We start from the raw sequence: 72,089 nt of genomic DNA, 5'->3' as shown, positions 1-72,089 counted from the left end.
GGGGCTATCAAGACTATCAAATCCTCTGGTCCAGATGGCATATAAACAGAAGTGTTTAAAGAAACAGTGAAGGTTATTGCTATGCTGCTGGCAGTGAATTTTAACAAATCAATATGTACTCCCTGTATTTAAAAAAAGGAGATAAGGCAGAACCAGGAAACTACAGACCCATCATCCTCACCTCCATAACACGTAACATCATGGAATCAGCTGTAAGAAGAAAACTACAGGAGTATCTATATAGCAATGGCATCATAGGTGACAACCAACATGGATTCAGAAAAGGGCATTCCTGACATACCGCTTGGAGACTCCTTTGAAGAAGTCACTGCAAGGATGGACACACAAAAGCCTATGACATCATATAGTTGGACTGCTGCATAAAATATTAATCTTAAAGCTGCAATCCATGGGAATACAAGGTAGTACATGCAAATAGATACATAGCTGGTTAAAACATAACAGGAAGCAGAGAATACTTGTAAGAAGGGAAACCTCTAGCTGGGGCCATTTACTCAGTAGGCTCCTGCAGGGCTATAGTCTTTAAAATCTTAAAAAGAGTTGACATTGTTAACCCTAACCAATACTTTTATAGCAGTGGAGAAACCAGGACCACAGGACACAGTTGGAAATTAAGTGGATATAGACTTAGGGCAGAAGGAAGGAGACACTTCTTCACACAGAAAGTGGTGATGGTATGGAATGGGCTACCTAGTCATGTTGTTGAAGCAGAATCACTTGGCTTTTTTAAGACCTAACTTGACAAAATCTTGAGATTAATCAGCTACTTTGAACCGGACAAACTTAGATGGGCCAAATGGACTCCTCTTGTTCACAAATGTTCTTATGTTCTTATGTTCTGGACGATCATTAGATTTCCTGGATGTGGGATTTTTATAATATTTAAAAATGTTCAATTTGAGTGCTGAATTGTAATTAAGTTTATTTTGTCATTCTCTTTTGTTTGTGAGATTTCATGGGTTTATAAGTTTTGAGTCAACAAAAGTCACAACAGTCACAACACTTTTATTCATAAGACTAACTTTGAAAAAACAGTCTTTAAATATCCCATGAGTTAAGGCTTTGTGAATAGGGGTCTACAGATATGATTGAGTGGGTTACAATTAATTGTGCCACATTTGCATTTATACTTAGAACCTAATATGCAATAATCATATTTAAATAAGCACTGAGCTTGTATTAATTGACAAATAAAGGAAATGAATGAACCTTGTTAAGTTTCAGACATTACTTGTGTAAAAGAAGAATGTATTCTACCTTAATAGTATGCAAATGAAGCAAAAAAAATGTATTGTGATGGGGTGTGAGGAGTGTAACAATAATAATAACACAGTTCTGGGAGTTCAGTGCAACACAAGTCTTCTATAGTGCCTGCCCACGTATTTACAGTACAGTGGTGAATACAAGTGGTTAAAGTGACACAGTGCACACAGGTATTTACAATACTGCCCTGCAGTCTCTTGCTGTCCTTTCCTTGCCTGTTCAGTGTTGGTTTCTGTCCGTGTCCATTCCCTAAACCCCCTTGGTTCTCGTGTCCTTGGCAACGTTTAGGCCTCCTGAGAAAGGCAATCCGCAATAGTCAACACCTCCATTGTTTGTTTACTTTTTTCCTTGTATCACTCGCTCCTGCTCCAAACTCTCCCCTACCGAAACAACAGACTCAACTGCACAGTTCCCTTATATGTACCAAGCCCCACCCCATTAATCCGCTACAGACAGTCACTACTCCATCAGCTGTTGCTGAAACTTTATTATTATTATTATTATTATTATTATTATTATTATTATTATTATTATTATTATTTGTTTATTTAGCAGGCGCCTTTATCCAAGGCGACTTACAGAGTCTAGGGTGTGTGAACTATGCATCAGCTGCAGAGTCACTTACAACTACGTCTCACCTGAAAGACGGAGCACAAGGAGGTTAAGTGACTTGCTCAGGGTCACACAATGAGTCAGTGGTTGAGATGGGATGTGAACCGGGGACCTCTTGGTTACAAGCCTGTTTCTTTAACCACTGGACCACACAGCCTCCTATTAACTAGCCATAAACTCAGTACACCTGTATAGCCAACCTTCCCAAGATGGCCTCTACCTACTGTATGTGCCATCTTGTGGCGGTCACATCTGTCAGTCAGCCTAGCGCCTCCCTCTGTCGGGAGGCCAGTTTTTCCACCCTCCATCTTCCTTCACGGTTTTACAGGTATGAATATTTGAAACATCATCACACACCTAACCCTGATTTATTTTCCTCTGATTAATTGTGTATTATGATTGCTATGTAGGCTGACATGCTTTTTAATATTCTCTATTCAATAGTTCATGCTGCATAAATGCTTTTATCAGCACATGGTTAGAAATAACATGCACAGCTGCATTTTCTGGCTTTTTTTTCTTTTTTGTTGCTCTTCTCCATAAATCAAAATGCAGCATAGATGTCAAAACAAACCCAGTGGTGAGCTGCCTAAAAGTATGGTAGAATCATTCTGTTCCTTGAGCGAAACTCACTGGTGTGTCATCTGCCCTGTGTGGCGCTCCCCTTCACTATGACTAAAATTAAGGTGAAATAAAGAGAGATAGACATACCATCAATTTCCAATTGTTCTGCTATTTCTTACCATATGGCATCTTTCTTTTTATTGTCTTTAAAACCATTGACACTGGGATCATAAAGAACGTTATATTTTTCAATTTTAATAATTAAATTCTCATTGATGTCCATTTCTCTTTTATTTCGGTGGTAATTTCTGCATCAACGAGACAGTGACAGTCTGACAGCCTCTCCTTTGACTCTCTCAGAGTAATGACGTGTTGTATACAGAAACACAGAAGGCTTGCGCAGACAAACTGTCAGTTTGAGACAATTCTATCTTTGGAGTAAGGGAGGAGTTTGCGTAGCAGCTACAGGAATATAGAATGGCAACGTACATCTCTTCATGGTGACACCCCCCTCCCCCTTCCACTCAAAATGAAATACTAGTAATACGCTTGGAAAGTTGTATTGGGTTTACCGCTGTGTCATGTTTAAAGGGTTTTGCAGCCTCGCAAACAATAACAAACTTATGCACAAACGTGAGAATCCATTGCACGGCCGTGAGACTCTCAAAATTGTGAAAAAACAGGAGTTGCACGGGTAAACCCTGAGACTTGACATCCATGAGTTTGTCAGTGCTGTATATGTTGGAATTCACAGACATGCTGGAGAATGCAGAAATGCTTTCCCTTTGGAGAGTATAGCCACAGTGGCCACGTTCTCCAGAGATAACAACATGCATAGATGATCAGAATTACCACGTTGTATCTGGGGTTGGCTGACCTTGGTTTTTAACTAGTGGTATTATCTTGTTGACATGTCCAGTAGACCATGAAAAGAATGTCACTCAAAGCTTATTCTTCCTCAGTAGTGGCCTTGGCCTTTTTCTACACACAAGAGACCTTTACTTCCTCAGCCTTGCTTTTAAATGTATATAAGATATAGGCAGTACCACACAGCACGTTTAGGGTTGATCCCCTATTTGCTCTCTGCAATCTATTCAATACTTGCATCTTTACGTTACAAATGTAATGTTTTTGTGCTGACGTTAGTACTAAAAGGTTATTGATCTCGGCTTTTGAGACTGAAACACTTAGTCTAACCACAACTACGTAGGTACTGCTGAGTGCACTGTACTTCATCCTTGACTTCATAATAATGTAGTCCTCACTTCAGTCTATGGCTTCTTTTAGGTAACAACAGTTTACATATATGTGTGTTCTTTGTATGTATGTTGATTTCTTATATTCACAAGAAACAAGACAACCTATAACCAGAGTCTTGTGTTACAAATACATGTAAGCATGTGCACAGGGCCGAATCTCTAACCCATACTAAATTTGGTTGTATTTGTCCAAATGCCCCACATGATGAAATGCTAAATATGATAAGCAACATTGGAATCACAAAATAACATATTTGCTCTGTAATAAACAATATTAGACTATTTGTCTATATTAAACACAGATAGAGTATTATGAAACTTACAGTGACTGTAACTAAAGCATTATATTGTACTTCATAATCAAACATTCCATAACAATTTAAATTAGTCGCACAAGTAGTGTATTATTAACAAGATATTGTAGTAAACTAGTATCCATTGTTGTTAATATGCAACTAATCTAACCTAATATTTATAAATGATTATTTATGAATTTTAAACTAAAAAACGACCAATATTTTGTGATAACTGAATGATAATCCAACAAGAATCATACAGGTTGTGATTGGCATTACTATGATCTGCAAGCTTAGGAACAATCTAATGATCTATCATATTAATAGGGCACAGTATCAAAATAATCAAATAATGTTTTTCAACTTTTAACGCTTTGAATAATACAGTACTACATGACTTGTAATTGGCAAGGTCTTCTGAAGTTTTGGGCATTTACTAAATTAGTGTCTGCAAGGGAAAAATACTGATGTTCTATTTACATATTCAAAGCAGGCTATGATGAATAAACCTTTAGATGCCTTGCATCTGGATTTTTTGTGATGTAGCTGGTATAAGAGTGCATTATAAGCTTAGAAAGACATATGGTCTTACTGGCAGACTATGAAGGTCTTATTATAGGAAATCAGTACATGAAATACACACTCCCAATGTAATCAATATCCCCCTCATTAGAACAAAAGGTCTAAAAAAAATATAAGACTGCAATTAAACAGACTCTCGATTGTGCATTGACATTCTGCCTCAGAGGCTTCCCTGTTAGTAAACATCAAAGACACTTCATAGTCAGGTTTGGTGACATATCTGCCTCATTGAATACTCTTCAGTACAGCCTCTGAGGTGTGTCTTTGCTTTGTACTTATGTACTGATCAATTTCACCTTAGATTCTGCCATAGGGATTAATATTGACCTTTCCACATTTAATCTTGAATTCAGCCAATGAGTGGGGTCTAAACGAAATTCAGATTTTTCCACATAGTGATTATAATCACTATGCTCAAGCATTAGTCTTTCATAGTGATAGTTGGCTACTTGTTCTTGTATATTGTGATTGAAATTTATATGTAGATACAGTTTACTGAACAATGGGCTTTAATAATAATAATACAATATGGAAAACTGCAGGGGCCATTAAAAAAGCACAGGAGTGGGTGTACCACACCATTTTATGATGGCTTTACAGCAAGCTTTGAAAAATAAATACTAGCTTTTGCAAATGCAGTCTTAAAAATACCCATAATAACGGATATCTTACAATAGCAATGATTATGGAGGTTTTATGCTTGATACCATTTATTTTTTGAAAGACGGACAAATACTGGAAACAATGGACATTGTTTTTAAAGGACAATTACTTCCAAGGGGACTAGAAAACATTAATCATCATGATTATTCCTGAATGATTTGCCTGTCAATGGATGATAGGTGCTTTATCCTTGTCTTTCTTGCATAGCAACCAAGGAATGCAGCTTTCCTCTGTTTAATATGCAGTACAGTGTTTTACAGAGTGAGGTCAGGAAAAAATACTTCTAAATAGTAATCCTGATAGATTAACCATCATGATAGTGTTCCTAAGGATGAAGGCCATGCTTCACAGTCACAGTATATATGTTTATTCTTTTCACAGGTATAATTACATTTTGATGTTACAGGGCAGGTCAGCAGCCCATATACCTAACCTCTTTTTTAATCTTGATCTTAGTTAGACTTTAGTGTAAGGATCCTTTCTAAATAATTGCTGCTGTATACATTGTTAGAAACAACAATGCACAGCTATTAATAAAAGCGTAATGCTATATCAATATGGTCACATAAGCACATGTAACTAAAGGATTAGTCTGAAAACAAGTTACCCCTTGACTGATGGGGTAGTCTGGACTACTGCTCCCAATCAGTCTGGATGTCAAATCTACTAATTTACTACCAGAACCCAACAGTACTGGCACTTCTTCAAAGGGTTGAACATACTAATAGCCAGGTTAAATTAATGCTGTCCAACATTTGGCATCAGGAGTGATTGATATCCCCTGTAGTCCAGATGTGTGTTCTGTATGCTGAGTAAACCCCTCAGTGACATGGCCCCAGGGCCTTGGCAGGGCTTTATTAAATCAAGCATAATCCCGTAGTTTTTGTATAAATATCCTCTAAAGAGGATTTCTTCTTTAGAAGCCATGCTAGCTACTGTATACCAAACATGAATGTCCATTATTTTGAATATGCTCTACATTAAACAATTAACCTACAACTACATTATGATCTCTTTCTAAATAATTAAGATTACATGCAAATGACTTCTCATTTCCCTGAGCAATCATGAGCCACTAATTTAATACTTCACATTCTGCATTCTCCATGGCACAGATTCACCTTTGGGTTATTGAGTCATAAGGAAAAGTTTGTTTTTGATTCATGTAGTAGCCCAATAGTAATTAACCCTAGGGGCCAACACAAATCAAGACCTCTTGTTCTCATTAGCTGAGATACTGCATCTAGTTACTTCAGCTAAAGGCCTGGCACATTAAACTCCTTTGTGTCTCTTTCATGTTTTAATTGGAGGTCAATAACTGCTAGCTCAGTGATAGTTCCATGTCTTTACCTGCTGTGGATGCAGCACTTACTGTAACATTTGTTCCCTGGATTACGAAAAATGAATCCTATGAACAAAGGCATTGTAAGAAAACACGACCCATCATTTAAAAGTGGATTGACAAAAATTGATTTTAAAATAAAAACAGAGCAGTATTATTTAACAGAAATTCCATCAGAACCAAATGAGATATAAACCCTGGAGAATATGTTTGTTAGAGTATATGTGTTGCATGAACAAATATTTGGTTGTCGTTAGTGTTTTTTTTTAAATGACTAATTCTAGTGGGATATTGCTTTCACTTATTACATTTGGAGAAAACAAAGCCTGCAGTGCTTCTAAATAACGAGGTCAGAATAAAAATTATGTGAAAATGTAATATACTATATTTGTGATATATTTTATCAGAAATACAGTATACATCACCATGTATAGCTATGGTATCCATTATGTAGCGCTTGCAATGACTCTTATTAAGTGCATATTTACTATTCAAACTCATCTTCATAGATCTCCACTGCCATTTTAAGTTATGCAGATTGGGCTCTGGTCAATGTTAACAGTAGATATACAGAGATATGGATTACAATATGTGAGAATGATGATGCTTGCATTACAGTAGATTTCATAACTGTACTATATTGACATTTTTGGGGGTTGTTAGGATGTGAGACTGGGTCTGAAGCCGAGGATAATGTTACAATAAAATAGTTAATTATGAAAATAGATTGTGTGGGAATCAGGGGGATTCATGCCAAAAGTGAGATTAATTATTGTCTTGGTTTTCCCAGCGTTGTTGTACAAACCCCTTCACTGAACTTCTGGATATCTGAACATAACATTCAATATGATTTTTATCTGGTACATAATGGCTACATTTACTATGCCCTGCAAATGCCATGAGAAATCAATCAACTTGAGGTACTACAGTACTTAAGTGAGGAATATTGTTAGCCATTTCATAAAGCATGCATTTAGTAGATGTTAAAAGATGCAAAAATAGGCTTGAATATTCTCTGAAGCTTTACTCAGTTATTTCCTTCTAGCATCATTTAAAACATGTCCTGGGATGTGGAGATAAATAAAGCCTGGCACTACTCAACTCTTTTTGACAGTTTTAACATTTATAAGGATACCAGAATGTTTCAGCAGATTGTAGCTGCATGTACATACTATTGATTTCAATGTTGAAGTCTCAAACTGACACAATTAAAGCCAGTCAAATAAGGGAATAAGGGCATTTTTAATCTTAAAAATGGAGACTGGAGAAAAAAATAAGCCCAAGACAAATTACATTTTTACAACATTTATATCTTGCTTTAGCGTCCCCTTAGTTAATATTGTACTGATATCACATATCCTTCAAGTTTAGCTGGTGTACTCTGCAGAATTTAATATAATTTATCAGGATGTCTGACAGGCAAATTAGCCCAGACTTGGATAATGACTTTATCAGCTGGGAACAAAGTTTTGGTATTGATGGTTTTGCCCAGCAGCATTTCTAACAGGGATTTATTCACAAACGTATAATGTTAAAGCACAAAAGGTAAAGTATTGTTTAAAATGAAACCGTGGAGTCATGGATAAAGCGGTGCTTGAAATTTCAAATTTTATGAGCTGCAATTTGCCAAGGTGATCATTTTCCAGATTAGCTAGGTTACATGCACAGTGATCAGTGCAATTAGGAGATGTTGATTAACAACGTGCTCCACGGCATTATACCTACAAGTGGTCAGCCTCTTTTATGTTTTCAAAGGAAATACAGCCTACGGAAGTAAACATATTTCCAAGAAATCTGAAGTAAACAAAAGCTTTGACTGTGTTTGAAAATGTAAACACCAGTGTTTTACTTATAAAATGCCATTTGGACTGTTATCCAATAGCTGTACCTCCATCTGCAATGGGTGAATTAAACCAATGCAGGTGGTAAATTCTGAATTTCCTAATAATGTGCACAGAGCTATCCTTTTAGTAACTTTAATGTGTAGTCTGAATGGTATCATTTTAAACCCACATCAAAACAAAATGTGTTTGATTCCTTTCCATCAGTATGCTAAACAGTAAAACGCACACGGATAGCTACAAAGGAATGCCATCCATTTTATATCTGACACCAGGGTAAAACATATCATCTGGAAGCATCCTCGCCAACAGTTCGATTTTAAACAAGTTTAAGGAAGTCTTGTTAGAACCCCTAGAGCTTTTGTCAATATACTTTTGTGGGGATTTAACTGGGTTTAGTTTTCTTTTGAAATGTCCTTGACATTTTTTTCCATTGCTTTTGCATTTACAAGGTTGATGGCTGCTATAAAGTGTTATTCTATCAGATGTCATTTGTAAACTAATTTTATCAACTGGATAAGTTCTATCTCCAACCACTCCTCCTGGCCTCTCTGAGAGGGCAAATTAGTACCATGGTGTGTCTGATGGAAACACATCTGACCAGCAGAAACTAGGTAGCCATGGACCCAAACAGCAATGAAAAGGAAATTACTTTTAGCTCCTTCAAAGCTGGAGTGGAATTAATTGTGTAAAAGGTTTTATATACCATGGCAAAAACCCAGTCTATATATATAGGGCTCTGTTATCAATGTGTCTGTCTAAAGTAGAGTGGGCCGAACAGGGTGTGATCTTGTCATCACCTATGAGAAGGACAGTGTGTGCGAATCATGAATGTAGCAGTTTTGAAATCGATGTAAGATTATCCCAGTAATCATCAATTGATAAATAAATATATGTTTTTAAACAACTTTCTTTTCTACTACATGTCTGTCATAAAATATATAAGTATGTTTGAGAAGTTTACAGAGCTCTAAAGTCACTGCATATCGCAAAAAACAATACAACCTGTCATTTTAACCCTTAGCGGTCCATTTATTCAGCGCGTGTCAGGCGCGGCAGGTCCAATTTATTTTCACATGCGCAGTTTATTTTAGAAAAAACAACTAGAGGCCTGTTTTTTGCATCTTTTTTATGATGTTGGACAGGGTCCGACATTGGACCAGAAAGGGAAAATTTAAATGTCGGACCAGGTCCAACATAAGGTTTACCTATTTTCAAACAAAACCACACTGACTTCATTATAAAACACATACAAACTGCTTTAAAAATAAACTCAATACCATTTAATCTTTCTGAATTCCTGTTTTCACATTATTCTGACAGTCGGAGCATTACAAAAAAATAGTTTCAATTTTATGGGCCTGTATTTCGAAAACAAAAAACAAATTCCAAACTCTCAAAAATTATATAATTGGTTAATGATATGTGTCCGGAAGATATACCTCTTTGAACTATTATCCTATCAGGTGGGGTTTGGAAGATATTTGGGTTGGATTAAGTGATGCACATTCAGGTTTGTCGAAGTTTAACTCGTTCTCTGCTCTCTGAGACAATGGCAGTAGCAGGGGCGGAGCTAGCTTTTCATGCCAGGGGGGGCAAGTCTTACTCTAGGGGCCCCATTGATAAGAGTTGTTTAATTTGCTGGTTTACATGGAGGGAAATCCACAATAACTGAATTTATGTATAGTTAAATACCGATGTGCATAATATTGTGCCATTATGGTAGCAAACTAAAACCCAACGTGTCACACGTTGTCATGGTATTTCTTTTACAACAAAGATGAGAGTAACAGTAAAATGAACAAATAACTCACCACACCTTTTGGTTGATGTTTTCCAGCTCTTTAGTTCTCAACTCCCCTCTCTGACATATTGTAGGCACGCGAAATGAGTTCAGTTTATTGTCCACAAATAAATTATCCATAGAGAAAAATATTCACAAAAAAATGCAGAATAATATTTAAAAAAAGAAAATACAAGTCTGTATGTCAACAACTAAAGGGCCTTTTTTCGTTGTTTCATACAAGCGAATTTGTTTATGACATTCCCATAGTCAAGATTTTCAGCTGTTGCTCTCTCAATGTACAAAAGTGCTAAAGCAGAAAGTCTGTCTTCATGTATTGAAGAGTGCAAGTAGTTCTTAATGAGTTGGCTAAAGCTTCTTTCTGCTTGAGCGGTGCTTACAGGTATAGTTAAATAAATCTGATACAAAATGCACAAGTTGGGAAATGCACGTTGCATGTCATTAGCAATTAGGAAAGGAAGAACCTCATTAGTTGAAAGGCCCGCATCACCCTGACCTGCAAAGAGATCCTTATAAATCCCTATAAAAGATGAGTATTCATCAGCCACGTCATTCGCCACTAAATCCTCACTGTTAAAATGTGCCAAATTATTAACCCTTTCTACTGAGTTGATGTAAAACAATGTTTTGAATTGAGCACCAGGAATTCCTCTGTGGTCGCTCTGAAGTCTGAAAACCTTTCTTCAAACTGATTTGAAATGATGTCTAGCGCACAGTAAAACGTATCAACTTTGAAACGTTGTCTGTTGTCCGTAATAGATTCTCCTGAAGCCAGTTCATCAAAATATTTTCTCTTTTTACGTGCTCTTTGCTCCTTGTACAGTGTGGTTGTGTTACACTCTGTAGCCAAGTCTTTCGCAGATATCTCCAACTCATCAAAGGCTTTTTCTGAGCGTATGTTTTTTTTATCTCTGTAGCACAGGTATTAATAAGCTCAAGGGCTGTATTCAGGTCAATTGATTCTTGTTGAAGGTAATTTGATAGGGCAAATGTTTTTTTCATGATAATGTTCCAAAAAGTTAACATCAACTTGAATTCAAAAGTATCCAATGTTGACAATAAACCCTGAGCCTCAGCAGCTACTTTTGGTGCAGTCCCTTTGAGCTCTCCACTCACAATTCTGTGAAGAGCTTCAGTAATTGCTGGCATACTTTGCAGCACTGCCTCAGTAGCACGTTTTCTTGATGCCCACCTTGTATCAGACAGCCTTTTTAGCGTAAGAACAGTACCGTTCAACATTTTATCTTGTTCTTCTTCTAAAATTCTACATCTTGGAAGACTTGATGTCAGAAATGAGTAAAGCGTTTCTAGAGTCCCGTAAAAAAGTTTAGCGCTGGTGGAAGCGGAGAGTGCATCAATTAAAATCAAATTCAAGTTGTGTGCACAGCAGTGAACGTACATTGCCTTTGAGCTGCAACCTTCCTTTACTCTTGCTTGGAGTCCTGAAATGTGTCCAGACATTGTGCTAGCTCCATTGTAAGCTTGCCCACGCACGAAGTTAACATTAAGCCCAAGTTCGTGAGTTAGTATGTTTACCAGTAAGTTATAAAAAGCCTCAGCACAGCTGCTGGTAAGCTCGTCGAATTTTATGAAGTGTTCACTGCTGTGTCCAGTTTTAGTAACATACCTCAACGATAAAGAAAATTGGTCCACTCTGGCAATATCAACAGTAGAATCCACAATTACTGAAAAAAAAACGTGCAAGTTTGACTTCTTCAGTTATTACTTTTAAAGTTTCCTGTGCAAGACACGATATTAACTCATTCTGTGTGTGGTGGCTTAGATACGTTAGGTTTCGGTTGGAAACCTTTAAATGCTGGTCCAAGAGAGAGTCGTATTTCGACAGCAGTTTAAAAGTTCAAGAAAATTGCCCTCGTTAGTACCCGGAGCCCCCAATCCAGCATATTCTCTGTGGCCTCTAAATGCCAAACCCTGCTTGGCTAAGAATAGTGTAGCATCCACAAGCCTTTTTAGTATCTGGCGATTCTTCGATATACGCTCTCTTTCGGCTTTCACCAGTCCTGCAATTACAGTGTTGTCGTTTTTAATCCGATACTTGGTCATGAGAAATGTTTTTTCAGCTTCGCGATGGATTAAAGATTGTTCATGCTTTTCTATCTTTTCTGTACCCTTTCGAAATTTTGAAAATCCAAGATTAGGATCTGCCCACTTATCAGAATAGTGTACACTTTTTCTGTCGGCAAAAAGCCAGCAACAGAAGCAATTTAGGCGGCCTGACTTTGTCGAGTAAATGAGCCAGTGTCTGTCTACGTTGCAAGTGCCATTTGCCTGACGCTTGTACCAAGAAACAGTAAATCGTCGATGATCACTGTCATAAAGAAAGTCTGAATAGCTGTCTTTAAGGCCAGGCTGGCATGGGCCAAATTCGATAAGCGCACGCACTGTGGCAGGCGTCAGAGGCTGATCTTTAAAAAGGCAGGGATCTGTCAGATACGGTTCCTGCGTATTAAGTTCAAATACCACGTCCTCCTCATCTGATTTACTATCGTGCAAGTGCAATGTGTCCTCACAGTCAGTATCAGAGTTATCTGAATCACTTACAGGAGCAGGCGTATCTGATTATGAGGATGAGGCTCGTTCAAAACCACTGTAGCAGATCCACTCATTGAAGCCTGGGCCTCGTTTGGAAACATATTGCTGACATCGAGCCCATCATCGTCAGCCGGTGGTGTCTTTGATTTTTTTACAAAAAAGCTTGTGAGTGGAGTACACGAGGAGGCTGTAGAAATTAACTTTTTTGCTTCTTCTCTCTGTGCTTTTTGGCACCGGATTTACACCTTTTAAGCTGGTTCATTTTTAACGGTTGTAGTCATGCGGTCTTCTGACATACGTAGAGGAAGTGCGACAAAAGGGTTCCACAGTGGGCGGTGCACGTGATACATAATGTAAACAACAAGTTTGTTTCAAGCAAGGACGATGTTGTAAAGTGACAGATGAAGGAGTGATTGTAGTGTAGTTTCACAATAAACTTGAATTTTGTACAGTAAGTTAGCAAGCGTTTATCTTTATTCTTGTTTAAGTTTGTTTACAACCTTTATTAATAGAAACTTAATTGAAATGTACGAGTATGTGCTGAGCCCCACTCGAAGGGCCCGCCAACCTTCATATTTGGGGCCAGGGGTGGCGACCGCCCCCTCTGCCTCCCCTTTGGCTCCGCTACTGGGCAGTAGCATTGATGCCACACCCTCCTGACAGTCTTGGCAGAGTGACAGATGTGTTTTTGGGGGCAGGCTTTAGCGTAATAATAATAATAATAAAAAGATCTTTCAAATTCAATCACAATCTAGCTTGGAGTGAATTGTCCCTTTGAAATGTTTTAATATTTTAGTGACAAATCTTTTGTTTTTCTTAATTCTGAAAGCTAAAAGTAAGTAGACTTAAATCCAAGATGGCCACCGGACAGGAAATGTAGTCCATTTTTTTGTTATTTTAATTTTAGATGTGTTTAAGTTAAGTAAAAACTATTGACAATAATCTATTTTGGGTTTTGTTTGTTGAAATCTAAAAATATGTTTGCCACCCTACTACTGTAAGTAATGATGAAACGATTTGTATTCTTGGTTTCAGTTGTTTTAGTTTTACCTCAGAATATATGAATAAGTGATGGATGACTGTGTTTAGTTATGTGAGGGGATGGGAGTGGGGGAGTGTCTATCAACAAGAATTAGAAAATTATTTATTAAGATTCATCAAGGTGTTCACTTGCCACTAATTACACATTATAATGTGTATATATCTTTAAGAGTGTAATATATGGCGAGTCACAGGGTTCAGATCTTACTTTGTTATCTAAAAAGCTGGCACACACATGTACAGTATGTGAATGTCATCCCTGAACACGTAACTACGTTACATGTCATACAGTTGTTGTTTGTTATGAAGCTAGGAATTTTCAATTCTGCATCTTTTCTTATAGACTTGGTATTCTTCAGGGGTACTTTGTTGTTCAATTTAATCTGCCTTCATTCTCGCCTTCTGAAAATGAATCATCTACCTGGGCCTAGTTATTAGTATTGCAGACCACAGGGAAAATGCACAATGTATGAGTACGTTCTGACAGATGAAAGAAAAAATTTACCAAAAGTAATGTTTCCTTAATAAATGGAAAAAAAGATCTAAAAAAATTCTTCAAATTTATAAACACCAACACATGAAGGACCACAGTGTCAAACATCCATCAGTGTGTTTCTATCCAGTTCATAATGTTTTCAAAGCATACCTGTATATGATTGTAATTACTACTAGTTAAACATGAAGCAATGGCATGCTGTTTCTTGAACGCAAAAATGCAGTCCGCACTGAAACAAGCTTGTCTACAAATATTTGCAGATTTTTTTTAAGTAGGGGTATGCTGAGTATGCATATCATACAAATATCCATTATGAGTCATTTATTAAAAATACTAAATCAACTCCTCCTCAGAATTGGGTAGTGATGATTCATACTCAAGTATAGAGAGCAAATCCATGAGTGAAGAGACTAGATTTTACAGGTAGATTGCACAAGAAGGACACAACCAAAGCCATTGTTAAATAAACTGCTTGGTCACTTTCTGTCACTTTCTGAATGATCAGTGCCAGAAAAGTATTTTATGGTACTTCTGGTTTTTGCCCTGTCCACTTCTGGTGATATTATACGAGTGTGAGCACCCACACGAGTATTACTGGGTCCTCTGCACAATCTCAGCTACTTAGATTATAAAGTCCCTCTGTCCAGTTCTCTGGCTGATTTGAGAAAAGAAATGTGTTCTACTGGAGAATGGCACTTTTTGTCATTCCGGTAATGAGTTTGCTGTATCACATGCTGCTATGAATAACAACCACTGTTTTAGTGACCTGGTATCTTTTGTTAACACTACATTCCTCTGCATACTTTACATAGCAACAAGTACATGTCATTTGAACTACGTGAACAGTTCCACAATTACATTGTTACAGTTGCTTTTATTCACGAGAATCCAGGTGAATAGCAAAAGATACAGGAACAGCTGCTTTTTAAAAATAACTTGAAAATGGATTCCACAGGTTGCTGTGGTCTGACGGTAAAATGTTTATCGTTGTGGGCCAATGGGGTAGTCTGTTGTAAAGGTCTGCTGTGGAAATGATGCAGTGCATGCAATGCAAAACAAGTCTGGCAGGCAAGCATGCAACTCATTCTCCACTAATTCATATTTAACTCAAACCTAACATGAATTCATTGTGAACAAGGACTGCATTTATATGAAATGACGTTATTATTAAATCACACCACACCTCATAATTGTGTTCCAGACATGCATTGTCCATCAAAGCTTACAATAGTGACATCATTTTCCCCCTTTTTATTTGAATCCCCATCCTAGTTCCTAATCTCAACATTTGGTTCACTCAAAACAATCACAACCCATTAAGTGTGCTTGGGATATTTGTGTTTATCAAAAGGCATTGATCATCAAGCAGTTAAACATGATTCTGTATACAAAAATGTATAAATCTATTTTAATATAATCTAAAACCTTAGAAATAAAATATCAACAGCCCTTGAGACATACAGTTGAAATAAATCACTTCATTATTTTTGTTTTATTAGTATTCTTTTGGGTTTATCCTGCCTCAAGCTGTAAGTTTTCGTTTGATAAATGAAATGCGCTTACATTTTCTAAGGGAATAGCTAATTTTTTTCCAGTTTATCTAAGTAATCACTATGCACTAGTTACAACAGCACCATGTACTGTATATAATGGGTGTGCAAATACTTAGATATTTCTAGCAATTTCCTGAAGATTTTTTTTTTTTCTCAGCAGATACTAAATGCAACCAAACAAGCCCATTTATTAATCTGTTAAATACACCAGCTGGTTTTCTCTCACATTTCCAATCAATGGCAATTATCTTCAACATTGAGTGATTTAAATCTGCTTGTAAGCACATTTTCATTTCAACTGGATCACTTCCATTTTTACTGCTGTACTGAGGTCATGACCTGACAATAGAAATATGCTGGGAGACTAGCAAATGCAACTGATTATTGTTGTAAATTTGACCTTTCCTTAGACCTACCTTAAGAGCTACCACTATGCATACTGGGATATGTGTTTCTCTGTCGAGTTTAATCAGAGGTTAAATCCCACAATTCACTGCAAAGATGGTGCTTTTCTAAGGAAACAAACCATGTAAACTCAATATATATATATATATATATATATATATATATATATATATATATATATATATATATCAAAAGGATACAATATGAATGGTCTTAATGTTAAGATGGCTGTAAGAAGGGAGTTTGCTGTAGAGTTACAAGCAGACATACTATGCATCACCTTCAAACACATGTTCCAAAACCATTTCAATCAATTCAAGCAACACAACTAAACAAAAACGATGGACAAATATCTGCAGTCTAAATCAACAAAAAAAGTCAGAAGTCAAAGGAAATTATGAAACAAGAGAAAGGAAAATGTAATTTAATATGAAATATATTTTATAAATAAAGATTTTAAAGTTTGAAAAGGTTTAGTTTCTGTTTTCAGGTTTAATTTCGTCCACAAAATGTGGCCCGCTGAGCGATAATTTTATATAATTTTATAATTTTATTTTAATTTTATTTTTTTCCTATGAAAATATTTTAGTGCACTAAATGTAACTTTTTGTTTTATGAGGTCAGTTTGATTTATGATTTTTACAAGCCTACAGCAGCTCTCAAAGTTTCAACCACATTAAAACAAATCATTCTTTTGTCAAGCTAGTAAACTTTCAAAGATCAAGCCAAAGGCTAGCAAAGTACAAATATATGCTCTACACCCCCAAAGAGAAGTAAAAGATTATCACTCAACTACCTTTCATTGCATTTATATAAACCCCCCTGGAGGGATACATAACCTACATTGTATGTGTTTTTTTTTTATATGTCAAGTAAAAGTGGAGATTTAGGAAGAAAGTAACATTTCTTCATGTTTGTCTTTTTTTTTAAATGTAGCTCCTGGCTGGCTTATCTGATGGCTGTTTATCTACAATGTGCAATTATTACAATAGACTCAATTGCTTTAACCACTTCACTACTGAGTCGGTATGGGGCAGCAGTGTGGAGTAGTGGTTAGGGCTCTGGACTCTTGACCGGAGGATTGTGGGTTCAATCCCAGGTGGGGGACACTGTTGCTGTACCCTTGAGCAAGGTACTTTACCTAGATTGCTCCAGTAAAAACCCAACTGTATAAATGGGTAATTGTATGTAAAAATAATGTGTAAAAAATAATGTATGTATGGAAAAATAATGTGATATCTGTATAATGTGAAATAATGTATAATGTGATATCTTGTAACAATTGTAAGTCGCCCTGGATAATGGCGTCTGCTAAGAAATAAATAATAATAATAATTTGCACTTGATTATTTTTTGGTACACTGCCATTGGTCAATTATTTCATGATGCTACATTGGGCAACTGTTTATATTCTTATATTATTCCATCAAAAAAGATTGAATTGACTTTAGCAAACTGTGACTTTTGACATGGTGGAATCACAGTTGTGTCATAATTTCAAATGTAATCCCAACCTGAATCACTGAATCTACAAAATTGAATTGCATCTGGCTTCTAGCTTCTTTGGAGGGTAAAAAAAAGTTGTATGTGTGTATTCCAGCCTTGACTGCTGAAATAAACTAATGAGTGAAGCATAACTTGTGCCTGTGCTAATTGTCTCTATAGGTTACCGATGGTGAAAAAGCTTTTTATTAAAACCAATGTGTTACCTAATATAAGTATATTAAATACATCACACATATTATACATTAAAAAAGATTACCTTGATCCTTTTTTTTTTGTTTGTCTGAGTCCCATTCTTCTCAACTTGTCACCTCATCAAAAGGGGCTCTTGCATTACTGCGTTTCCTATCAACAAACTTATCCATAGTTCAATTTCAGTATGCCTAATCACAGATCTATTTATAAAGCATGTTGTTTTTGGAGCAATAACCCGCAAAAGTAATATTTTTCTTTAATCTTAAATCATTAGTCCAAAAACAAACCAAAAAATGGTTTAGTGTTAACCAGAAGTACTGACACAGTCTTTACTTGCTACAAGACAACATGTGACAGTGTGTACAAGCTTTTTTTCCCACTCTCTCTCAATAGATTAGTTTCTGCTGCATAATACTTAAACCACTTCAACCTGACCCAGCAACGTTTGGAAGAACCTTGATTTTTTCACCCCAATGATAAAGCATTTAATCAAGAGAACGGAATACCACTCAGGAGTAACATTGCAATTAATTCAGGGTAAGACACCATCTGCGCTGCTTTCTCCTGGTCATATGCAGAACTGCTTGGAGATTTTATATTGTCTTGACATTCATGCTTGATGTACAAGCCGCAAGCATGAGGGGCCCTATTTTAAAGCTGGTGCAACGACAAAGGCAGATATGAACTATTCTGAGAAGGTAGAGTGAATGGATAGTACATGCCCTGTCTTGTGTTATAAAATGACCATGTTCCAGCAATCAGGCTGTGACAAGATAGCACTGAGGCCGAAGATGTTATTAGCAGGAAGAGAGACTCAGAGACAAGAAAAGCTGTCGTTGAAGAGCATAGGAGCCAGTTTATTAAAAGACACAAACAGGGCACGAGGGCCAAAACAATTGGTTTACAAAAACAATACAATATTGACTGGGCATTCACCTTCACTGTACGGTTCACTAACATCTACAAACAGGTCAAAACCCCACCTAACTCCCTCCAACAAACAAAAGCTGTTTGGCTTGTTTTATACAGGAAGCCACTCTCCAATTAGCACCAATTACCTAATTGGGGAATGACCACACCTGTGATTACTGGCCGGTATAGGATTTAACCCCATCCCTGCCACACAGGCCCATAACACTTTTTAGTTTATATAGTACTATTAAAAAAATATATATCAGAAAATTGTCATTTTCCTGTTGAATCAGGCTCCACTAGATCTTATATGTGATTAGTGATCATGGTTGTCTAATGATCTTTCTTATAAATCACTTAAGCAGAAAAAAAGCTTATAGGACTATTTTTGACACTGTCTGTATCACAACAAAAGGTATGGATGGCTGACAAAACACTTAACATCAATGTGCTGTATAAGACTACCGCCTGCAGAGAAATCCTCTATGCAGGCACAAAACTGGATGAAAAAGCATTCTGTGTTGTGAACTCCTACATTCTGAATACAATGTGAAAAGCATTGGCGATGAAATGAGCTTTGGAATACAATACACGAATGAAGGAAGTACATAAACAACGCATAGCTTTTTATAGTTTATATGAATGATGAAGAACACTGTGTGGTCCAGTGGTTAAAGAAAAGGGCTTGTAACCAGGAGGTCCCCGGTTCAAATCCCACCTCAGCCACTGACTCATTGTGTGACCCTGAGCAAGTCACTTAACCTCCTTGTGCTCCGTCTTTCGGGTGAGACGTAGTTGTAAGTGACTCTGCAGCTGATGCATAGTTCACACACCCTAGCCTCTGTAAGTCGCCTTGGATAAAGGCGTCTGCTAAAAATAACAAAATAAAAATGACAAAATAATAACACAAAACACAGTAGTGTTTTCAAATTCATTCTGTTTTTAAACCTCTGGTTTGCCATCACAACAATGCTACAGTCAATACTAAGCTGCAGTCCCACATCATGTTAACTTTTACATTTAATATTAGAATTATGGTAATTTCTTCTATGGTATGAGTGATGAATGATCTTGCTTTGGCAGTTGGAAGCCCTTGCCCTGTGATCTGCCAGGACATCAAGGTAGACCTAGACAGAGCCATGCACGGATATGAGCAAATTGAAGTCATTTGGAGATGTTTGATTTACATATTAAAGGTTTATATTTCAATGCCAAGTATCTCAAGTGCCTTGTGACGCTTGGCATTGAATATGTATGTTTGTGACAAGGATTGGCAGAGGTTGAGACTCAGAGACAGTTTTAAAGTTCAAAATAAAGTTTTTTAATAAACAAAAATGATCAAATAAATAGGCACAAGGGCCAAACAAAAAGCTTTTAAACATAAAATAAACACAAAACAAAAAGCAAAACTTACAAAAATAAAGGTTTCCAGGCTGGGCATTGCCTTCACTGGATTCAAACACAAACCAACAGAATACCAGCACACACAAAACACTGACTCCTTCTCCTTCCAAAACTCTCCCCTAATGGGAGGCTGAAGCCTCCTTTTATGCCAGGTGGCTCAGTCCTTAATTGAATAATTAATTAGTTGATTGCTCCCACCTGAAGCAATCAATCTGGGCAGGGAGGAGAATTTAACTCCTTCCCTGCCAGTATTTCTAAGGGCAGAGCCCTGCTCTGCCACAATGTTGTATTGTATTGGTGTGTTGTATTGATGCATCATAACATAAAATGATAAATCCAAATGTGTACCCATATGTGAAATTATCTAAGAACAAAAATACATTTTACTTATCCTGTGGAAGCTCTGCTCAGTGACTATTAAACATTACAGAGGAATGGCTGCCAAGGGCAGTGCTTTAAATACATTCTGATAACCACTGTGATGCAATCCCCACAACCCTCGGTGCCTGAGGCACATACATTATTAATTAGGCTGCTGAAACTTTCAGTCTGCTGCTTGGAACTCAAATTTTATTCAGATTTTTCCAAGACTATAAGGACAGGCTTTTTTTGTATTTCTTTATTTATTTCTTTATTCTAGCTTGCTCATTTTCTGGCTTTGTACCTTCATGCAATAAAGCTAGCTAAAATACTCAGCTAATGTCTGGCCCACTGAAAAAAGAACATCTGTTATGGAAATTACAAATGCTAAAAAAATATATATATAATCATCATTAATGCAATGTCAAACTGGGCTTTAAAGTTTAATCGTTACACAGCTTATATTAATAGTTTAATACTATATGCTTAAATATAATGAATATGTCACTGTGCATTTCTGTCATGCATTGTATTGCAGGACTGCACACATTCCATTCATTTTCCCAGAAACCATGTTAAATCTCATGGGAAAACAACACAATGTTTTATTTTACTTAATACATACTTTCATCCATACTATGTCAGGCTTATGAAAGTGTAACCACACTTTGGGCCAAGCATTCATGTCGCTCCTCCATAAAGTCCTTTATACCCTATGTAAACTGGAACATTGCCATTCATCCCGACCTTGGGGAAAGTATCACATAAACTCTGTGATTATCTATCTTTACAATAACTGTTGGCACCCAGAATAAAATATTCATTTTCTAGAATTGTGATGTCATCATACTGATTTTAGAGATGAGCGTTCCAAGCATGGACCATATGGAGGAGGTAGGCCAGTGTCAATTTGGTTCGATTTACACGATTCTTCAAATATGCCATTTGAAGAATCATAATTTTTTACGGAAACAGAAATTCACTTCCTTAGCTTGCAGCCCTTACAATCATAACATTCAATCATGCTGTTGGAAAGTATTTTAAGGATGAGAAGAACGATTCAGTTAGAAGAATATAAATTACCATCTCAAAACACCAATGAATCCTGGCAGATGGATGCACTAGATATAAGGAAACAATAGTCAAGGACAGCAACCATTGATCATTGTGGACGCTTTAATGCAAGTGTGGTTGCATTAACTAATATGGCCACCATTCATCACCAAGGCTTCCAATTACAAAATGCAGCTTTCACAGGGACATCCAAAACCTCTTGGCTCTTGATCTTCTAATTGACTAGAAAATATGTTTTCTAACAAGCAGTAACACAACACGTTATGAAATCCAGCAAGGTTAGGTCTTGGGTGACGAAAAAAAGCATTATCAGGAACTCACAGGATGCAACCAATCAGATGGATTAACAGAACTTTCAGATTCCATTGCACAGTGTGTCACTAGTCCCATAGAGCAATAGAAACTCAGCTACTATCATGTCCTTGCAGCAACTGAAGGTTGATAGCTGTCTGACTTCTCTGTCTTCCATTCACATTTTCTGCAACATAGAGGTTGCTTCATATATATTCAACTTCTACAGAGCCAAAAACAGGACACCTGTGTTGCAGTATTAAAAAATTATGCAGGTAATTATTCTGAAACTTATCAGGCTTGCCCTTTCCCCAAGATGAATAAATCAGAAAAATACAATGCAGAGGTCACTAGTTTAAATTTCTTAGCTGTATATTAACAAGTGCAAAGGGGTCTGTAACGCTCACAGGCATTTTGCCAGTTATTCTGAAGGGCAAAAGAAAATGACATGCTACATTTTGTGACTAATTGTTGATATAGGGCTGACATTAAACTTCAATATAGGTGTTGATCAAGCTTTGAAACCAAATCCCCAATATATTAGTCAGAACAATATAGCTAACCCTATGGGCAAAATAACTATAAAAAGTCTTTCAAATCCATATGCCACAGATTTTCCGTATACCAGAAAATGTCTCTGCAGTAGATATGCCTTCTTTCACTGTAAAAGCGGAAAGCACTTCCAAAAGACGTTGTTGCTTCTTACTAAACTATATCACAACACTTTGTAAATAGGGAACTCAAACTTAGCTAAATTACTTTACTCTGTGCTGCAGGCAGCACACTTATTCACCCTGCAGTGAACATTTATATCTGCAAAACTGAATTATCAGCTCAAGCACAGGAGTGTAAAGCCTGCTCATCTCTGGAGATCCAAGCTGAAATTCAACTTCACTCCTGACAACTTTAATATGTTTTGCGGTTTCAGATAAGTCCCTTAGATGACTGCTCTCTGCATCACAAAAGCGGAACATTTTGTATATTTCAAAGTGTTCGGTGGCTACCGCTTACATTCTTTGTTATGTCAGATGCACTCTTTGTTGCGTCAGGCATTTGCATTTTCTCATCTTTTTTCCAGTGCTGCAACTAAACCTTTAAAATACACATAGATCCTGCACCTTAGAAGGAAGCACCAACTTAAACTATCTTTATTGCATGCTGTTGTTTGCTTGGCAATTCTCATAAAAATGCAAATAGGTTGTGAATGAAATGAATATACTTAGTTACCAGCAGATAAACTTCAAGCCAGCTATGCATCTTGTCAAATACCAAAAAGCTATATTCTATAGGATGATATTTCTATATACTACAGCATATTCTGTAGGCTGCAACATACAGTCCCACACCCTACCTAAAGCATATGTTGTAGCGCCGTGTGCAGGAAGCAAAACGCTCTTCACAGCTAGTGGTAGTGGGCAAATTCTAAACCAAGAGGTTTCGGAAACTCTGATAGTAGTGGATTCAGACATGCGACCTACCACACTGGATATGATTAGATACCACATAGAAACAGTTTAGTTTTGCATCTGCTTCTTGGTACCTAATGACTTCATGTGGTGTTGTTCAAACTCACTGAGACCATGTGACCTACTGCAACGTTTTACCCCTAGCAAGGGTGAAAATGTTTGGTCATCAAGGTTTTATAGGTGTCATTACACAATTAACTGATTAAAAACCTAGAAGGACTTTAAATGGGTTCAAGTAAAAATGTAGAGGAAAAAGGTCAATGTTAATAGGTAGGTGATGGGGGGAGGTGCAATTTCCTTCTATTTTCTTCTGATGGTCTGTTACTAAACATTGGCAAACAGTCTTTATTGGATCTGACAGTTGGGCATCAAATGGTATTCCATACATATTCCCATATTTGTTAAAAAAATAGTAATGGTTTAAGCTTGAAGCCACAAAAGTGAAGACATTCCTTACAACAAAATGACAATTGAATTAACTTTAATAATGCAGCTTGAAGGCACAAAAAGTCAGGAAAAGTCATACCACTCAGCTGCTCATAACTCAGCTGCATCCAGGGTCGGCTTCTAGCATACTGTAGATACTGAGATGCGATGGGCAGGGTAGCATTCGATGATGTGGGGGGAGGGGGATACAAAATAATGGAGATTTCAGTGATGGCTGTCACTTGACCAAATAACATAAGGACTGCATCCCCCCCCCCCCCCCGTTCAATTAACAGTATACATTAGTAACTCTCCTTTCTGCCCAGTTGAATCTCTGCTTAAAGCTTGCATTTCTTAAAAATTATTATTAATACGTTTTTTATTCCTTTGAATCAATTTTTTTTATTCCTCACTATAGTTTTATCTTGGTTACCCACTGTGATGTACCTTCCATTGCTTATTAGAACAAGTCAACCTTGATCTCAAAATATGATCCTCAAAGGGGATAATGGAGAGCTCAAAGTTCAAGCATTACCCATTGAAACAGCCCATGTGCAAAAACAATGTAGTCTTAATAACTTCTACTACCCACCTCTCTTAAGATAAGATGGAAGTATGTTTTTTTTTCTTTAACAGATCAAAATAGCCTTGCCATTAATCTTTAACTAATAGCTGCAAGGCATGTTAGTTCACATGCTTGTTCTATAATTCATCATTGAAGCTGATCCAGTGCAAGGTCCAGCTTTAGTGTCCCATGTGATCAATTTCAAACTTTATCATTCTACCCTACAGTACCCATCAATCTTATTGTTCCACTAAAGCTCTCTTCAAATGAACAGTTAAAAACCCACTAGTTTATCCCATGAGTTTCTATTATCTCTGACAAACAGCAAGAAATACAGGTAAAAAGTGTCCCCACGGACTTCACTTCTAGCACGTTGCTAAGGGCAACGATTAAGATAAATGCCTTTTTTATTCTATCTAAACAGCATTCTTTTCCTGTGCCAGCTCAATAAAAATTTGAGTTATTCCTAGTTCCCCGGTTCAAATCCCAGCTCAGCCACTGACTCATTGTGTGAACCTGAGCAAGTCACTTAACCTCCTTGTGCTCTGTCTTTCAGGCGAGACGTTGTTGTAAGTGAATCTGCAGCTGATATATAGTTCACACACCCTAGTCTCGTATCTTGTAATGCGCTTTGTGATGGTGGTCCACTATGAAAGGCGCTATATAAAAATAAAGATTATTATTATTATTATTATTATTATTATTATAAACAAGAGGTCTACTAATGAGTAAGCACATGATCAGTCTTAAATAACATTATTACATGTTGAAAAGGTACTGCAGTCACATACTGTATTCTTACTACTTATTTGCATACATGAATTATTGGCATTAATGAATTATCAATTCAAAATAATAAAACTCGTATCTGCAGTGTTGTAAAGGTAAATCCTTCAAGTTTACATGTATATCTATCTATCTATCTATCTATATATATACACACACACACACACACTTATATACACATAAGTGAACATAATTCTGTTAAGTCTTCCAATATACTGTAGTACTACATGTATTTATGTATGTATATTTTGAACTATTAAAGATATACTGTGCATTTTTTTTATTTAATTGAAACTGTTTATATTTTTGCTTGACATTTGTGTTGACAGTATGGTTATATAATTCTCAATTACAAAAATCCTTCTTTTTTCAATGGCAGCGTTTACATGCACAAGTCATGACAGTTTTCCTCACGACCTGTTTGCCTTAATATTCAGGAAATGCGTTGCTTTGCAGTTTAGGCCAAATCGGCCATACCAATGCAGATTACTCAATTCATAGTCATTTAGGGGAGGGGATATTTAAAAATCTATGTCTGCTTACTAAGTAGGAAAAGAACAACTCTGAATATCATGAGGAGAGCTTCATGCGTTGCCATGAAGATAAAAACATTTAACAAGAGAAATTAATTTACGTGTTGTCGCGCACATCCTGAATTATGCCGCGCATTAGCTATTTGTTTGTCTGGTTACCTTTCCAACACACACACACACACACACACACACACACAATTATATAAAATATCATTTTTACTACTTAGAATTTATATTTGTGTGTGTGTGTTTGTGGAACATCAACAACTTACATTTCATTAACACTAGAACTGCCTTTTACAATATATGTACAATATATGTTGTTATCTCTACTGGACCTGGCAGCCATCAATTCCTTTGTTTTGTTCAAGGTAGGAGAGATTTCATCTTTAAGCTAGCCACAGCGCTTCAGCAGAAACATTTTGATCAGAAAACTGCAAAGCTGCAGCTCAACCTGGATACTGTGCTGCGAGTGACACACACGCAAGATAAATCATAGGTTACTTTTGTTTTAGATTAAAAACTACTTTTGTTTTTACAGTTTTGTATGTGCATATACCTGTTTACACACTAGTTTCTTTTTAAATGTTTATTTAACTATAGTTTTTCATTTTTTGAAGTAGTGCTTTATATGTGGTAAGTTAGAAAATAAACCCGTTTATGTTTAATTGTTCATTTAAATACAGCGTTTCGGTTGTGCAGATGTTTGATATGATGTTCTTGAATAAAACTTTTGAGTCGTATCCGATAGTGTGTCTTTCATTTTAATATTGATGGTGTTTAAAAAGTTTTACATGCAAAGATAAACTGCATAAATATGGGACAAAATATAACTGCATCATTTAAAATATATTTGATAGATTCTTCATAACTTTAAATGTAACATCAGACATCATGTCTCAGAATTAAATTGACTATTGCACTGTCCAATCATCCAGTGATAACTGTAAGCAGCCTTACAACCAAATGAAATATTCCACAAAGTGCATTTTCATCTGCTTTGAGAGCAGCCCTGTCAAAAATAATTCCATATCACCTTTTGTCTTGCTTAGAGAATTGACAGGTGTTAAACTAAATGTCACTCGTATTCTTTTTCAACAATACCTATAATTTGCCTAGTCTGTTACAGACTGTTGAAAACTGTAGCCAGCTTTTTATAACAAGCAGACAGTCCAAATGATGGGTTCAATGGATCACCATAAACATATTGAGGTTTCAAATGATTTTTTTTTTTGTTTTTATCAGTGCAGTTTGATAGAACATGCAGCTATGCAGCTCCATTCAAACTTTCTTTGCTTATATAAAATATGTCTCATCTTTCTGTTAATATGCATATTTCCAAAAATGCACTGGAATTATACTGTAATTATTATAGTTGTTACCATATAACCAGGTACAATAACCATGTATTACATTGTGAGTTCAATGATGCTTTAAGGAGGATCATTTTTTGGTTTTGATAATCATCACAATATAATTTATAAAATATAAATGGCTAAGTAGTTACCAAGTAATTTACTCCAATAATTACCTAATAGTTACAGTACAATTACATTTTTAATACACAATTACACATTAGTTTTACACAACTGGAGGCCTGTTGCCATTCAAACTGCGGAGAGTTTATTCAAATGTATTACCACAGATAAGGCTTGACTGTTAGTGTTTATGTAAAATTCCACACTTTAAATGGCATTATACCCCACTCTGTCTGCTTTGAAATGGACATCCCCCAAGCTCAGGGTTACTGCACGCCTTCAGCTGTTGGTCAAGTTATGTTTAACATCATATAGCTGCAAATGTAATAACATGTCAAATGTTAAGTCAATCCAAAGGGAGTGTGTTCAGTAGTAATAAACAGCATGATGATGTGTATGTCCACGCAGGTTGTTTGAATAAATTTACAAGAAAGTTGGAACCTGGTTGCAAAGTAGTTTATTAAATTCACAGTTGGGTAGCATGTTCATACATTTGCAGCTAGTTGCATTTTTGCAGCAGCAGTTGGCCTGCTCTTTAACTTCTGTAGTTAAAGGAATGATAACATAGCTTTTTTAAATCCATTTTCTAGAAGGATAGAGGCAGAATAATTAAAATGTTATCCTAGGGGATTTTACAATCGTAAATCTTTTAATATTTTGCTTCTAATAGTTCCCTTTCATACATATTCATAAACCTGTGTATGCCCCAGAGAGAGCTGCATGGTGTTTTATTCACCGGTTGCTTCCCTGATCATACCAATTGCAATGCAAACTGGTGTCCTCAGAAAAGCAACTGGTGAATAAAACAACATGCCCCAAGCAAATGCTGCTAATACCCTGGAAAAGATGGTGGACAGACGAACCAATCAAAATGTTTCATCAGTGAACATAGAAAAAAAAATGTTTGTCAGTTTTGTATGTTAACTTGGAATTAAACCTTTTAAAAAAATAAAGAGTGAAGACTGCAATTTAAAATATATATATATATATATATATATATATATATATATAAACAACCTTTGGAGGTTAAATAGAAGATGTTATGCTAGAATCTGTTAACTGATAAGGTGTTATTCCATTTTCCTTTTCTGTGGGCTGTATAATTCTGCTGTAGTAAGCGACAGACAGATGGAATGATGCTTTAAGTGATTATGCTCTCACTGTTGTTGGCTGCTTGAGCACTGTCTGGAAAAGCTGTAGGTTCAGAGAGAATAAAAATGTAGATGAATAACTCCACTGGGAGCCTGTATCTCTCAATGCTCGGAGGAGTTTAGGAGTACTAATCCCCTACAGCATGACACAGACACGCATAGTGAATTGCATTTCTGAGGCTGTTCAGCAGGTTGACTGGATAATCATTATAAATTGGCAGATCATTACAGATGCCCTCTATTTGTGTAAAAAAAAAAATGCAATAATAGTCTAGATTTGTTTTATTTCTGATATTCTCACTGTCTGCCAGTCCATAAAAATGGCATATTAAATATTATATGGTGACTGGTGCAGGACGTTTGCAAACCATCTTGCGTGGTTGACAATTCATAAGAAACCAAAGAAACAGTACAGTACCGGTCATAAGTGTTAGCCAAGTTGTAAAACAAAGTTGTCTAAATGTGGTCCCCCAGTCCCCACCTCCATTTTTTTGCAACTATAAATGCTAGCAACATTTTGAATGTGTATATCACAGATTAATGATAGATACAGAAAACATTGAAAATGCTAATCAGTGTCAGTTTTTTATCAACATAGAAAACTTGCTGTGCGAGAAGCATTGAATGGTATACTTAAATGGTATAAGATGCTGCAGAAATTGGCTGCATTTCAACATAGGAAAGTGGTTTTAGGTTTGTAGAATGTTGGGCATACACAGTTGTCACTATTTCACAACTGCAATAGACAATAGGCCCCTAAGTTAATTTTTTTTTTAATGTAAAAAGTTACATCTCCTAATTAACCTACCTCATACTTCACCTGGTGAAAGCCTATTTTTTGACTGTGACTTAAATAATGTATGAGTCATAGGAGTCAGATCACAATCATACCTGTTGCAGGCCCTGTTTTTGGGCAACATTGAACCACTGTTTTCTGTTTTTACACAGTCATTCTTATTCAGTGGGTTTTTAACCTCAGGAACTTTACCCTTGGCTCTTCAATCGTGCCCTGATATAAAGAACCACATCATGTAACACTGACAATGTAAGACTTTATATGATGCAGGAACACTCAATCAATCACTACAAAGCCTCACTTTAATGATTAATACAGGAACCTTTCTATAAAGCTGGTTCACCATTTCATGTTAACCAAGACTATCAGGATGAAAGATACATGAAAGGAGACATGGTATTGTGACACATTTCCAGCTCTTATTATTACACTTTGCTCTCCTGTAGCTGGACCTGCTTCTTTCATTAGTTTTTTTTTACTAGAAAACTGTAAACTTATTAAACACATTCTGTCCCAGGGCTCTCCCTTTATCTTCAGATGGGCGTGCAAAGGGAACAACCCTGCACCAACACAAGTCTGAAAAAAACTGGGGCTGAATAACGATCAGATATAGCAATCAGAGAGGCTAATAAGCCTCATAAACACAACACTGAAAAAAGTCAGTAAATTGAAATCTTTGCTCATATAAACTTAATTTATTTTAGTATTGCTAAAGGGGTGCCCTGGCTTTGTGTTTGCTAGTTACTTGAAACTGGGGAGCACATTAGCTCAGTTCACAGGGTCTTAGGGAAAATAGAAAAGTATTATTTATATGTTTTGTATTTGCTTATACTTTTGCTCACTATTCTATCTCCCTACATTTAACTGACTAAGCTACTAAATTCTGAACCGTACTGCTGAGTAGCAAAGATAACTCTGTGTTTAGTGCATAGCCATGAATCCCTTAATTTGTACTCACTATGGATTCTGGTTGGCCTGACCTGTTCAACCTCTGCAAGTTATCCACAAGAAACTGCGAAGATCTCCCACGCGCACACCACATTTGTGAATATTTCAAAATAAAAATATTAAAATATTCCCTCCAAGTGCCAATGAGTGGCGGGTATATACACTGGAGACTTAATGAATAAATGCACTTTAATTTTGCAGGTATTCTCACTTTCAATAACAAGTGCACTGAATATACATTAACATTTAATCAACGGTTCATCAGACTGCATTTGAATAAATTGCCTACTGGAAAAGGTCAAAGCCACCTCTTCATGTACTTCAAGTTCACAACCACAAATATCAGTGCATTTTACTTAAAGGAGTAATGCTGAATGAGCAAGGCAGCTCATTGATGTCTGATCATTCACGTAAGACCAGCAGGAGTGAATTTAAAGTTAGTCACTGACATGACACATTTTTAGATTTTCTTGTTATTATTTATTATTTATTTCTTAGCAGATGCCCTTATCCAGGGTGACATAAAATTGTTGCAAAATATCACAGTTCAAAGTATTGCATTATAAAGTATGATATTACAGGTTATCACATTATAAAATAAAACATTACAGAATATCATAATACAGATAAGAGCAGTTATGAAAGTACAATAAGATCAAATTCAAGTAAGAGCAAAATAAAGAATACAGTAAATTAGAAGTAAGAGCGAGTTTGACTAAGAGCAGTTAAAACTTATAGTAAATATTATTTAAGGGTGTGCTCCACTCAAATTCTGTGTCACAGCAGCATGCTAACAAAGCTCCAGTACTTCTCATATTGAAAGTAGTGGACAATGTAATGTTAATGTTTTCTAAGGTTGTAGACCCAAGGAAATCCAACGACAATCACAATGTTCATGGTTTCATGACTTGTTATAGACAATTGATGAAGCATGGTGGTACCACACTGTGATAAACCTATAAGGCTCTGGAAACATAACAGTGAAATATTTAAATGAGACATCCTAGACCAGCCCACTGTCAAAAAATAATTATCAAGCAAGTCAGAAAGGTCTTGGAATGTGGGATATGCTCATTTTCCATATTGAGCAGGAAGCATTCATTAACACACATCCTCTCAATGTGTTAAGCTGTAATTAAGAATGCATGTCAACTCTTAGCACACCTGCCTATTATTATATTTACCATCCAAGCACAAGCAAGTTCATATGCAATTCAAGAAGCACATCCTAAGCATCTGTCTTTTTGTCAAAACTGAGCTCCAGATTGATTTCTTGCTATATATAGGCAGAAATGTTAACAAAAATTACTTGTTTGCTTGACTGAAGGGGGTATACATGCATAACATTTTATAGGTTGCAGTTTGGTTTTCATTTAAACCATTTTTTAAAAACCAGATGAAAATTGTATGCAAAACCTGATTGTTATCATGGCTAATATGAATTCCCCATTAACGTTGATATTTGGATATGTGCAACCTGCTATTTTAATTTTTAAATATAGTGCAATGACAGTGGCTGGGGGAAAATCAAATCTGCACACCTCTACAATCATGAATGGGCATCTCTGGCCCTTCCAGACAAGGGGTGTGTTCAATAAGCAGAGCTCTCTCGTGGCGCCCCGTAACACATGTTAGCAGTTATTGAACAGTCTGTTAGGAGTGAGCAGTGTAATAAAATAATATATATTTTAATGTAATTACTACTACTGTATTTTTGTAATAAAGTTACTGACACTTGCTTTAGTTTAACATCTTGAGGCACAAGTCAGATTTGTCAAGTTGTTTCCTTTTCTAATAAAATCATCACTTTAAAAAAATCACATAATACATTTTAAAAAGCTAAAATGAAAACAAAAATATTACTTAACACACATGTGTCGGTCATATAAATCCATGTTTGAAAAAATCGATTTGCAGCCACCGCACTGATAATACAGGTCGGCCATTTTGAACCTCTGAGCTTGACTCACTACTGTTATGTAGTGCTCTCGGTGTGCAGGTCATTCAACACTTAATGCTCTGGAGCGCTCTGTCTAGAACTAGTTAACTACTTCATTATTCCTGTTAAACCTGGTGTAGGCTGCCTATGCCTGCCTTAACTAAAATTAGCTAATTTCTGTGTTGCTATAATAAGTAGAACAATACCTTTTCTTTCCCAAAAAAGGCTCTGCACTTTTAGTAGGAGATCAAAGCGTCTTGGGGGAATGCAGCTCGAGCACCAGGGTCAATACCACTGTTTTATTTAAGAAGTACCGCAAGAGCTATTATTTTCTCAAAGCCCCAGAGATTTTGGTTTTAATGGTAATCCATCAAAAGGCCATCAAAAAGACTATCAAATATGATCCAAGTTTGGCATTTGTAGTGTTCTAGAGATCAAAATAAAGGACACCATGAGATCTCTTGAGATCTCATTAAGATGTTCAAGCAAAAAAAAAAAAAGAAACTTATTGGAAATCATGGTAAACAACACATTTTTCAAAAAAAGGGAACATATGGTGGAGGTATATTTTGTATATTTCTAAGCATTGCCCATATTGTGACACTTTAGTTGAATTTTTTTATATAAATACAATTGGCTTTCAGCATGCCCAACGACTCACCTAGTAAAGTAACTGTGCATAGAGTTTGGGGTGCGCCGTGTAATCATGTGATCATGACAGTTGCGCGGGTTAACCACTAGTAGCAGTGCATTGTCTTTGTGTTCCCATTGATGAGGGAGTGAAATCTGTTGGCTTGGTTCACTTTATCACTCCGCTGTGAGCTTTACTGATGAGGTGCTAAATGAGGCCAAGACATCTCAGAGAACTCTGTCCTTCAAGGTTTAGTAGTTAGGCGACATTCGCTGATCAGGTTCACTGGCTGAAAAACAGCAACTGTCTAGACAGTCAACCTGGGCCAGTACAAGCCTAACAGTGGGAACAAAAGATTCAGTGAAAAAGCTGGGGTAAATAAATTTAAAACATGTAAAATAAAATGTCAAAATTGAAGACTCACAGTTTTCACAAATGATTGAGTAAAAATACACAGAAAAAAAAAAACTGTTTGGAATACCAATATTTGCCATCTGACAAAAGCTAACATCATAATCACCTTAGCCATCTGGCTATTTGGAAGGTTTGCTGGTTCTTCCCCTTTGAGGGCACAGAAAAACTCCAAACCTGTTTTATTTTTAGTCAAAGCCCTTTGAAGCAGAGTGCACCTACGGATGCTAATTTCCTTTATTGATCTCTGTACTCCACAGCCTACACTAGGATTTAATTGAGCTAAAGCTTTGAGAACTAGTGAACTAAATGTGTTTACTGTAGCAGGGTTAGTTAAAGATGTTTTTCTTTCAAAGGGAGGAACACATTCAATTTAATTAGCCTGTGTAAATGTTGTTCAGTCTGTGGGAGTGATCCCCCTAATCCATGCCTAAACTCCCATATTAGGTGCTAAAAGCTGTATTTTAAGTAATTCAACTATCAGCTTATTTAGCTTCATATCAATTGTTCCTGTGTTGCAAAGAACATCAGAAGTTGCTTGCTGAAAGAAGACTGATTTCCCACGACACTTGAAAATGTGCCCTTTTGAACACTATGGGGAAATATAATAGATTTATGTTCAGACTTCTGTATTTGGACTAGACCATGTAAGATGCCACTTTTTTATGTGTGTACCTTTATATACGTGCACAGAGATACTATATAGGATCTGCAAATTAATGTTGGAGTGAGTCACCCTAGGATAAAGATTTTGAAAATGTAAGGATTTAAAAAATAAATACAGTATTATGCCTTTACAGTGAATAACAGAACACATATTGCACCCCAAAAGCCAGACTGACTCTCCACACATACAGACATATAATAAGGAGTCAGTAGGTGTCCCCTCTGTTATGTTTTACTGTTAAATCTATAAAGCAGCTAGTGCCAAACAGCAAGTTATCAGGCCAGATATTTTCCACTTTAGCAGAAAGCAAATATAAAATGGAATTTGGTTTGTGAAATGAATTCCATGATTTATTATCTCTCTGCTTCCTGACATTTGGGGAATTGAGGGGCCTATGATGAGTATAAATCCAGTTTTAGCATCAAGCACCCTTGAAGTTCTGCAGCAGCTTTAAAAAGCAATGGGTCAAAGACAAATGATAACATCCCCCATAATGCAATATGGAAAAGTAACATTGTATGTTCCCTCCAGCTTCCTTCCAAGTAACAATAAATAAATACATTTTGAGTATTCCTCAGGGCGAGTGAGAGGGTCTTAAAATGCCAACCAAGCTATTACTAGACCAATCCCTTGATTACATACCCAGTCCCTAGAAGCTCAGCTGGTGCATGGTTGAAATCCTGGCACTTGGCGTGAGACCCACATTGACCTTTGCCCTCACACATTTAGGGTTAAAATTGAAATAGGGCTAGTTCACCGCATTGTGCACCATTGATCACAACTTGTTAGTAACCTGACAAGACCAGGTGGATATTTCCCAGGCTGGGCTTTTTTCTCTGGGGTTCAGTAGCTTGATAACATCTGTTGCTTATGTTCAGCTGGTAAAAAGATGTGGTCACCCATTGAATGTGGTATTGGTAAGTGGTTTTCAGCGGTGGATCAACATTCAAATTTCTCTTGCTCTGTTAAATAAAAGCTCCAGACTTCTGTTTATTGCTACCAAGGTATCAGTGGTATGGCTTAAACATCACCGTCTGGGGTTGCAGTCCAGTGTGTATGTGAAGACAGACCACTACATCTTGGAAACCCTGTAGTGGAACTGAAAAAGAGTGTGGGGAGAAGACAAGGCTCAATTGCTTTCAGCTTACCTGACCTTTTATTTACCATGTTACTAATAGACTCTCTCACCCCCCTTTTCCTATTATGTAACAGTGATTATATGTCTATATTAAAATATTTGTTGCATTTTGTTCATGCATGCATGTTTTTTTTTTTTTTTTTTTTTAATGAACATCCTGGAAAAAAAACGTATTCGTAATTGTATACAATAAAAATATAGATTTTTCATTTCCTAGTTATGCTACCCATAGTCTGATTTGATACATATTGCATAAGACAAAATGGGTTATAAAGTTTTACACCTATCCCTATTATAATATTGTACAATTATATTGATGGTTAACTGAACAGCAGCTGTTGTATGTTGTACTAGTGATTCAATTCCCACTGGAACGACTGTCCTGGAGGCTTTGTAAAATATAGCCTAATGGACCTGGTATCGACTATATTGTTAGCGAGACAGAAGATAGTACACCAGTAAATTCAGTGCCTTTTGTTCCCAAAGCTTCAGGTTTAATTCCTGGCTTCTCGTTTTTTAATGGAGTTGTGATTACACTGTTACATTATTACACTCGTACCTTTATGTACTACAAGTAAAACAGTATTTCAAGAAAATAATAAAACTTGGGTAGATAATGTTTTATCAGTAAAGAAAGCATGGGGTATTAATCAGTGTTAACTGAACATGTTAGAACAGGGGGGTGATGAATCATTAGACTAAGCTGGTCCCTCAGCTACTTTTCATAACGATGATTTAACTATACTTTCAACATATTTTGGGGAATGTGTTTATTGGGTAATTATTAAATAACAACCCATTAGCAAGATATTTAATTGTGTTCTTTAGTGAATGATCTGCAAGTCATTCAAATCAAAGTTGGTCATTCATTTTTGAATATATTTTACCATAATTGGATGTTCAAGACTAATGGTTTGCTATTAATAAAAAAACCTGCCCCCTGTTGTTAAAAGCTTCAAATACAATGTTATCGTTACTGTTATCACTACCGTTTTTTTATATTTCTCCTGAAGTGTAGTCCTATGGAAGATTGTATGGGAACTGAAGTAAGCTATCAGCATAACAATGGTTTTGTAAAGTGTTCCATCAGAACAAATTGAGCACAACTGAGCACTAATCAAATCTTACTCATGTACAGCCAGGTACCCTATTACACTAACGGTATTTAAACCGAGTATTTTGAGTCAGTCTTCATTTCTGGAAAATAAGGATCAGCTGTTTTGCGCTTTAGCTCTGTATACAATGTTGTGTGTCATCCATTATGCAAAGACAGCCTGAAGCCTTGCATTCTTTCACATTGCTGAAGACTTATCATAAGTTTGTAACAAAAATATTTTTGTTGGGGGGGGGGGGGGGGGGGGGGTATTTTTCCCTCAGTTTTAAAACCAATCAACCAATTAGTTGTTGAATTAATGTACAAACTTCACTGAGCTGCTTTATTATTCTGTGTTTCAGCTTCCAGGGTCCCCAATACTTGGCTGTAAATGCAAACCATGGAATTCAACAGTAGCTTCCATTTCCAAGATGTAACCACTTACACTGCTTACATTGTTCAGACAACCATATGTTTAGAATAAGGGCTGTGCATAGAGGAAGCTTTCAGTATTTTAAAAGGGCACTGCCAATTGGGTTTGACCCTAAACTTTTAAACTAAGATAAAGATTTAAATCCCTGCTGTCCATAGAAGCCTCTTTCAATGTGAATCCTGCGCAAAATCCATTGTCAAAAATAAATGCGAAGCACCACTACATGATAGGGTATAACTGTTTTGACCTGGAATGAATACAAAGGACAGCACTTCCAACAGAAGAGCTCCTCAACAACATGCTGCAGCATTGGTGAGAATCTGAAGGTAAGACTGCCTCACACTCAGACACCAAAGCAACTTCCAGCAGGCGCCTCCTGTTCTGTGTATTACTTCCATAAAAGTACTTTCCAGACCCAACTCAATCTTCAATGAAAATCATTTGTATTTAAACTGGATTTGAAATGGATGACCAGGGAAACTTTGACCTTCACAAATGCATGCCAGGGAAGCAGACTTTACAAAATGAACATTTAAAATTCAAAATAAATGAGCAGCAAAAAATGGAATGCTATGAATTCGCAAAGACTGACGTGGACAGTTTCTGAGATCACTGGAAAGGATTGACTAATGTGTGTGAAACACAAAACTGAGCCATTGATCAAGTCATTTAAAACTTTTCCCAGGACATGTTTCTTCCACATGTCAAACCATATGGAAGGAATGCCAGTGTCCAGACAGGTAAACCCCTTTGGGAACAGCAGAACAGCAGTTTGCTCTCTTTTACTAAGTATAATTAATGAGGCCGAGCAAGTGTAAAAGGTTTTGACAGCTGACTGGACTCCAGGGCTAAACCTCTAAATAATTAAGAAATTAAGCATTTTACTGGGCACATTTTCTGTAACAAAACGAAATACATTAAACTAGAAAATTGAAAGCTGATTCCCCGAACTGCATTTATATAAGTTAGAATAGACAGTGTATGCTGTAGGGATTAAGGGAGGGAATGTTTTTCAAAATTAAACTCAATTCGACTCAAGTTACCAAAAGTCCCTTCCCTGAAATGGCTGTAGCTTCAGAAATAATTCAATAACTCTTACCTGGTGCTATACTGGTGTGATGGTTCCTGATGTATTCACTGACACTTTACCTGGTGTGACTGTTTTAGAGCAGCTGCTATGCATTCTCTCAAAATTAGAATTTTTTAGCATTTTTATGGATTTTTAGCTTTAATTAATTTCTCACATCTATCATAGTTTTTATGATTTGGTACGTTGTAATAGCCATTACAAGTATAGTGATGCCATAAATAAAATGTAATCCTTGGTTAATTCTCTCTTGATAAAAATGTAACCATAAATAATGAAAATTTGCTGGGTGGTACTGTATTAATAAAATACCATCCATGCTTCTGAAGTGATGACTTACATTACATCCAGTCCAGTCACCATTGGTGCAGTTTTACTGATAATATTGGAAAAGAAAAGCTGGCAGAGACTCATGTTTAGATATGCATGTTCTGGAAGCTCAAATTCGATTATAGATCAGGAGATGACCCTAAGCATTCCCTAGGTTACTGTGCCATCTGTTGGTTATACATTTATATTTATAGTAATTACAAATGTAATGATGTTATTTTGTTTAATTGAAGAATGATTATGAATTGGTTGTGAGTGTCATGATGAGTTATCATACTTGTGGGGGGCTGTGGTAAGATACACATTTGATCAGATTCTCAAAGCTACTTGTTTATTTCTAGTTCGGTAACTGTATATTGCTCCGATACTCACAAATTTGAATGCACAAAAGGTAAAGTAATGTGTTTCTGAAGCAGTTTAGGGTTAATGTCTATAACTTTCCCAAAAAAAATAAATAATAATAATCCTTAAAGTTTTCCTTGAAGGCTGTACTTTAAAACATTGTCATGGCCTTGTGTATACAATATACACATTGCCCCTCATGTTCCCCTCAATCAAAGAGCATACAGAGAACTTCCCCCATTAATGGAAACTCCTGGGACAAGGCTTCCTTAGCAGCAGTTTCAGATTTTTTTTTTTAATCAGTGTATATAATACAGTTTTGATCATGTTTACAATATGATACTGTTAATTGCTTTTTTGTTTTGCTTGTGTTATCTTGTTTAAGAAAATGTGCACAAAATGGGATTTGTTTTTATAGTTACATAACTTTATAAACAAAGATGTACACTACACAGTTTTAAAAACCTACAGTGTATACCAAAAAAATACTTGAAAGTGCACAATAGCATCTTGGTATTAATGTCTTTAACAAACCTCAATCTTTTCTTACCCGATAAAGAAAAATATATTCAATTGATCTTTATTGCCCAGCCCTGTCATTTTACATACTTTACAAAACTGAATTTTGTACTAAATGCTGAGTCTTGGTCTTAATGGCCCTCTTGAAGTGTTTGTCTTCCATTTTACACAATAACAAATTGGCCTGTGCCCATCGGCTACAGAAATATTGTGCTATTGTTAAGATTACAAAGGCACTGCACTTTTATACTTGTTCATTTTTTTTTTTCCAGTTACAAAAATGTTAAAGAAAACAAATGCTGCCCCATTTCTCAGCAGGCTGCTATTTAATTGGACTTCACTGTTCCAGTAATTTAAAAATCTCACTTTGCTTTGTGACCTTTTCTGTAATAAAATAACGTGAAGAAATGAAAAAAAAATACCCAGCTACATTTAAAAATACTCCTTTTGTCCAATGTTTGTAGCCTCTAATGGAAATTTAAATAACACAACCTTTTTCCAATACATTTCCCATCATAATGTATTGACATGAATACATTATGTCCATTGTTAGTATCTTCCTTTTAATTGTCAATGGTACTGTATTACACGGTGTATATATATATATATATATATATATATATATATATATATAGAGTGCTCCCTCCCTATAAGGCTCTCAGTTATAACGCGCCTTGGATATAATGCTCCTACAGCATGTCCCACAATTCCCTATGCTAGTGATTCATGCAATATTTCTACAGTAAATACAGTACCAATGTTGTTCAAACTGTAAACAACTCCGGCAGCTGAACCTGGGGCGAGCCCATTCCCTCTTCCCCTCTCCTAACCCTCTCTTTAATATTAGTATATCATAACTTCTTTGTTAAAGTTAATAGCATATTTTATTTCTACTTATCCATTCATTATTTACCCTTACAAAAGTTTAACACAGTATTTTTGCGGGGTATTTTTTCAGTTTTAACATGCTTTTCCTATGCATTTACCATAGTTTACCCTGGTTTGCCATGTTTATTTGTATGATTTACCATACCTCGCTATTTAACAATGCTTACCGATGCTTTCACCATGTTGTATTACACTTTATTATTATTATTATTTATTTCTTAGCAGACACCCTTATCCAGGGCAACTTACAATATACCACATTATTTTTACATACAATTACATTATTATTATTATTATGTTTTTTTTTTTACATACAATGACCCATTTATACAGTTGGGTTTTTACTGGAGCAAACTAGGTAAAGTACCTTGCTCAAGGGTACAGCAGCAGCAGTGTCCCCCACTGGGGATTGAACCCACAACCCTCCGGTCAAGAGTCCAGAGCCCTAACCACTACTCCACACTGCTGCCCTATCACTTTGCTATGCTTTTACTATGGTAAACTTGTATAAGGGTAACAATAAATGTTTGAAATTTAGAAAAATGATTCCCTGGGGCACAAATGCAGTGTCTTTCATATTGAATTCAGTTCTGTTTATAGCAGTCTGTTTACCCTCAGCCATTTATCTGCATGGTTGGCTAATTAATCTGCTTGGGTCAGATGTTCAGCAGAGGGTTTGTTCTACAATGCATTATTCAGGCATTTACTCATGCTAAGAGGTTTAATAATATATTACATAAACAAAGGGTGCTGTTTCAGACATGTCTGTATGGAAATGACAAATATCTTGTATTTGGTTACAGTTTTCTATAGTGATGAGTTTTTTTTTTTAATTATGTGCTTAAAACTTCTGTGTCCTCCTGTGTTCAATTCTATACTAAACCTATTACAAGATTTTTTTTCGATATTCTATGAATCAGAAACCAGACTTTGCTTCAGTTTGTTTTAGCTACACACAGAACATCTTCCTTTGTTCCTCATACGCTCTGCCACTCTATAAACGTAACAGCATGTTCCATGCACCTTCAGTAGGTTATTACTGTAATTTTTTAAAGGACTGTTTATGGAACAGTGTTTTTAAACATTCTCTTAGGTTTAACAGTTCTTTAAAAAAAATGAGAATAAAACTTCTATAAAACAAGATTTTGTGAAAAGCAAACATGATTGAATTATTTAATTCATTAACTAAACCCTTAACTTTACCATAGTAATTTTGCTCTTTTTTTTGCAGTTTTCCATGCTTTCCCCATGGTTATACTATGTGTTACCATTGCTTACCATGTTTTTAAACATGTATTACCATACAAGTCTTACCTATGCTTTACCATACTTTAACTATGCTTTATCACACTTTGCTGTGCTTATACTATGGTAAACCTTTATAGGGAAATTGTGAATAGGGCCCTACATCTTTAAGAAACCTCACTCATAGACTCAACAATCATATATGGCATATGGTGGAAGTGGTTCAGAAACATTATACTTTATAATACAAATACATAATTCATAACAAAAAAATAACTAAAGATCCTTGAGGGCTTTCAACACAGAAGTGGTATTTTCTGGTATTTCTTGTTGGAAACATTAAAAGAAGAAAGACAGATCAATTCTCAGAATTTGCTTCTAGGGTTTGCAAGGTTACCTAGAAATGTCACAGTTGTTTAATCTTTCCTTCTTTCATTTAGAATCCTTCCATGAAAAAAGGACTAATTTAAATCTACTATACCAACAGACTTCAATGCTGCTAAAAAAACATTATGTACAGCCTAGCCTTTATATTGTCCTCTATTTTGGAAGTTAAAATAATAATGAAAGTAGTACATAAGGTGTGGCTATTAAGGCAACACACCAGTCTACAGTATAGCAGTCACCATATCATTGGAGCTGTAAAGTCTTCACTGAAGAAAATCAGTTTCTCGTCATCTACTCCTACTAACCAGAATTCATTCCCACAACAGCAAAGGTCTCTCAATAGTTTAGTTGCCATTGCCTATTGAGCTGGAGTGAATCTAGAGTCCCCTAAGAAAGAATTTAACACGTGTTTCAGTAAGGAGAAGGTCCAAACAGACTCAAGATCTTCACGCCACATAATCTTAATATAGTAAACAGTATCTCTCCTGATACAATCAGAGGACCAAAAGTGATTTAGTTAAAGCTGCCAAGAATTGGGTCAGCTCCATGTGATTTATGACTGTGGGTTTCCTTCTGTGTACCTACTGGCTCTTTTATAGATCTATTATTTCTGTAACCAGCAAGGTTTATTTGAAGTTACATTGTGATTTTAACATAGCAGTCGGGAGAATGGTGCCCTTTGTTTACAAGGATCGTGCTGTAATCTGTTATTGTATTTCAGATTCTGTGACTCTCAACCTCAAGCATTTTTTAACTCGGTTGTCATTCATTGTTATCAGGCTGCATGCACCTGGAACTCTTCACTGTCTATTTCAAAGACTATTCTTTTGTTGCCCAATGAGTGGGTTCAAGCAGATCTCCCATGAGCAGTTTTTTTTTATTTATTAATACTTTAGTTTATTGTTTTGAACTGTATGTAATGTACATTTTTATTGGTACCTTCTACTTTTGTTTCCCCAAATGTACCTAGCTAATTAGGTATAGACCTCAGTAGCCCTTTTCATGGAAAAATACATTTAATGAATTCAAAAATTGCTGCAGGATAGACCTCAACAGTGAAATTACAACAGAATTACATAAAATTACATTTAAAAAATGGACTCAGAATCCAATCTTCAATCCAGTATAATCACAAAATTCATCATAAATTAAAGACACAACAAAGATATATAAATATAAGTTAAACCAAAGTTAGCTTTTATAAATACTTTATGTAAAATAAAAGAGATGTAGATGAATGCATTCTGATGGATGGATAGACTGTTGTTTATACATTATTCTAATAAAAGTATTGATTAAATGCCATGCAGCCTTTATTGGATATGGATATAAAGTACCTATGTCAATTGCTGTCTTTTTGATAAAAATGCTAATTTTAATGAGCGATAGCCTTATAACAATAATCCTTGAACTTTCATGTAATTTCGTGATATGGGGGTCAAGGTTGAATGTTTTTTTTTTTTTTTTTTTTTTTTATGGAGCAATGATGCTGGTAACTACTAGCAGGGTGCAAAAGCATTGAGTTGAATTTTTGAGATTGATGGCAGATATGCCTCATGACTAAAGATGTTCTTTTCGACCCTGGAGTCCTAGTCTTACCAGTGGTGTAAACCACAGGGGGCAATATGTCTGTTACATATTTCTTGCAATTATCTGAGAACCTTATTGAAACACCTAACTCTCTGAAGGTGCTGTAATGAACATTTTATTCTAAACACATTTATCCGTAATGTTCTTTCTTCATTCCAAAAGCAAAATGACTCAAGGCACAATGTCATAGTGTTGACCCTTTGCACACTGTACATTTCTATTCAAGCAGAATACTTGACTTTCCAGACCTTGATTACAATAGCCTCAGTGCAAGATGGGGCCAATGCATTAACATTAAATACTTTTTCATGTATCACTTCATTTGGAGCCATAACATTACTACAAACTATATCTATCTATCTCTGTGATTACATATATATATATATATATATATATATATATATATATATATATATATATATATATATATATATATATATATACATATATAAACTGGTGAGCATTTATTTCAATGGGCTCATCCAGTTGATATTTTCCATAATGGCATAATGGCTGTTTGATATCGGAAACACGCGCTCATTAACCCCAGGTGGGCATTAAATTCTCATATCATACACTACCCCATGCATTATTCTCTCTCTCTCTCTCTGTGGTACCCCAAATATGCTCAACTTACTACCAATACTGAATGACTGGGTATGACATTTTCTCTTAATTTTACCCTCAAATGCTAAGTAAATTAATTGTATTTAGGGTACCACTGAACTGGTGAGATGGATTGCTCATTAAAACCTTTAGCATATTTTTATAGAGGAGACAACAATCTATTCAGGGATACCAAGATATTTAGTGAGCAAGTCATCTGAGTGAAGTTGTCTGGCAACAAACTTCCCATCCCCAGTTGTACTGCTTTCCTAGAAAAGGGATAAAATTTCAGGGTACCATTCTACTTGTGAGACGTCTTGCTCATTAAAATATTTAGAATAGGAGATGATTATCTATTCAGGGATACCAAGATATTTAGTAAGTAAAGCATATGAGTAATACAATTCCCACCCATAGTCATGCTGTAAATCATTTGTTCTTGCCATAAGTTGTGCTGGAACTATATATATATATATATATATATATATATATATATATATATATATATATATATATATATATATATATATATGCAGATCCTGAATGTGAATAAAGAATATAACTTCAAGGGAGATATATACTGTATGATAAATTAGACCCACTTATTGTGCATCTGACCTTCAATTTCTACAAAGCTGCACCCTCCATAAATGTTGCTTTGGTCTAGAGGGTAGATTAAATACAGTTTCAATTTTCATCATATATTTGATGGTCTTAATTTCTTCGATGTACATCCCATTTACCATGCTGCAAGAAACAGAGACATCTTAAGCAGAGACATTCTTACAACCAGCCGGCCTATTGTACAAGGTAATTGCCTGTAAGGAACCACATGGACAAATCTGTGTGAACAGCTGGCTGAAACCCACGGCTGAACACCCAAGCCATTATATAAAAATTGAAATTATCAGGAACCAATTACCTGTCAAACCCACAGTTCAGACGAAAGCCTTAGTGTCTGTACAAGGTTCTGAACGTATAACCTTATGTTGCTGCAGTGGGAAATGCTGTGAAGTAATAAGCAACCTTCTGGCTCAAAAGAGCAGTAAAAAAAAAAAAAATCTAAACTTGTTGAGGAAGCATATACGACATTTCCAGGGGAGTACAAAAATCAATATCAAAACACTGTGAGCGAAAAACTTAGTGAAATTACTTTTCAGCTTTAGGATATGTGAATTAGCCATGGGTGGGTCAATACTGCCATCTATGGGGCACTGTCTGACAGCAGGCCCAGAATGCATCACTCCAAACAGGATCAGGTGTTAAATACAGGCTCTGTGTCACCAAGCTGCGTCACATTTTTTAGGTGGAACAGAATTCTTTCAGTGATGAGAGTTTTGTCTGTAGAGGACATTGCATTCAACTGCTGCAGTAGAAGCAAGAGTGTAATGTTTTGGCTTTTAGAATGACAACAAATTCTAGAAAATATGTATCTAATTTTAATGTGCAATGAATGTTGGGAATTAATTTTAGGCCCACGTGTGTTGAACTGATGCCGAACAATCTTTGCAATGCCTTCTAGCCCCTGCTGATTATCTTTGAATTTCAGACATTTACCTTGTACTGTACTCAGGCATGGTGTTATCAGTATAGATCATAGGCTGTACTAGTTTAGGCTAATTTAAAACAAAACATCAGCAAACTCAACTCACATGTTCATGCATGCAAGGAAAACAGCTTTCTCTGTATTCTTTGCAGAATCAGAAAGTCAGTTCTTGGAAATTTAATAGGGCCCTGCTAACACAGCTTAGAAATTGCTGGCCACGTGTATGAAATTTTAATGAATTTGTATATCTTGGGATTTTTCTATACAGTTGACTTCCAAACCCTTGGTATAGAAAAAATGAGCCAAGCACTGCTTGTGATTTTTAAAGATGCAGAACATTAGATTATTGTCTCTTTGCTGCCATCTGGTGGATATTGCTTAAAGTTCTTGGACTTCAGAAATGCTGAATTGTGTTGATCAACATTATTTTTCACATCTATTGGCAACAATGTACAGTTATTCAAATTAGTAACCAAAAAGGTGATAGGACAGCCATGCTATACCAATTTTACCGGAAAGGAAACGAAGTGATGTCATATGAAGATTCAGTAAATACTTTTTTTTTTTTTTTTTACTATGTACTGTATTTAAACAGGAGATATAATCCTTGGAGATAAATGTCTTAGTCCAACAAGGCAACAAGCCAGACAGCAACAGCAATTGCAAGCTGATGCAGACCTAGCTGATGCAAACACAGCAGACCTAGCTGGGAGCGCAGATTTTTCCTCTGAGTTCAATCATGCGCTGCATTTTTTTCATACATGAAAGATCTCAATTCTGTTTTAAGTGATGCGTAATTAGCTATGGATAATTTGCTATTATGATATGGGTTCCTGCATGAAGCACTATGGGACAGCTATCAAAACCTCAAGTCATGCCATGGAGTGTACCTCTGGCTCAGGCTGTAAAACATCTGTTACAGCTGACTGACTCCGTGATGAGATTTTTACCTTCTGTGGAGGTTCACTGGCTGGGTAATCATTTCAAAAACGCTAAACATCAAACCCCTCACACAATAAGAAGGGCATAACCTTGAGACCTGATCAGCAGACTGGTGTTTTTGTTTGTTTGTTTTTATTATTGGACAAACTCCACAAAAGGGACAGTAATGCAAGCCTGCATTGCGCTAGGGTTTAGTATAATATGGAAATGATGTGGTATTATGTATTAACTGTGCATAACAGCAGTAATAAGAAGTGTGATTAAATATCAAATGACTTTTTAATGAGTTTGAAAAGTGGGGGGAAACATGGTTGTCTTAACCCTGTCAGCTAACCTAATCAGCAATATTTATGTGCTATAGCTTACTTAACATAGCAGCCTGCAGGTGGCGTTTTTTTTTTGTTTTGTTTTGTTTTTACTGTAATGCAGTAGGTATAGAGTAAATGTTATTATTGTAATATTAGGACCTCTAATGCAGTATACATGAAACTAAAGTATGCTACTCTTTGGTCACTTAAAACACTATCACTGCAATTCAGCATGGTGCTGTAAAGTTGAGTGAATATGGTTGTGCTAAGTTGTAATTAGGGTTTTGAGGGACTGGTTCATTTGGAACTAAGCTGGAACCATCAAACCCATATGGCGAAATGCATACTGGTTATTTTTATTGAGCATTGTCCCATCCATCCTTCTAAAGCATATGCTTCTCTTGGAATTGAAGGCACAAAGAGCATTTTAAATACATTTTTATTTCTGGTCTGGATGCCAGACATTGTAAACCACAATTCTCTAGCAAAACAGTTTGTGATAAAGCATTATATTTCATTGCAGCTTTACAAGCAACCAAAACTGAACACTATATATATATATATATATATATATATATATATATATATATATATATATATATATATATATATATATATATATATATGACATCTAATAAAAACAATCGTATACAAAAGGCATTGGAGTTGATGACTGCCGTGTAAATATTTTTTCATCATAGTTTAACTCTTCCATAATCGTTGATATTTGAAATGGTAGCCATATCAGTACACAGCTAAGCACCTCTCCGTTTATTTCTGAAACTTAACATGTTTATTCAGTTTAAACACCAATCTCAGGACAGGGGGCTGTTATTTATTAACATATACAAGCCAACAACATTATTAAATAATCATATACCATAATTAGACGATGCCCTTATCTAGTTAATATATACTGTACTCTGCTTTAAAAAGCCTGTATGTACATTAAGAGAAGCAAAAATAATATTCGCGTTATATATATATATATATAGAGAGAGAGAGAGAGAGAGAGAGAGAGAGAGAGAGAGAGAGAGAGAGAGAGAGAGAGAGAGAGAGTTTGTTCTCATGATCCGACTTTTCCTGCTATATTTAAAACACTCATCTATTTCTCGACGAAGCAGTGCTGCTGGAAGTTAATTTAGGTCGTTGCACTGGGTGCCTTCTGTTAGCGGCGTCGGTGCCTTGTTGCCATAACAACCACATGTTATCTGTTGAAACATTGAAAGAAAGACCGTATGGTACATGTGTTTGTTTAAAAAACGAGCATTTTTCGTTTGTGCCATATAAAGTTGAAATCTCTAAAATGAGTTCTTGTTTGGTACCAGAGTGCCCAGCCGTTTTGGTTGCTTTGGAACACTTGCACGAAATTGGTGAGTTGAGGCTACGTTTGAAAAAATATTTCTAAAATCTGTTGTTGTTCTTGTATAAAATAATGCGTATATTGAGTGAGAATATATTGTGACTGTGTACAGATATGGACAAAAGTTTTGAGTCATCTAGAATTTTAGGATTGAGAAAATAAATAAATAAATAAAATATATGAACATAATTTAACTATACAAAATGATATCGAAGTCTACCGGAAGTCAACAGTAGTACAGTATTTAATGTTAGATTTCGAAAATGTCACATTTTTCAATTGTTGTCAGTTTTTCGTTAAGTATATGGAAAACTAAAAATCGGTATGTAATTCGTCAATATGTTAACGTAACACTATTCAGCAGGTTTCATTTGACTTTATGAAGCAAAACCAGTTAATTCTACAGGTTGATGATACAAAACTTTTGATCATCATTTTCAGGAAACAACTAACACATGTGAATACATGGCCTGATGTTCTGTTTAAAAAAATTAGAAAACATAAACAGTAAATTGCAGACGATGTCTATTTTCAGAGAAACAACTTAAAAATGAAGGGCTTGGTTTCAGCGAGGAGGCGTGCCAGCACCTTTGTGAAATTGCAGGCGCCATCACCGAACTGGTAAAGTGGGAACATGAGAACAAACTATATCCTCTTTCTTTTTTGAGTAATCCATAAACATAATATAATCTCAAAAAGATAATTTAATAACCAGATTAATTGAACTTGTAGTGGCCCACAACAATGTTTAATTGTACATTAAAGTACCATACTTTATACTCTTGAAGCAAATTCTGACACTACTGTGTAAATTGCCATCTTAATACAAGCCTAGGTTGCATTTTCAAAGTAGTTTTTTAGTGCATAAACAAAAGCTTCCTTTTCCATTGAAAACTCTTTGTCACTACAGTAATTAATTTAAACATTCATGTGCATGTTTTGGAGCACAAAAAGCATAGTATTGATTGCATTTCATAGGAAATAATTTGTTGATAGATTAAATGGTAGCCCTATCTGTCCAGAGATGATAGACAACGAGAAGAAGAGGTGATAACTTTTATTGGACTAACTAAACAATAATTAATCACAAGCTTCCAGACACTGATTATCACTAATTATGGACTACCTAATGTTACCTTAGATAAATTAGCCCAAGACTAGTGTTAATCAAATATTTAAATGCTTTCCTATTAGTTTTTAAACCCTACTATGTTCTCATTTGTTTTGAAAAAAAGCTATTTCTGTAACTTTTTTGTTAATAATAATAATAATAATAATAATAATAATAATAAAAATAATAATAATAATTCTTTATTGAACAGGAGCAGTCCAGGAGAGAAGTGCATGAACAACTAGAAGTAGAAAGTATTGAAACAAGTAAACTAAGATACAAAGTGCTGCGCTTTCCTGATGAGATTGAGAAAGAAATTGCAGGTATTGAAAAAAAAAAAGAACGTCGGCAGATGAAATGCCAGCAGCATACAAATGAGATTATAAAAGATAGCTGGCAGCAATACAGCTTTGAAAATTGATAGATAAAGCTTGGTGGAAGCAATGTAATTAAGAGATACAGTTTAAGCTAATATCATATGTTACCTTATGCTCCATTGAGAAAGAGATGTACAACATATTGAAACATTGGGCAGCTGGTTCTTTGAGATAATATATATATATATATATATAGAGAGAGAGAGAGAGAGAGAGAGAGAGAGAGAGAGAGAGAGAGAGAGAGAGAGATCTTAAGTGATATAACTTTTGGTAATAACAACCAAGTGTCTAGTTTGCATTACTAAATTATCACCACTAAAGCTGTTACTTGATTGGCATTTCTGTCTTAATATTAAAACTCTGGAGAGTACAGAATGGATAGACCTAAAAAAAATCTGAACATACCTAAAACTGTAATTTGGTGATGTCCTCTTCAATTTTAGATGCAGTGACTGGTGCACGGGATTCAAATGTTATACAGTTAAAACAGTTACAGGCTGACATGAGGAAGGTCATGGAGGACATGGAATTCATGGAAAAGAAGCAACAACTTCTTGAAAAAACAAATCTCCTGCTTTTGTGAGTTATTCTCAAAACTGTTAGATTTTGTTAATTATGATAAGTAAGTGCTATTTGTGTTGAAGGCTAATTAAGAAATTATTTTGAATGTACCCTAAGTAAATATATGTGTTAAATATGCTTTCACTTTGTCCATTTGGTTTATACTAGAAACACAAGAAGTGATACTAATGAAGTTTTGAACAATACATTTTGTAGATTTTGTCAGCAAGTTAGTTCTAAAAAGCAGGGACGGGTGCAGTGGCAGTGTTCCTTTACCCTTTACAAACAAGTTATTTTACTCCAATTCAATTTGCCAGGGTTTATTATTTGCCACACGGAGCCTATTGTAAAATAAAATAGCTATAAAAACAAATAAATAAACAGATAACTTTTAAGCATTGGGTCAAAATCTATAAACAAGTATCTAGCAAATATTTGAAAACAAATTTGCTCTTGATTCACATGCTTAATATTAGAAGTTTATCCACTGGTTTCACAGACCCAGAATAGCGCTAATCTTCAACTTCCTTACCTAAATTAATACAAAGTAGCCCAAGTCTCGTGCTAATCAGGGTATGTGAAACCAGCCGCCAAACTTATATTAAGCATGCGATTCAACAGCAATTTTGTAACCAGCCGTAGAAGTTTAGTAATATTGGCCTGATCAGACCATCTTTGACCTTTGACAGTCACAACATGAATTAGTAGTGTAATATAAAATATGTTTTAAGTCCAGAGAGAGAGCGTATAAGAGCTGAACACGAAGATGCTATTGACACCCTGAACAACAAACTGTCAGAGAAAGCAACAAAACAGATCATCCTCAATGAAACCTATAACAAAATGCAAGACTTGAAGGAACAGCTAGTAAATGTGAACAATGCCTTTGAAGACTTGGAGCAAGACATGACACGAGAAAGAAAGGACTTTGCAGAAAGCAAGAAAAAACTAGAAAGCAATGTAAGTTCTAATTTTATTCTTTATTTGTTATTTGTCATTTAGATCTGTATTCATAAAACATCAACATGACAATAAGTGAGTTGTAACCATTGAAATTGTAAATACAACACATAATAATTTTATTATCCCAATTTATTTATCCTAGGAACAGTTATCTGATCTAATGGAACAGTTATCTGATCTAATGGATGAAAGTGTAGTACTGTCATATTGAGTTTGCAGCAAATATGTACTAGGACACTCACTGTTCAAAAGTGTATAGTTTTTAAAACTAGTACATGAAACATTTTCTGTTCATGGTAGCACTGTCAATAATGAGCTTCAAAATCCTCCCAAGCATAAAAATGCACATTCCCCCTATCTATTTTGACTACTTTGCCTAGATTAGCATTGAGTAGTCCAGGATTAGCACAAATCTGGGTCTGAGAAACCAGGATTTTGATTTCCTTTTAAATTTACACAAAGCACAGTAACTACATTATAATGCAAACATTACAGAATCTAGTGGACAAACAAAGCAAGGTGCTGGTACAGGCATGCAGAGTTTTGTTTTAGCTGTGTTCTTCAAAGTGAGATTTGGCTGTAACAACAAAGCAAAGTACAAACGTTGTACACTGACAGCAAAGATGTACCTGTCTTCCAGGTTAACAGGTCGTGTTTTGAATTTCATTTAGGTGGCTGAAACAGAAGGTCAAATACAAAATCAGAAAGCAGAGAATGCAAAAAAGATAAAAGAGCTTCGTTTTGCGGGAGCAGAGTTATTTGATAAAGAGGAAGTAATTTCCGAAAAGCAGAAGGTATTTACATTAGATGCTTCACCTGATTTTTTTATTTATTTCTTTTTAAACTATGTGTGGGTTCACTGTACAAAGTTGTATAAGAATTTGGTTAGTTGCTGTATATGCATTAGCACTTTTAGTAATTTAGTCATTTATTTTGCAGTGTATTCAACGATTACAAAAAAGCATTGACCAACTAAAAGCAACAAGTGTGCAGAGAAGAAGTCAGCTTGCTCAGGAACAGAAGATGGGTGAACAGCAAACCAATCAGAAGTAAGCCTATCATGTGGGCCCTTGTTTGTAAAAGTGACATATAAATGTGATTAATTGAAATTCTTTACAATTGTGAAAACAGGTTTACCTGCTAAACCAAATCAAAAACAAACAGGACTTTAATAATCAATCTAAAAAATGTTTAAAAAAAAAAAAAAAAAAATTCAAAAACCATGAACAAAGTAGTAAATCACCATTCACCAATATGTTTCAATTGTTTCAATACTGGTACATTTCTAAAAAGATGTTTTTTTTTTTTTTCAACTGACAATTAAAATTTTTGCATCCTTTAAATGTCTGCCTTTGTGCCATTGGTAACCTCTTGCTTAAATGGATTGTCAGGCCCAGAAAATGAAACCACATGAGTGGCTTGGTCAATTCAATCTACCAATTGTATGTTCTAGACCTGATTGAATAGGGAGTAAGATTGAGCATATTATAGAAAAAAAAAAAAAAAACATTTACTTAAGTGTAAAATGGGAGTTTTGGCAGTTTTAGTAGCGTCCGTTAAAACAAACAAACCAAAAAACAAAACATTCATATTTGGTTCAGATTATTTTTTTTTGGTTTTAATTGGGAAGGATAAATCAAAATCCTCATGTCTTTTAACAGTGAAAATCTTGATGAAGAATTAATTGCATTGACTGAAGGATTTAAGATAGAATCTCAAGCTCTCTGTGATAAAATCGTACAGGTAAGAAACATTTTAATTCACTTATATATATATAATTTGATGGTAATTAAGTTTAAAAAAACTTTACATTTGCAACAGTTTTTACTAAGAAAATATTTTTCTTGTTCTACAATTTGAATTAAAATACACAAGAGCAAACCTTGTATCTTAGGCGTCAAATAGGACAGATGTGATTTGTTGTCAGGAGCTTTATTATTTATTTATTTATTTATTTATTTATTTATTTATTTATTTATTTGGCAGACGCCTTTATCCAAGGCAAGCTGTAGACTTTAGGCAAGTCAAAGTGATCTTTCAAAATGCACCATCAAAGACAAATTGTGGCAAGCTGACCTTAAAAAGAACAAGGTTATTGGAAACTCCTCAGATGTGTTATACTTCAAACAGAAGAGAAGCAAGTGGGGGTTGATAAGTAGTCCTTGTGTACAAATGAAAGCAATCAATGAAATAAAGAGAAGGGTGAAATAATAATCTTAATAAGAGGTCAACTTTTTAACCAATGCAATTATATTGTTACCTATAACCTATCAAGTAGGATTGACCATGCCCTGGCTTCGGAGCTTGACAGTTTTCTGAGCTGGAGCTGGGGCTGCTGGAGCCGGAGCGGAGGTTCTGGAGCAGCTCCATTATTTCCTGCCTTTCACATTTTAAAAAACCCTTCCTGAATAATTCAGTTTAAACACTTGAATTAACAAAATAAATAAGTGTATAAAATGCCTAAATGTAAATTGAGAAAGTACTTTAATGTACGTAATATTTCTGTTGATATAAGGGGTCGTCCAAAATTATCAACTAGAATCATATATTCCATTATCTGCTGCCATTATCAAAAAGCATACACTGCCCTCGATCTATTGCTAACATTTTATTGAATGTTTTACTAATTGTAGGTTGACGAGGAAATGAGACAAGTTGAGGAGATTAATCTTGTACACCGGCAGATGATCTTGAGTCAGACTGAGAACTTTCAGGCAGTGAGAGCAAGAGAAGATGTTGTGCTGGCATTCCATATGGATGATACAAAACTGTGAGATTCTAATCTGTTTGATAATAAAGAAATACATACTAATCTTTAAAGAATCGTTCACCAATGTATACATTTATTTTTAAGGCTAGAAGCATCAGAACATGCTCTTGAAGAAAAACTTGAAAATGTTGCCAAGCTCAAAATGGAAATCAAAGAAATCGACGAGGAAAAAAAGAGACTAGAAGAAAGCAACGAGTACGATTTTTAAGCGATTTTTGTCTGATTGTCTGGTTAGAATGTTAGTTCATAGTCAAACATACTTGTGGGTTTTAATCACCTTATACTTATGTTGAAAACATAATACCATATATACAGTAGATTAAAGTAAAAATATTATTTGAGATTTTCTGCCCCTGATTTCCATGTTTCTAACCAAAAATTAATATTTCGCTGTTTCCTTTTTAGAATTAACATGGAGATGCATAGAAGAAAATTGGATGAACTCAAAGAACAGCTGGTGAAAGAACAAAAAAAGAGGTTTGATTGAGTGATTAAACACATTCTTCAGCTTCCATCACATTTATTTAATCTGTTGTCAGTTAATGCAAAAAGATGTGAATGGGAAAAGCATCTTTCTTGGAGCTTGAATTTGTGTAGCTAAAAAAAAAAAAAAAAAAAAATCTGTCATCGCCTGCAAATCCATGTTAACTTCATTCTTTTGTTACAGGTTACTGTTTGAGGTTAAACAGGAGGAACTGAGCAATGAGCTTGAAAGATGGAAGCATGCACATACAGAGTATATTGAAGAAATTAACACAAATATCGAGTTGAACAAGAATAAATGTGCTGAACTGATTGATGAGGTATGGGGTTTGTAAGCCTGTGAGAAACTTTTCATAAAATACTTAATTTCCATAAGGCCGCACACACAGGGCTGTCATCAATATTAATTTGTGTTTTCTTCTACACAGCATACAAGTCTTCAGCTAGATAATATAAAGATGAATGAAGAAACAGAAAACTTACAAAAGGCAATACACAAAACAGAAAAGAGGTATACAATTATGGAAGAGTCCTTAACTGCAGACATCTCAAATATAGTGGTAAGGTGGTGCATCCAAGTCCTCTGTTTGTGAAAAACAAAACATGTTTAATTTGTGTTAAGATCCAATGGCACTATTTCAAATGTTTTAAAAAGGAAAAAAAACTGTTACTAAATTTACAAATTAAGACAGAACTAAAACCTTATAAAACAACCTCCTCAGTGTCACAGACAGCCCCCTGAGAAATGAAATCCAATTCGAACCAAGGATGTTGGCTTTTCCTTGAGAAAATCCGCACAACCACTGCTTAACGTACTTAACATGTGTTGCTTTAATACAGTAAGAATAGGGCATGAGCATGTTTATAAAAATTAAGAAGTGTTTCTGGGTTTGAACGCAAATGAAAAGATGTCTACCAGGTAGACTCCTGAGCTTCCAATGTTTAGAGTGGGGTTCATATCTCAGTTGGTAATGTTTTTTTTTTTTTTTTAATAAAAGCACGAAGATGTTCATAGTTAACAAGTCACTCCTTCTTTGTTCAGAAACCACATGTCATTGATTTCACAGACACAGTTTTTTTAGGCGGGACTTATTACTCAATGAACACTTCTGTGATAACTGAGATCAGCAGATTTAGACTTCTGTGATAATTTGTTCTCAGATTCATGGCTCTGGGGCTAGATTAACACTACTAATATCACATTAAAATAATGTGATATCTTGTAACAATTGTAAGTTGCCCTGGCTAAGGGCGTCTGTTAAGAAATAAATAATACAAGAATTGTGCAGCCTTCCAGTTCTCAGATTCTCTTATGCAGCATGAAATCAAACAATTCCTGAAATGTAAGGTGTAAGGTATAACGTGGGTATATTTTACCCTTTCGGCAAGGTTTTAAATTTAAATTTACATGCATCAGATCCACTTTTATTTAAATATAAGAAGGCATTTATTTGTCTTATTTATTAATTGTATTTCTTGCTCTTATTGTATTACTTGTATTGTAACACTTAATGTATTTGCTTACGATTGTAAGTCGCCCTGGATAAGGGCGTCTGCTAAGAAATAAATAATAATAATAATAATAATTGAAACATCTTGCCCAGATATTTACACATATTTAGGTGTATGTTGAAGTATACTAGTCCTTTATTGTTATTGTGGGTAGGCTATAGGCTAGATTGCTTTTACACTTTAGAATAATAATAATAGGTAATCTCAAGAATGTAAAAGCGTGGGGGTGAGGAAACTGCATAAAAATTATATGATAAGGACTCTTACAGTTTTAGTTTTGTAACCCAACACAATATTGCAAGTAATTGTTTTGGTTATGTTTGTTTCTGTCCCCCGGTTAAAAGAGTGAAGTGAAATTAATAAAGGAAAACCTACTCCAAAAGGAAAAACAACTTGTGATAAGCCACAAAGTCCTACAGCAGGTTGAGGCAGAGAATGAAGCAGAACGGTGTAACTATGAGGAAATCAAGAAACAAACCACAGGTATTAAAAAAAAAAAAAAAAATAATCAGAATTTGAAATGTAACCTTTTTTTTTAATGTATTCTCTGTTACTCCTAGGAGCTAATTGTTGATGTTGTTCCTTTTCTGTAGTGTAAGCTTTGTTACTCTTCTCAATTATGACAAATAATGCCACAATTTAAACCGTAATCACACAGGGAATAATAAATCTCTAGTTAAAACCATTTATTACTCCCTTTCTCTTTTATACTATACACCAACCCAACTTTGTTTACATCTTTCTTTGCATTGATGATACCATGCTTTTGATGATGAACCCATACTGTGCTTTCAATCCAATTAATTTAATTGCCTCATCTCCATTGTGGAACATAGTAAAGCTAAAACCATAAACATGTAAATAAATTGATTGAAAAAAGACTGTATCTCTCTATCTATAGATAGACAGATAGATAGATAGATAGATAGATACAGTATTAAGTCCTGACATTTCAAAGTAACATAGCTCTCATACATAATTTTTTTCCTTATCTTCCAGAGTTAAAAAGTAGGAAGAATAATTTAGAATTATCCATTGATCAGATAAAGGCAGAAACAAAATGCATTTTGAAGGCAAAGGTAATCTTTTTATATTTGCACAACTTTCCCTTTTTTCTTTTTTAGTATTTTCAAGAATTAGTTTTATAGTTTTTTTTATAGCATAAATGAGCTTCCAGACTTTTTTCAGTTTTGGGAAATATTATAGATCCTTTATAAGTTACGTTTCTTGCTGTAGATAGTTAAATGGACCACATTGACAAACGACAGCGGAAGTCACAGGTTAAATTACTCTTTAAATTTGGTTAAATTGATTTGTTGATAACATATACTGCTTACAAATTAATAATAATAGTTTGGGATCTAAATACAGTATATCATAATATGAAAGTTATAACCATGTTTAAAAAAATATATTGCACTGGTATTATCATACCCACAACCCTTTTATAAAACACACAAACAATTCAGTTTTGTAAAAAATAACATTTCTAAAATGTAAAAATATTATTTCTAAAAGCTAACATTGCTTGCATTGTAGGAAGCACTTAAAGCTGAACTTAATGCAATGAATGCAAAGCACTTTCAACAGCTGAAAAATCAGGCAGCAGCCATAAACAAAACTGAGGAATGTATTTACAAGTCAGGTTCAATGCTTGAACAGATCAACATGGAAAACAGCAGGTTACACCTGGTAAGTGAGAATCATTCATTTGCTCCTGAACTGATTGTTTACTTATTGAAAAAGTACTGATGCTTGTTCTTCAGTTGGTATAAGACTTTTGTAAATGAGGAACTTTGTATGTTGGCTTTCATGCCACTAGGTGGCATCAAGGTATAGTCTTTTTTGTTTTTTACCACCACATATTTGAATTATTTTGCAGTGTAATGCAAAAATGAAAGAGGACATCTATACTATGAACAAAGAGGCAGAAAAACATATGAAGGAAACAGAACAGTTGCAAGAGGATAAACATGAGTTGTTAAGTGAGTATTTGTATTATTCAAATTGTATAAACATTGTTTTAAATAACAGCTTTTATATATTTCATAAATGTTGTCCCTTAGGTTGGCTTATTTTGAAATTATTATATTTGTAGTTATTTCCTTTTAACTGCAGCTGAATGTTCAGATGACATTTCACAAGAACATGCCTGTATTTCAAAGTGGAACGAAGGCTTCAGATGTGCTGAGGTTACTTAAGGCAACATAAACAATCAGGATTGAAAACAAGGGTTATTCACAGAAGGGTAAACTTTCAAAGAAATCATATAACTGAACATTACTGTAGGGTACTGAACCTTTACATTGGCTTTTGCTCCAGTTGCTACACACAATATAATGATCCACTAAGAAACTACCAAACCAGTTACACGTAAATTACATCCTCTATGTTCGGCATAAGGATCCTAGAACTTTACAAATCCCATAACATTCCTTATAAAAAATAGAAGTCTGCAGCCTAACCTTAAATATTAAATGCCCCCGCATTTTAAGCTATGGATCACACTGCAGTAGCCTGACACTGCAGCTCCTTTCTGACACCTGGGGACTATCAAGAGATCAACTACTGCCAGGGATATAAGGTTAAAAGCTCACTCAAATAAGCAAGTTCAAGAACATGAATTGCTTTAAAAGACAGAAGCAGTTGTTTAAAATCAATGTGAAACTTAACTGCTAGCCAATGCAATGTACACCTCAGGCACAGGTCATTGATTTATATTGGGAGGGGAACAAAATGCACCACTACTGTAATATAGAAAAAACACAGAAAAGGTTAGGGTTGTGTTGCTTGCTTGTTTTAACATTTTAATACTTGCCTTTTAGATTTCCTCCTACGTCAGTGGGCTGCACACAACTCTGTGGAGGCGGTAAGGCTACTTATAATAGGCATATTGGGAACGGTTTTGACTTTTAAGGAAAACTGACATCTTTAAATCCCACTTTAATTTTCTTTCCCCCGCCAGGAGTATTTAGAGCGTGACCAATGTGTTCTTGATGACCTTCAGGAGCTCCTGATGAAAATTGAGCAAAGAGAACAGAAAGTTAAAGAAATTCATGATAAACTACAGGATGAGGAGAATGGAATGGCTTCCCTTTTAGGGAAAATCTCCACTTCCCCAAAAAAAATTTCAAATAATGAATAAGGGAAAAACAAATGAGGGTTTATGTTTTGAAAGGTGTCCATTTGCATTGCTTCTAATGGTTTAAAATAAACAGCATGTATGTTCTTAACAGACATGTTTAGCATATATTTTTTTCAAATATTTTATATTGTTATAATATTAAAGTCTAGGAAGAACTCATCAGAATAAACCCAGTCCCAAATGTTTTCGGTTTTGTGGCAGTAAAACAAAACTGCATTTTTATTACCATTAAACCATGGCAATGTATTTACCATCCTCTACTTGATTTGGGAATCCCCACACAAGATTGAATTGCTTTCAGTTAGTTTAAATATATTGCTGCATGATATTTCAGAGTAAAATTCTGCATGTCGATTACATCATATGAACTTAACTGATTGCCACCTGCTACCTGTTCTAGTTACAGTATTTAAATTCATAATGGAGGCAACAAAATAGACAACTGTGTTTTTGTGAACTTACTTTTACAAAATTCTTTGAAGTCGAATGTTTTTGTGCACCTGGCCTAGAATGTCCCAGATGTGCTATTTTGTGAGCATAAAGATTCTCATTCTTTAATGCTTAATTGTTATACAACAAGAGGACATAGCTCTCCCACATTGTTTTCTATGGAGGTCAGCCATTCTGTTATTATTTAATATAAATAAAATTAGATTAAATTAATAACTAAATGGATGAACTTTACCTCATAAACTTGCAACAGCCATACTAGTCTGTTGGACATTCATATAGTGGTTGATTTTAATGAAATACATTGGTTACACAGTTAGCTGGGTGATTATTTTCAGCGATCAACATGTTCTTTTTACTCAGCATATTAAACATACAATGCTTAAATGAACTATCACTGGCTTAACACAAAATGTATACATACATAAATACAAACATATACCGTATTCCTTCGAATACTCGGGTAGTCAGGTCTTTTGGCGATTTTAATACACGCATCACTATACTGTACTCTAATTTAAGACACACTATTTTGAGAAGCACAAAAATGGTTGAAAAAAAAAAAAAAAAGTGTCTTAAATTCAAAGGAATACGGTACATTTATGCACTATAATCAGAAACCAGCTTCATTTACAAAAACATGTAATACATCGAGTTTCTGTTACACAATTGTTTAATGCCCATTCCCCCCTTCTGAGAGTATCCGGTTAGGCTCAGTAAACTTGGCAGTTAACAGGTAAAAAAGAGCAGGTGTTGGAACCAAAGCTAGAAGGGGGAGGTCTTGCTCTAGTTTATCAAGTCTGGAGATAGAGATGATTCCATAAGCATGTAGCAGCCAGTGACTGAAGAGGACAACCAATCTTTTCTTCTTGGCAACAAGGTTCCTAAAAGACTTGGGGCAGAAAAAAATAAATCAATACATCATTAAATAACTTTATTTCAAGTGTTATTGTCCTTTAATCTTTGTATGCTGTAGTAAAATCCTTAAATAAACACTGGCAAAGATTTCCCTTTGTTTTGTTTTTTAAAATCAGCAACTACCAACAGAATTACTGTAGCAATGAATTCCCAACAGTTGGGAAAAGTAAAACGAACCACCAGCGAATACACTTATATTTAAAGTTTCTTACCTGTATTTCTGAAGCTGACATGTAGACAGCCAAGGTAACCAATGACAACACCAGGATAATGTATGGAAACGCATAGTCTAAAATAGTAACAAAACAGAAATTAATAAACATCCCCATAAAATAATATTTTATATATATATATATATATATATATATATATATATATGCATATATGCATTAATCTATCTACATAAACACACAACTGTATTAGGACCTGTGAACTATGGCATTCATTTGGCCTTCCAGAATAAAAGAGACTGGGTATACCAGGAGAATGTCCCACACCAGGGAGAGAGAGACAGAGAGAGAGAGAGAGCATAGATAAAGACAGACACACACACACACACACCTGTCAGGTTATAGCCAGTTAAATCTGGATTTTCTCCCCCTGCTATGTACAGTACCAGATAAATGTATTATACTTACAAAGCAGGCCACCTCCAACTGCCTGTAGTACAGTCAGAATTGGGAAGAAGTACAGGGCAGCATATATGCTTTTAAATCGGTCTGATTTTCCCAAACCACAAGCAATCTTCTTTACCAGTAATGGACGAAGCATCATCATAAATACTAGGCAGAAGGCATAGTATATAAACACAATTGTATACCTGGGATCAAATGAATGAAAAAACATATATAATAAAATCAATGCATACTCTTTATTATAATGGTAAACTGTTAGATTAAAAAACATTTGTTTTCTCGTCATTCAAAACTGGTTAGTACTTACAGAGGATATACAGCTTCCTGGGTACAGTGCAGTGTGGTGACATAATCAGGACTGGGGTTGTAGAGCATTGTGTACCAGTCTGACAGCATCTGTACTTTGCAGGATCGGATAGACAGCATGCCAACTGGATCATTTACCAGGAGTGTGACAATAGCTGCTGCACTGCACTCAAACAGTGCAGTTATGTGTTGAAAAAGAGCACTGGAGCTAGAATAATAATAATAATAAACAACATTTTAGTTTAACACCTTTTAAAGTTTTTCTAATGCAACATTTTTTATACATTCTAGCCTTGATGACATTTGAGACAAAAGAACAATACCTTTGTTATGTAAGCATAACCTATGTGCTGTAGCCTAAAATAATGCATACACAGATATAAGACCCAGTTACTGGTTTATTTATTTTAGTGTAACACTACTAGTCAATTTATCGTTTTGCTTTAAGTTCTGAGCTGTGGTGCTAGAATGGAATATAAATACCCACTACATACTAAAACTACAGTCAAAAATATATAGGTAGCTACCTTTTTTTGCCCGAGTACCATTCAATGAAAAACCAGTGAAGAACCAATGGTAACAGGGCCATAAAGCCTAGGTAAAGCCAGTCATACAGCTCTGGAGACTCCACACACATACGACAAATCTTCTGACCATCAGTTCTTTCTCCTCTTGGACAAACCTTTAAAAGATTAACAGCATTATGGTTAATCTTACAGTTTCAAAAAAGCAGGGGCAAATTCAATACTAGGCCTATGTCATAATTAGTTAATAACACACCAATTTCTTCAAAACGTGCTCCCGCATCTCTCGTAAATTAGATAACAGATAAGTTCTTGGGGTGCTGCCCTGGGAACCTCAGTACAGTGTACCACTGTTTATCTGAACATCTGCCAAGCACAGCAACAGCCAATGTGTTTTTAAGTTGTTAGGCAATATTAACTAAACCTCACGTTTGGTACTATCAGTTTTCCTTTGTACTTACCCCACATTCTCCCTCGGTGAGGTTTAACCTGGGTCTTCCACAGTATAATCCTGGGCATAGCTTCACAGCTTCAAGGAAACAGGAGAATTATAGATACAGTACTGTGCAAAAGTTTTAGGCAGGTGTGAAAAAATGCTGTAAAGTAAGAATGCTTTCAAAAATAGACATGTTAATATGTTATATTTATCAATTAACTAAATGCAAAGTGAGTGAACAGAAGAAAAATCTAAATCAAATCCATATTTGGTGTGACCACCCTTTGCCTTCAAAACAGCATCAATTCTTCTAGGTACACTTGCACAAAGTCAGGGATTTTGTAGGCATATAGTCAGGTGTATGATTAAACAATTATACCAAACAGGTGCTAATGATCATCAAATCAATATGTAGGTTGAAACACAATCATTAACTGAAACAGAAACAGCTGTGTAGGAGGAATAAAACTGGGTGAGGAACAGCCAAACTCAGCTAACAAGGTGAGGTTGCTGAAGAGTTTACTATCAAAAGTCATACACCATGGCAAGACTGAGCACAGCAACAAGACACAAGGTAGTTATACTGCATCAGCAAGGTCTCTCCCAGGCAGAAATTTCAAGGCAGACAGGGGTTTCCAGATGTGCTGTCCAAGCTCTTTTGAAGAAGCACAAAGAAACGGGCAACGTTGAGGACCGTAGACGCAGTGGTTGGCCAAGGAAACTTACTGCAGCAGATGAAAGACACATCATGCTTACTTCCCTTCGCAATCGGAAGATGTCCAGCAGTGCCATCAGCTCAGAATTGGCAGAAAACAGTGGGACCCTGGTACACCAATCTACTGTCCGGAGAAGTCTGGTCAGAAGTGGCCTTCATGGAAGACTTGCGGCCAAAAAGCCATACCTCCGACGTGGAAACAAGGCCAAGCGACTCAACTATGCATGAAAACACAGGAACTGGGGTGCAGAAAAATGGCAGCAGGTGCTCTGGACTGATGAGTCAAAATTTGAAATATCTGGCTGTAGCAGAAGGCAGTTTGTTCGCCGAAGGGCTGGAGAGCGGTACACAAATGAGTGTCTGCAGGCAACAGTGAAGCATGGTGGAGGTTCCTTGCAAGTTTGGGGCTGCATTTCTGCAAATGGAGTTGGGGATTTGGTCAGAATTAATGGTCTCCTCAATGCTGAGAAGTACAGGCAGATACTTATCCATCATGCAATACCATCAGGGAGGCATCTGATTGGCCCCAACAACCCCAAAACATACAGCGAAAGTCATTAAGAACTATCTTCAGCGTAAGGAAGAACAAGGAGTCCTGGAAGTGATGGTATGGCCCCCACAGAGCCCTGATCTCAACATCATCGAGTCTGTCTGGGATTACATGAAGAGAGAGAAGCAACTGAGGCTGCCTAAATCTACAGAAGAACGGTGGTTAGTTCTCCAAGATGTTTGGGCTAACCTACCTGCCGAGTTCCTTCAAAAACTGTGTGCAAGTGTACCTAGAAGAATTGATGCTGTTTTGAAGGCAAAGGGTGGTCACACCAAATATTGATTTGATGTAGATTTTTCTTCTGTTCACTCGCTTTGCATTTTATTAATTGATAAATATAAACTATTAACATGTCTATTTTTGAAAGCATTCTTACTTTACAGCATTTTTTCACACCTGCCTAAAACTTTTGCAAAGTACTCTGTGTGTGTGTGTGTATATATATATATATATATATATATATATATATATATATATATATATATATAGTAATGCCAAATGTATGGAATGCAAATATGCCATGCATAAAGATAAATGTTTGACTACATTAATTATAACAATCGTGTACTTCTGCTCAGTACTATATGCAACATAAACACCGTAATAAATCGACACTATTTGTTTTCCAAAAACAAAACTTTTACTTTTTATACAACCGGATTGAGAAAATTGATATATATAGCATGCAAATAGATACATCACGACGTCAGTAACTGCTGGCACAGACACAAAGCGAATCTGACTGCAGTGCGGCAGGCAGACACTTACATAAAAAATATGTACATTTTTGTTTTACTAAACTAGCAGCACAGATAATTGATACGCTGTAGAAATCCGACTTACACATGTTTGAGAACATTTTCTGCATAAAAAAAAGCAGCTGCAACTCGTCGTTTCTCAGAGAAGCCGAAAACCTCCTCGCTACATTTAAGGCGTAACAGTCTCAGCTTTCTATAGGACTGACTTGCCGTAATATTTTCAGAATACGATCCTGCCCATTTTGATGAGTTTACACACGTGACTAAACAACCCTCGCTTTACGGAAGCTGCAAATGAACAAAAATCTTACAAGGGCATATCCGGTTTTTTTTGTTTTTTGTTTTTTTTTTATCGAGCACAGTTAAGATATTTTAAATAAATATTGATTTGCTTTAAATGTGCATAAAGACATTATTTTAAAAGGGCTAATACTTTCTACGTGACTTACATAGGTAATTCAGACAGAATACGAGCTCATATCTTGCCACACAAAATATGTAGAGGGCGGTCCAGGACGTAAGCGTGTAGGCGTGTTTTCCCATTTAATACGTCTGAAGTTTTTTGTAGTCTAGGTTTGTTTGCTTATGTGACGATTTTACTTTTTACGGAGTTGTGCAAGCATGGAATCACTAAAACTGCCCCCTCACGATGGGTCGGTCATTTCAGTAGTTGACATGCATACTGGTGGCGAGCCATTACGGATAGTGGTGAGTGGCTTCCCCGACATTATAGGAGGGAGCGTCCTGGCAAAGAGACGCTATGTACGTGAAAAACTTGACCATTTAAGGCAACTATTAATGTTTGAGCCCCGGGGACATTATGACATGTATGGTGCTCTTGTGGTAAAAAGTGAACTGAATGAAGCTCACTTGGGTGTACTCTTTATGCACAATGAAGGGTACAGCACGATGTGTGGTCATGCCGTTATTGCCCTGGGCAGGTTTGCTGTGGACTACGGTCTGGTCACAGCGCCTCAGTCGCCGGAAACTCAGGTGAACATTCATTGCCCATGTGGCCTGGTGAAGGCATTTGTCGAATACTCCAATCAGAACACTGGGAAGGTGAGGTTCCATAGCGTCCCAGCGTTTTCATTTGCTACAGGTAAGCATTTTCATAGCCATAGTTGCAGACAGTGAAATACCTCTTATGATGCTTTTTTTTTTTTTAAATAAGCAGTTATTACCATTTTGTTTTTCTTTCTTTTTTATGATGCTGTGCACCCTCATTGAACCTTGTTTTGGTCCTTATTCTCTCCAATCGAGCAAATGCTGAGTTCACATTAGCTGATGACAATAACTGATAATACTCCAGAATCTCTAAGATAATGCTGAGAGCTGAAAAATGAAGTATCAATCAGTCAAATACAATCTGAATCGTTAAAAGAAAAAAAAATGCTCTGTCCTTTAATAATTTACATGAAGAAATGTTTCCAAGTGAACACTTTGTCTTTTTTAAAGAATCATTGCCTAAACGTGTCTGTGGAAGGCTGATCATCTCTAATGGTTTATATAAGATCTGGATATTATTTTTATTATAATTTATATTTTTGGGATTATACTTTTAGATATTACAGTTGATGTACCTGGTCATGGGGAGGTCATTGTGGATATCAGTTACGGTGGTGCGTTTTATGCATTTGTCAGTGCAGAGAAGTTTGGTTTGGACATCAGTCATTCCAGAACCAGGGACCTTGTGGATGCAGCAACTGCAGTAACTAATGCTGTCAAAAGAAAGGTAGGAAGTGGATTGCAAAGAAACTCAACAGTTTTAACAGTAATTACAAGTGTCTTCATTCTCAATTGGGTGCTATGGTGTCCCTGCAAGAAAGTTATTTTTCACAATTAACCATCTGTTCCTATATTTAAAATACAGCAGAGGGGGTATTATTAATATTAGTAATAGCATTATTATCAGTCATGCAGTGCAACACAACACATATACCGGTGTTTCACTTTGAATTTGTTTGCTGTCTTTGTAAAGGTTAGTGGAATTCTGATTGTGATTGTGATTATTTTTCAACAATTGTCTGACTGGACTTGCCTCTGATTTCATCATAATCCAAGTTGACTTGCATCTGATTCCATTTGGGTCCAAGATTACCTGCAGTACATCAGCTAGTGCTTGGGGCGGCCTGGTTTTGAGTTGACTGGTACCCTAGAAAACTGCTTTTATTATCAGTGTAACTTGTAAGGTCCTGAACAAATACACACATGTTAAACAGGTTTATCTTTCCAGGTTAAACTTCACCATCCTAGCAGTCCAGATCTAGCTTTCCTCTATGGAACCATCCTCACAGATGGTAAAGATGCTTTTTCTGATGAACCTACTGCCAATGTTTGTGTTTTTGCAGATGCTCAGGTCAGAATTATTTATTTATTTTTTTATCATATAATATTTAATAATTCTGAAACGAAAAAAAAAAACATCAGTAAAAGGAATTGCCCTGTTGCCTCAGAAAAGTAAAAAATATATATTGACTAGTCAAATTTAGGTCCAGTGCTGCCTTCTTATTAAATATACTATACAGAGTAGCACAGAAAAGAAACATAGTTAAATTAGAGCAAGCTGGTGTAACAATAGAAAAACATTACTTTTCTCTATAGGTTGATAGAAGTCCTACTGGTTCAGGGGTGACTGCTCGAATTGCCCTCCAATATCATAAGGGTCTTATTCAACTGAACCAGACCAGGACATTCCAAAGTGGGGCCACGGGTTCCCTGTTTACTGGAAAAGCAGTGCAGGTAAGAAGTGTTAAATACATGGAAAGACCTTTCAAGAAACAATATCTGATCATTTTGTTTTCTTTAAAGTCACCAGCCTTCTTTAATATCTAAGTGACATTTTACTGAAAGTTAATGTAATTATTAGCAAGCAGTGCAGAACATTTTAACTGGCATTCCTTAAATACTGTATGATTTCACTGTGTGATGTCACTTTTATCTCTCTAGGAAACCAAATGCGGAGACTTCAAGGCAGTTACTGTAGAGGTTGCAGGACATGCACATTATACTGGAACAGCAAGTTTTGTACTGGAAAATGATGATGACCTAAAAAATGGGTTTCTTTTGAAATAAATCTGTAGCATGCATAATTACAGACTATAGGATCATTTCTAAATATATCTGTATACTTGGATTCAAAATGCTTTGTTTTATTTTATTCAATTAGCAGTGTACCACTTAGTGTGTTTCATATTATTACTAAAATTATTAGAATGTCATGTTTGTTGGAAATAAGGAAGTTTTTGTTTCATTCTTCAGAAATTCCTACCCATTTCCTAGAGGTTGTGTTTAGACTTGTAGTTTTGTGTACAAATTAAAGCATTATTGAGTAGTGTGCAAAAATGCATGCCCAGCAATCAATTAATAAAAAATCGATTTCATTACAGATGATGTATTTATTATTGAAACTATAATCCATCTTTCAATTTGTACCTTTCAAATACATATTTTTACATAGTTACCATGTAAAATGTGCTAAACATTTCACATGGTTAGCTGCTCAAGACTCCTATACACAATCCCCTTTTTACTGAAATGTTCAATTTCAGTCATATTTTATTAACTCATACTGTAAATTATCCTTTTTATTATCCAGCATGATTCACATTTCATGTTCATCTCTTGGTACAATTCATACGTTAATTTATTCCCCTAACTCCCTCCCACCGCATACATATACGTGAAAAGAGTACCGACAATCGACCTTCTTTTTTACAAAGTGCGTAGTAGTAAAATAAATAAATAAATAAATAAATAAACACAACGCTGCCTTGGCAACGGCCCGAAACGTCACTGAGTTGATCACAGCCACCAAAATGTATGCATGAGGGAAAAGGAGAGAGAGCGAGAGAGGGGCAAAGACTAGGAGTGACAGAGAAGAGCAAACGAAACATCACAGTTTAATGCAAATATTGCCCCCCGGGGAAAGCAACGTGCAACAGGAAAAAATGCAGATTCAGTCGAATATCTTGGGTGTTCCATACGGAATAGGGTCCGTTATAATAGGCTCTGAATAAAATAAAGACGTTTTGCACTGCCTGGTTTCAAACAAATGCAGCTATAAATATTGCAAAGTGATGAATCCTCCATTTCGTGGATTCCCCTCAGCTGAGCCCGATGGATTCCTCTGTGAACATTGCTCTGCTCAGCAACAGCTCAGAAGCTGACAGCTCAGGGAGAGACTTTATGCTGGACATCTTTACCCAGACCCCCGTCTTCAACACAATAACGCACCTCATATCAGACAACCAGACTGCAGGAGGTGACCAAAACCAAGAGCAACACGATGGGAAAGTCGCCCCGACGAGTTTCCTTCTCCATGGCATCGCTTTGGCATCTCAAACGTTGATCTTTCTGCTCATCTTTCTGCTCTGCAGCTTTGGAAATTTGGCAGTTATTGTTATCATCATCAAGCACAGGCAGTTGAGGACGGTGACGAATGCCTTTATTATGTCCCTTTCTCTGTCAGATTTTTTGACGGCCATACTTTGTTTACCTTTTTCTTTTATCATGCTGTTCAGCAAGGATGGACTGTGGATGTTTGGAGATGGCTTCTGCGTAGCCAATGGATTCTTTAACTCTTGCTTTGGCATCATCTCCACCCTGACGATGACTCTGGTATCTTTCGACCGCTATTATGCCATAGTGAAACAGCCGCAAAAAAAAATTGGGAAGAAACAGGCCGCCCAGTTGTTGGTGGCCGTGTGGTTGACAGCGGTATTTTTTTCGTTCCCATGGTACTTGATGGCAAAGACCACAGATAAGCTGGTAATTCACAAAAATGGCTTTTATCACTGCATGTATGTCTTTCATTCGGGCAGCTCTAGGATGGGCACTGCATACAGCATAACTTTAATTGTGATCTGTTACCTTCTGCCTTTTGCCCTCATGTGCTTTTGCCACTATAACATCTGCAAAACTGTGAGGCTGTCAGAGATCAGGGTGCGACCGGTGACCACTTATGCCCACCTTCTCCGGTTTTATAGCGAGATGAGAACGGCCACAACTGTGCTTATCATGATTGTGTTTATTATCTTCTGTTGGGGGCCTTACTGCTTGATGGGTATCATCACGGCTGCCGCTGATTATCGTTTTAACCCCGTTATGGACACTGTGGCTGTATTAATGGCGTGGTCAAACGGGGCAATCAATCCTCTTATATACGTTATAAGGAACCCCAATATCTCAATGCTTTTGGGGCGCAACCGAGAAGAAGGATATAGGACTCGTAACATTGCGGCTTACCTTTCCACACAAAACCAGAGCAGGGAAGCCAGGAGCCGCGCTGATAGGATTAGAGACCGGTATGCTAACCGACACGGAGCAGGTAGCAGAATGTCCTCCTCTAGCCCTGCGAACGGAGGGGACGTTACCATGTGGGCTTGCAAAAACCCTGCGCTGATGTTCTGTAGGGACGGGCAGCCAGACACCGTGTCCGAACCAGCGATAGCCAAATCTGAGACCGCGGATACTAGCCTATAACATTATTATCGAGAATTGATGGCAGGCCTTGGTGGCACTAAAACATCAGTAATTCGGACATAACCGTAGTTTTGGCAATATTGCTTAAATAAGAATGATGCATTGTTGCTGCAAACATATATGATATCAAAGTATTAACCTAATACAGTGAAATTGACCAGTATGTTATGGAAATCATGTGATTAGCTGCTGCAAAATAGGCAATTTCAAAGCCTTTCAAAGTGCCAATATGAAGCAGACAACACTGTGATACAAAACTAAAATAATCAGATGTTCTTGCTAGGCTTTTGGGGGAAACAAAGTGATTCATTGTGTTAATTTGTTTTGTGTTCTTCGATGGGAATAGAAACTTAAAGCAGTATTTTAAAGTGCCAAAAGTGTTGCTGTCAAATTGTTATTTATTTATGTATGTATTTAGTTATTACGTTTAATTGTTGTTTATTTGTAGCAAACCCTTGCTGCAATGTTTTCCTGACTCGGAACCAAAACCGTTTATATTTCACAATATTATTATTATTTGTTTATTTAGCAGAAGCCTTTATCCAAGGTGACAAGAGACCAGGGTGTGTGAAGTATGCATCATGCAGTCACTTACAGCAATGTCTCACCCAAAAGACAAGCACAAGGAGGTTAAGTGAGGAGATTTTTACAAGCCCTTTTCTTTAACCACCAGACCACACAGCTTCCTATACATTTTAAATAACAAATATTTGCTATGCATGCAAATGCAAATCAGATAAATACAAAACAACTACAACCTTATTTAATCAAAAACCTTACAAAATGGAAGCTTATTGAAGACCTGACTCAGTGGGCAGTGCATCTGAATGATGATGATGCAATGCATTTCTCAAAGTGTCTTCTTTTTTTCTTCTATTTTTCTTGTGTGTGTTGGTGTTTAATCTTGACAATTCCTGAAGATAGATGAACCTTGGGTGTCAACTGCCAAATCAGTGTTTTTAAAATGTAAATGTGTCATAGTATAAATTTGTGTGTGTGTGTGTGTGTATATATATATTTATATATATTTATATATATTTATATATTTATATAGCTCTGGAAAAAATTAAGAGACCACTGCAAAATTATCAGTGTCTCTGGTTTTACTATTTATAGGTATGTGTTTGGGTAAAATGAACATGAATATGAACTTATTTTCTTTGCATTATTCGGGGTCTGACAACACTGTATCTTTTTTGTTATTTTGACCAGTTGTCATTTTCTGCAAATAAATGCTCTAAATGACAATATTTCTATTTGGAATTTGGGAGAAATGTTGTCAGTAGTTTATAGAATAAAACAAAAATGTTAATTTTACCCAAACACATACATATAAATAGTAAAACCAGAGACACTGATAATTTTGCAGTGGTCTCTTAATTTTTTCCAGAGCTGTATATATATACACACACACACACACACTTATATATTTTTCTATACACAAAAAACTACTGGTATTGCAACACCTATATTTGAATTACAGATAAAGGCTTGCAGTGTACTCTGTATAAGAAATTCTGAAATGTTATTGTCCTCACTGTTAATATGATGTTATTATTCTTATTTGTTTTATGTGGATTGCCAGTATGTGACGGAAAAAGCACAAAGTCTAGTCAAGTAACTCACCCAAAACTAAGTGCTTATTTAGACTATCCCATATTGCACTCTGGATGCCTGCTGTTTCAAAGCCTTAATACAGTTTATGGAATAAAGAAAGAGTTCAGTTTTATATTGCCTTCTTAAGATTGAGGTTTGTTACTAGCTAGCCAGTATTTTTTCCACACAGTATTTAATGACTTAATGTATTATTCAAAATGTGCTATTGTTTGTGTTAAAATGTGGATGTAAGACTTCTTTTGTACATGCAATGGGAAATAAACAACTATCTTTTATGCATCACCTAAAGTGCTGTGAACTATTGCAATGTAACAACTTAAGGCTCAGTTGGTTGGTCTGTCAAAGCTCAGTCGTAAAATATATACAGATACACAGTGTATGTAAGTAAGGGTCAGTGGATGAGTTGCATGCAGGACCTACACACTGAATCAGCCAGATTTAGCACTATGGGGGTGCACATGGAACACGATCATTCTCCATAGGCTCTTATAGCTCTGACCAACTTCAAGTATCTCAAAGTTGAGGACTAACAACTTCTTCCACCAAGCCCTTCAGTTAGACAAAGGGAAGACTGATCGTGAAAATACATTTTAAACAACTTCTCAACACATTCAACTACAGTATTTAACAATTAGAGGCAATAAAACAAAGTGTTAGAATGAAAGATGAACAGTTTTACCATACATAAGTAGTTGCACATGATGAATCCTGAAAATTGAACACTATTACAGAGCTTAAATAGGTTGAAAACTATAGAAAAACAAGGATACATTTTTTTTTTAGTTTTAGTGTTTGGCAGTTTCAACTGCTGAAGTGCTACACCAGGCATGGACAAAGTCCTGGTCTTTGTTTCCATGTTGGATCTTCCAGTCCTGGTCTTTGTTCCAACCCTGTTCTAAATGGTTTAATTGAACCAATTCAACCTCCATCTAGACCCTGTATTAGTCATTATAAAATAGTGAAATGGCCCTCCAGGACTGTGTCTGCTCACCCCTGTGCTACGCCTTTGAAACCGCATGAAAGCAAAATAATGCATGTCATACAGAAATTTGCCACCAGGGGACTCCCTTCACCTAGTTGGTTCAATCCCAGGTGGGTGACACTGCTTTAGTACCCTTACTTTACC

The 72,089-nt window shown here is 35.8% G+C and overlaps 4 protein-coding genes across 4 annotated transcripts; 3 read left to right on the top strand and 1 right to left on the bottom strand.

Moving 5' to 3' along the window:
- The first annotated feature begins 47,449 nt into the window (after positions 1–47,449).
- On the top strand, positions 47,450–59,144 carry ccdc175 (coiled-coil domain containing 175). Its single transcript, XM_058987706.1, has 19 exons — positions 47,450–47,658; positions 48,184–48,269; positions 48,971–49,082; positions 49,580–49,715; positions 50,429–50,657; positions 51,332–51,454; positions 51,600–51,709; positions 52,322–52,403; positions 53,294–53,430; positions 53,515–53,625; positions 53,836–53,907; positions 54,098–54,233; positions 54,342–54,473; positions 55,770–55,908; positions 56,425–56,504; positions 56,965–57,117; positions 57,308–57,410; positions 58,251–58,294; positions 58,391–59,144. Exons 1-19 carry the CDS (start codon positions 47,490–47,492, stop codon positions 58,568–58,570), a joined length of 2,334 nt encoding a protein of 777 aa, XP_058843689.1. The 5' UTR covers positions 47,450–47,489; the 3' UTR covers positions 58,571–59,144.
- Positions 59,145–59,286: 142 nt separating this feature from the next.
- LOC117422601 (JNK1/MAPK8-associated membrane protein) lies at positions 59,287–64,119 on the bottom strand. The gene is made up of 7 exons (XM_034037790.3): positions 63,948–64,119; positions 61,865–61,932; positions 61,407–61,561; positions 60,881–61,087; positions 60,577–60,758; positions 60,151–60,227; positions 59,287–59,912 (listed from the first exon to the last, which is right to left on the bottom strand). The coding sequence occupies exons 1-7, from the start codon at positions 63,970–63,972 to the stop codon at positions 59,694–59,696; spliced, it is 933 nt and encodes a 310-aa protein (XP_033893681.1). The 5' UTR covers positions 63,973–64,119; the 3' UTR covers positions 59,287–59,693.
- Positions 64,120–64,195: 76 nt separating this feature from the next.
- Positions 64,196–67,250, top strand: LOC117421952 (trans-L-3-hydroxyproline dehydratase-like). Its single transcript, XM_034036483.3, has 5 exons — positions 64,196–64,964; positions 65,428–65,597; positions 66,099–66,221; positions 66,467–66,604; positions 66,812–67,250. Exons 1-5 carry the CDS (start codon positions 64,484–64,486, stop codon positions 66,935–66,937), a joined length of 1,038 nt encoding a protein of 345 aa, XP_033892374.3. The 5' UTR covers positions 64,196–64,483; the 3' UTR covers positions 66,938–67,250.
- Positions 67,251–67,384: 134 nt separating this feature from the next.
- On the top strand, positions 67,385–71,885 carry LOC117421951 (G-protein coupled receptor 135-like). The gene has a single exon (XM_034036482.3). It carries the CDS (start codon positions 67,982–67,984, stop codon positions 69,344–69,346), a length of 1,365 nt encoding a protein of 454 aa, XP_033892373.3. The 5' UTR covers positions 67,385–67,981; the 3' UTR covers positions 69,347–71,885.
- The last annotated feature ends 204 nt before the right edge of the window (positions 71,886–72,089 follow it).

This window comes from Acipenser ruthenus, chromosome 15 (assembly GCF_902713425.1).
Source record: "Acipenser ruthenus chromosome 15, fAciRut3.2 maternal haplotype, whole genome shotgun sequence".
NCBI classification, from domain to species: Eukaryota; Metazoa; Chordata; class Actinopteri; order Acipenseriformes; family Acipenseridae; genus Acipenser; species Acipenser ruthenus.
This window is presented reverse-complemented; position numbering and strand designations above follow the sequence as displayed.

Coding starts and splice junctions, on each gene's coding strand:
- ccdc175 (XM_058987706.1), top strand. CDS start 47,490: ATGTTATCTGTTGAAACATTGAAAGAAAGACCGTATGGTACATGTGTT. Junction 48,270..48,970: donor CAGGCGCCATCACCGAACTG/GTAAAGTGGGAA, acceptor TTTATTGAACAG/GAGCAGTCCAGGAGAGAAGT. Junction 57,411..58,250: donor GGATAAACATGAGTTGTTAA/GTGAGTATTTGT, acceptor CTTGCCTTTTAG/ATTTCCTCCTACGTCAGTGG.
- LOC117422601 (XM_034037790.3), bottom strand. CDS start 63,972: ATGCAGAAAATGTTCTCAAACATGT. Junction 61,933..63,947: donor GAAAATGTTCTCAAACATGT/GTAAGTCGGATT, acceptor GTTTCCTTGAAG/CTGTGAAGCTATGCCCAGGA. Junction 60,228..60,576: donor AGTTGGAGGTGGCCTGCTTT/GTAAGTATAATA, acceptor TTACTATTTTAG/ACTATGCGTTTCCATACATT.
- LOC117421952 (XM_034036483.3), top strand. CDS start 64,484: ATGGAATCACTAAAACTGCCCCCTCACGATGGGTCGGTCATTTCAGTA. Junction 65,598..66,098: donor CTAATGCTGTCAAAAGAAAG/GTAGGAAGTGGA, acceptor TTATCTTTCCAG/GTTAAACTTCACCATCCTAG. Junction 66,605..66,811: donor TTACTGGAAAAGCAGTGCAG/GTAAGAAGTGTT, acceptor TTATCTCTCTAG/GAAACCAAATGCGGAGACTT.
- LOC117421951 (XM_034036482.3), top strand. CDS start 67,982: ATGGATTCCTCTGTGAACATTGCTCTGCTCAGCAACAGCTCAGAAGCT.